The 70,965-nt window shown below is 37.1% G+C and overlaps 6 protein-coding genes across 12 annotated transcripts in view; 3 read left to right on the forward strand and 3 right to left on the reverse strand.

Moving 5' to 3' along the window:
• LOC310716041 (tetraspanin-1-like) overlaps positions 1-18,083 on the reverse strand; it is a 32,450-nt gene extending 14,367 nt beyond the window's left edge. Inside the window, exons 1-7 of one of the 2 annotated variants that reach the window (XR_014530467.1) lie at positions 17,969-18,083; positions 12,935-13,150; positions 12,464-12,538; positions 11,789-11,896; positions 10,387-10,521; positions 9,135-9,227; positions 8,531-8,998 (exon numbers count right to left, since the gene is read on the reverse strand). Coding sequence is in view for 1 of the 2 variants with exons in the window: in XM_083522867.1 (XP_083378993.1) it covers positions 8,957-8,998; positions 9,135-9,227; positions 10,387-10,521; positions 11,789-11,896; positions 12,464-12,538; positions 12,935-13,150; positions 17,969-18,019 (720 nt within the window). In the remaining variant the exon portion in view is untranslated. Of the gene's footprint in view, positions 1-8,482; positions 8,999-9,134; positions 9,228-10,386; positions 10,522-11,788; positions 11,897-12,463; positions 12,539-12,934; positions 13,151-17,968 lie in introns of those variants that run through there. The other variant, XM_083522867.1, reaches the window with a different exon arrangement.
• Positions 18,084-24,494: 6,411 nt separating this feature from the next.
• On the forward strand, positions 24,495-29,858 carry btla (B and T lymphocyte associated). 3 transcript variants are annotated; one of them, XM_083522840.1, is made up of 7 exons: positions 24,495-24,610; positions 24,691-24,819; positions 26,349-26,687; positions 27,087-27,146; positions 27,779-27,901; positions 28,001-28,041; positions 28,128-29,858. In XM_083522840.1, the coding sequence occupies exons 2-7, from the start codon at positions 24,738-24,740 to the stop codon at positions 28,464-28,466; spliced, it is 984 nt and encodes a 327-aa protein (XP_083378966.1). In that variant the 5' UTR covers positions 24,495-24,610; positions 24,691-24,737; the 3' UTR covers positions 28,467-29,858. The 3 variants fall into 3 exon arrangements, with proteins under 3 accessions (XP_083378966.1, XP_083378967.1, XP_083378965.1); XM_083522841.1 differs by having other exon boundaries at positions 24,496-24,610; positions 24,694-24,819; XM_083522839.1 differs by lacking the exon at positions 24,495-24,610 and having other exon boundaries at positions 24,618-24,819.
• Positions 29,859-38,003: 8,145 nt separating this feature from the next.
• Positions 38,004-53,608, reverse strand: LOC310715658 (OX-2 membrane glycoprotein). Of its 2 annotated transcripts, XM_083522200.1 has the most exons (8): positions 53,375-53,561; positions 49,029-49,153; positions 48,743-48,809; positions 47,230-47,550; positions 46,030-46,359; positions 43,255-43,536; positions 42,707-42,812; positions 38,004-38,196 (listed from the first exon to the last, which is right to left on the reverse strand). In XM_083522200.1, exons 2-7 carry the CDS (start codon positions 49,092-49,094, stop codon positions 42,724-42,726), a joined length of 1,155 nt encoding a protein of 384 aa, XP_083378326.1. In that variant the 5' UTR covers positions 49,095-49,153; positions 53,375-53,561; the 3' UTR covers positions 38,004-38,196; positions 42,707-42,723. The 2 variants fall into 2 exon arrangements, with proteins under 2 accessions (XP_083378326.1, XP_083378327.1); XM_083522201.1 differs by lacking the exon at positions 49,029-49,153 and having other exon boundaries at positions 53,375-53,608.
• Positions 53,609-55,834: 2,226 nt separating this feature from the next.
• LOC310715577 (uncharacterized protein) lies at positions 55,835-60,232 on the forward strand. Its single transcript, XM_083522092.1, has 10 exons — positions 55,835-56,291; positions 56,611-56,994; positions 57,282-57,339; positions 57,472-57,545; positions 57,727-57,819; positions 57,917-58,708; positions 58,988-59,215; positions 59,396-59,491; positions 59,633-59,867; positions 60,103-60,232. Exons 1-9 carry the CDS (start codon positions 56,289-56,291, stop codon positions 59,864-59,866), a joined length of 1,962 nt encoding a protein of 653 aa, XP_083378218.1. The 5' UTR covers positions 55,835-56,288; the 3' UTR covers position 59,867; positions 60,103-60,232.
• Positions 60,233-61,808: 1,576 nt separating this feature from the next.
• tpt1 (tumor protein, translationally-controlled 1) lies at positions 61,809-66,343 on the forward strand. 2 transcript variants are annotated; one of them, XR_014530298.1, is made up of 6 exons: positions 61,809-61,966; positions 62,658-62,731; positions 63,395-63,582; positions 64,506-64,611; positions 64,788-65,698; positions 65,748-66,343. XR_014530298.1 is itself a non-coding variant. In XM_083521681.1 (6 exons), the coding sequence occupies exons 1-6, from the start codon at positions 61,939-61,941 to the stop codon at positions 65,819-65,821; spliced, it is 516 nt and encodes a 171-aa protein (XP_083377807.1). In that variant the 5' UTR covers positions 61,810-61,938; the 3' UTR covers positions 65,822-66,343. The 2 variants fall into 2 exon arrangements, 1 of the variants encoding a protein (XP_083377807.1); XM_083521681.1 differs by having other exon boundaries at positions 61,810-61,966; positions 64,788-64,904; positions 65,819-66,343.
• Positions 66,344-67,708: 1,365 nt separating this feature from the next.
• Positions 67,709-70,965, reverse strand: part of gtf2f2a (general transcription factor IIF, polypeptide 2a) — an 8,636-nt gene continuing 5,379 nt past the window's right edge. For both annotated transcript variants that reach the window (XM_083522862.1, XM_083522861.1), the window contains 2 exons: positions 69,453-69,596; positions 67,709-68,189 (listed from right to left, as the gene is read on the reverse strand). In XM_083522862.1, the coding sequence (XP_083378988.1) occupies positions 68,070-68,189; positions 69,453-69,596 (264 nt within the window). In that variant the 3' untranslated portion in view covers positions 67,709-68,069. The remainder of the gene's footprint in view (positions 68,190-69,452; positions 69,597-70,965) is intronic.

Genomic DNA, 70,965 nt, shown 5'->3' on the forward strand with positions numbered 1-70,965 from the left:
AATCTTGTTAAAGATTTTACATGCTCCTATCTTCTCTCTCTTTTTTGTATTGCAGCCGATGTGGGAGAACTAAGGAAGGTGATGCTTGTCTGTCACCTTTTGTCACAAATGATTTTAATTCACACCATTCACATCAAAGTCTGACATCTGTGTGGACACAGTTGTGATTTTCATTCTTAATGTGGAAGTTAACTAAAGCTCTTGTCTTGAGATGTATCTGCTACAAGATGATATACTTTGATCTGCTACCACATGATGGGCTAATTAGGTAATTGCATGAATGACAAGGTGTGCAGTCTATCTATCTATCTATCTATCTATCTATCTATCTATCTATCTATCTATCTATCTATCTATCTATCTATCTATCTATCTATCTATCTATCTATCTATCTATCTATCTATCTTTATCTTATTACACTGTTTTATAAACTAATGTAAGAAAAAAGTCACACAATGTTGGGAATCTTTTTAGACATCTTAATCAACCAGATGAGCATCAGAGAGCAGGACAAAAGATGAATATGTTTTTCAACAAATGGTGCATGCTTTAACTAATGAAAATAAAGTCAGGTAATGACGTTATCGTCCATTATATGGTGATCCATGCAAAACAAATGACTTCTGTCTGACAAAAGAAAGTGAGAAGCAGAGACATAGATGATTCATTCCAACAGCAGGAGGCAGTGTATGAACATTTAGCAAAAAAAAAATCTGTTCCTTCCACCTGCTCAGTTTTTTTGTTATTTATTTAGTTGTTTGTTTGTTTGTTTGTTTTATATATTTTATTTATTTTATTTTTAACACTTTATTACAGAATACATGGCTGGAAACTGTAGGGTGTGTGTGTGTGTGTGTGTGTGTGTGTGTCTGTGTGTGTTTGTGTGTGTAAAACCGATGACAAATACGCCTTTCCACACAAAGCACCACAATGAAAAAGTTCAAACACTGACCAACAAATAATACAAAATAACATTTTATAAAGATTTTTCTTAAGACATTTTCTTTTCTTTGTTTTACATTTTTATTGTAAAACTTTCTTTTTTTTACAGTTACACATTTTTTAAATGTAGTTTGAGGCCTTTGGACCCCTAAAGTCCAGCTAGTTGATATCTGTCTGTGTAATCGATTACATTTGAATATTTTTACATATTTCAGCTCAAAATCAGATCTAATTTTATTTGTCACATACACATACATACAGAGTACGACATGCAGTGAAATTCTTTATACGACTGTCCGGCATGAGGGAATAGGATGGGGAGAAAAATAAAACAAAGAAAAAGAAGGCAGATAAATAAAGAGTATAAACTATGTAAAATATAAAATATATAAAGATATATATGAGGAAAAGTGTATATACAAGGTATGCTTATGACAGTAAACACTAATCACATAAGGTGGTTGATCTGATTGTCTATAAAGTGACCGTGTGCGGTATGGTGTGGTATAAAGTGCACTGTGCTGTGCAAGTCCAGAGATTAAAGGGCCTAGTATTTATCACAAAGATAAAATTTGAGAACTCGTTCTCAGCATAACATCTTACAAATCAAGTGTTCTTATAAACTGAGGTTTCAAACGTGGTGCTTACTGATTGAAAATAAATGTTGGTTTATCTGTTATCGTTTTTGTTTTGTTTTGTTTGTTTGTTTTATAGTTCACCTGAAAACTATATGTGAAATAGACTGAATGTCTGTCAGTTGTTTATAGCACACACTCAATACAAAAGTGAGAAAGGAAGTACACCTCAACAACAGTGTGTTTGTGTGTGTGTGTGTGTGTGTGTGTGTGTGTGTGTGTGTGTGTGTGTGTGTGTGTGTGTGTGTGTGTGTGTGTGAAGACAACATAATACAGACAATACTCAAATGTTAGTCATTTGATTTCATACACTTCATGTGGATTTGACAAATCTTTACCCAAACACATTATTGTATGTTATAGTTGTATCAATAGGTTATTATTTACAGTTTTTCTCAGTTGCTTCGGAGCGTCTCTCAGAGCAAAAATAAAATTCCTTGTTGCTTTGAAAAAATTAACACATCAACCTTTTTCTTGTTATTGCGTGGCTTTTCCAGCCTAACACTGCTGTATCATTTCCTGGCTCTCTCACACCACAGACATAGACTAGTTTAAAAAGCAAACAATGAGCAAGACAAAGAGCGATAAGAAGTCTGGTGTTAACGTGGATGAGACAGAGGGAGTCGGGAACGTAAACATGACTGAGAAGAGAGACATTCCTGATCACCTGATCATCATTATCTTTTCTCTGCTTGTGTTCTATATGGTGGATGTTCAGTCTGGATACATTCGTTAGATAACAAAATTTTAATTAAAAATTAATTTGAAATTCGTTTTGTATTATTATATTTATTAGGGCTGTCAAAATGAACGGGTTAATGAAAATTCATTTAAACCGCACAAATTTTAATAATGCACGATTAATGCAGTGCACATTTCTGTTTGACCAAACAGAAATGAATAAATATAAAATAGGTGAAATTATACCCTTTAGTGCAACACATCATTTTATCGAGTGAAATAAGTATTTGATCCTGTACCAAATTAGCAAGAATTCTGACTCCCACACACCCAAATTAGTCCTGTCCCTTTAGGACAGAACTTCTAATATCAACTGATTGTGTGTATAAAAGACACCAGTCACAGAATCAACCTCTTCCATTCAAACCTCTCCACCACCATGGGAAAGATCAAATAGCTGTCGAAGGACATCAGAGACAAGATTGTAGACCTGCACAAGGCTGGAATGGGCTACAAAACAATCAGACGGTTGAGTCCTTTCCTCTGCTCGGTGGGCACAGCCCCAGACCTGCTGTCGGAGGAAGTCGGAGCAGCTGTTTGTCTGCTATTGCCCTCACAGGAAAGGTTTCCCAGCTAATAAGCAAACGCTCAATAAATAGATTGTGGATGCCATTTGTCTGTGTTTTGAGTCTTCTGGCATTCCCACTCCTTTCAGAGTTAAAGCTCATTCCACCCGGGGTATGGCGGCCTCTACAGCCTGGTCTGCTGGAGTGTACCTCCAGGACATTTGTAATGCTGCGGGTTGGTCCACCCTGCTGACCTTTGACAGGTTTTACGACCTCGACATCAGAGCCACCCCTGCCACACTAGGCAGGGACTGGTCAGTATGGCGTGATTGGACACTCGTTCCCAAAGCTTTTTTGATGCAGCTCAAGTTCCTGAAAGGGAACGTCACTAGGTTACGTAGGTAACTCAAGTTCCCTGAGGGAACGAGAGCTGAGTCAAGGTGCCATACTCCCTGCATCCCTGCAGCGCTTACCTTATCCTTTTCCAAAAGCTGATGTCACTCCCATCGCCCTCCCATTTTGTAGCTTCCTGGTTTGCGCGACGTCACCCGCCAATGATGTCACGACTGCCTATTGGCCAGATTTTACACGTGATTCAGAGCATTAACAACGCGAGGCGTTCCCAAAGCGTTTTCGCCGCAGCTCTCGTTCCCTCAGAGAACTAGGGTAAACTACGTAACCTAGTGACGTTCTTTCCTAAAGGTACAGGACTAATTTGGGTGTGTGGGAGTCAGAATTCTTGTTGGTTGGTACGGGATTAAATACTTATTTCACTCGATCAAATACAAATTGAATGATTTATAATATTATATATTATAAAATAATATATATTATTCAACTTTCTGTTAAAATAAACCTACCATAAACATACTAGACTGTTAATTTCTTCGTAAGGGGGTAAATTTACAACATCGGCAGAGGATCAAATAATGATTAATTTAATGCATTTTACAACAGCACCCTCTAGTGACATAAAATACGATGGTCACAGAATCTTGTGTAACACCGGCAGAAAAACCTATGAGGTTGACAAACGCACCGGCGCGAACTTAAACTATTATTTTATTAATATTATTAATTTTTAGATCGTACCGAAAAGAGCAATAAATTATTCAAATCTGATAACAAAAGACTGTGATTTTGTAAAATAAAGAAAACAGACAGGGGGCGCTCTCTACATAATAAATATATGAATAGAAAGATCGAAATGTTCCGTCATCCATTACTTAGTAAAAAATAAATAAACAAATAAATATAATTTCATTATGATAACTGCCATAATAACAGGAGATTTTTTTTTTTTTTGAAAGTGCATAACCCACATTAGACATAATGGACTGTAGCATTTTTTTTTTTTTAATCATTATTAATTTTTGTTTTGTTGTTGTTATTGCATTTGAATTTGTAAAGGTGTTCCTTCAAATAAAAACAACTAGTTTGCGATTTATATCTAGTTTTGAACTACACTAGAATCACCCCTGCTTAAAAAAAAAATACCTGGTAAATTTTAAATGAGCTACTTTTTGCTTTTATTTGAGTATTTTTTTGTCCAGTAACTTTATTTGCAATTAAGTTAAATTTTATTAAAGTAACTACTTTTACTTGAGTAGAATATTTGACTACTTTTTCTACCTCTGGTGTCCAGTAGATGTCATAATAAGTTGACAAATGTGACCCACAGGGAGCGTTTCCATTTCCCATGATAACAATAAAACAAAATAAAACCATTAGAAGTTCTATATAGGTTTATATTGTTTAATTGTTGTTTTTCTTAGTCCTAAACATCATAAATAAAGTCCTGACAATAAAATCAATAAATCTCCTGAGGAATATTGTTGCTCTTTCCTGTTTTTCATTTGGTGAATACAATTGGTGGGGCAGAGGGTAACACTATAATCAGGGATTCATTGAGCTTGGTTTAAAGGGCAGTCAAATTACAGGTTAAACTTCACAGGATTTTATAAGATCTCATACAAATGTATGAAATCGATACGCATGGCACTACCAATGGCATAAATCCGTTCCAACCCTCAAAATGACACCCCGTTTTTATGTTTCATGTTATTAAATTGGAAAATACATTTCTAAATAACAAATCTTGTATAAAAACATAATAGAAAAGTATGTAGATATATAATAAGATGAGACGACTTGAGCTAACGAAAAACGCTGGGTGTGTGTGTGTGTGTGTGTGTGTGTGTGTGTGTGTGTGTGTGTGTGTGTGGAGGTGGGGTAGAGGTGATAAGCGGAGGGGGAGGGAAAACTCCTTTTTTACTATCACTCCTGTACACTAAGTATCCCTTACTTAATGTTGACTTTTTTTTCTTTGCTTATCTTAATTTTCGTCACATTTTTCGCTTTCTGGCTTCGCTTCACCATCTAGCAGCGGCGTCTCGAGCTCGTACCTAAATTTTTCGCTCGCGTAACAAAGCAAAGAAATCGACCGAGTGACCGCTCGTACCTCGGAAAACTCGTACATTAATACACTTGTAGGTCAAGTTACCACTGTAGTTGTGAAAGGAAGAAGGAAGACAGTGAACAATGACTTTCTTGGTCGGCTACTGTTTAGATACAAGCCGTTGTAACGTGTTGAGTCTGGGTGAAGGGAGAGCTCGCTAACTCCAGTTGCAACAGAAATCATATAAGCACAGACAGGTTTCCAAAACTCATGCTTTTTTATTTTTCTTGGTAACAGCGTTATGGGTTAGTCAAAGAAACTTAGAAATGAGCATCAGAAAATAAAAAGGACATATTCCTCGGTCTCCACACGTGCAGTTATAGCGGAAGAATGCAGTGACATGCTATTGCCAAAATACCGCTCTGCTCTTAATAGAAGCGCAACATATTGCTTTTAGTGTCTTTCGTTACAGCCTGTGTAAAGTTCATTAGTTTCAGTGTAGACTTATAGACAGGTGCGGCTTATTTATGTTAAAAATAAAAATCTTTGTCAAATTCAGTGGGTGCGGCTTATATAAGGGTGGGCTTTATAGTCCGGAAATTACAGTAACACACCACACATTCTTTTACACACCACACATTCTTTTACACACCACACACACCACACAATCTTTTACCGGTTTTTGACTATTCAAATGTTTGATGGACACTGTAGTTGGCGGAGCAGCGGCGTTCTGCAAACCACTTTAAGGAGCGTAAGCGTGGAAAGCTAGCCGGCATGCTGGTCAGGCTCAGACTAGATTCCGACTGCTTCCTTTGCCAACTGAGGAAGTTTAACCTACCACAGGAGCTGCTCAAACAGTTCTACTCAGCTAATCAGCCACTCAGCTACAAAATCAGACATCAAAAGACTACAGAGGACAGTCCAAACGGCTGAAAGGATTATTGGTGCTCCCCTGCCCACACTCAAGGAACTGTACACATCCAGAGTGAGAAAAAGAGCCCAGAAAATCACCCTGGTTTCCCCACATCCAAGCCATATGCTTTTTGAACTTTTGCCATCTGGCCGATGCTACAGATCACCAAGCACCAAGAAAGCCAGGCACAGGTTCTCCAGGCAATCTACCTCATGAACACTTAAACACTCTTCACATTGTACAATAAAATAAAACTTAGGTGCAATACCACTTTTACTAATTAAAAATGTTACTTTTTTGTACATTAATGCTCTATGTTCTTTATAAACAATGTGCAATCACTTTTAAAGTTTTTTTTTTTGCTTTTTTATATTTCCTTCATACTTTTGAAAACATGCAACTGGAAACTTTTGTCTTCTGTCAATCAAATATTACTTATTTTAATCGCAGAACAGGCCAAAGCATGTACCACGACAAAGGATCGTTTTTAAAAGCGGAAGCATATATTAATACACATTCAATGGCTGAATGCCAAGATTAAAGCACTTAAAAGTTTTTCGAACCTCGTATGTTAAGATAAAATAGATTTGTAATTCCAGTCTGGTCGGCTGCCAGTTTCTGAACCCAAGGCAGGGCTACTCAGGTCATGACCTCGACCTGTACGTCCCCATCTTTACCCTGCTCCAGTTCTTCTTCTATGCTGGCTGGCTAAAGGTTAGGAAAAGGGCAGTTATGCAGATTAATAACTCTCTTTATATCAGATCATCATCTATAACTTATTATATTTTTGAGCAATATCAACTTTGAATGATTGATAGTAAAGCTAAAAGTGTCTTTTTTCCAAAGATTTCTAACTTGTTTATGTAGACCACTTTTCTCAGGAACTGTTAACATTTAAAGTTAAGTAGGGCATTTCAGCTCTGAGTCCCAAAATTTGGGCTAGGCAGGGTGGGGTGGTGTGGACCAGACTAAGTATCAGATAAATGTTTTAGGAATCTCATTTTCAATAATATATTCATTTAATTTGAAATATAAACTCATGGGACATGTGGCATTACTTTTCTGGATTGCTTCAGGACTGATTTATTGTATGTATATATGTATAAATGTATGTATAATTGTGTATGTGTCCAGGTGTATCAATATATCTCTGCTTTAATGCTGTCTTTTCCTTTCATCCTTGATATCAGAATAATCTGCTCTTTCTTAAACAATGATGTATGCTATATGGTTGTGAAGTGTGCCATACTGCTTTTAATATACTTTGGATAAAACTTCATCAGTTCTCCAGACTAACCATAAAGGCAAGCAGGCTGTAAATCGAGACAAAGAAAGTTTTTCCCTCTCAAAAGCTCCTTGTATTGGCCATTCCACCAAAGATGAATTTGGCTAGTGGACCTTTAAATGTCCTGAACACCCACCAATCGTGGCTCAAACCCTCCTTTGAGACGGGACTTAAACCCTTTGAGACAGATCTTTCGGCAACTTTACCTCCAAGGACCTTGCCCAAGAACTTCCTCCTAACAGACTGAAAAAGAATCTCATTTGTCTACCGCATCTGGACTTTTGTTCAGCAACAAAGCCGATGCAAGTAATCTTTTACCAACTACCAAGATGCGTGTTTAAGCCCCTTTATTAAGGTGAATTTTGATTCCCTGATGATTCTCATTAGGTTGTGGTAAATTTTAAATCAAAATCAAATCAAATTTGAGGTTAAACTTGCCATTCCTATTTTTTTTCCTTTCTTCTCTTTCTTCTCTTTTTTCTCTCTCTCTCCCTCTCTTTCTCTCTCTCTCTCTATCTCTCTCTCTTATTCTATTTCCATTTTTCTAATTTCTCTTTCCCTATATGTATGTTTGTGTTTAGTGTAGGCCTGTGTTAAGTGTAATCCAATTTATTAAACCCCTTATGTTCACAAGTGATTGTCTTTGAGTACTGCTCCACATTCTGAGGTCCCTGAATATTGAATTCCACTACATGCTAAATTAGAACTAGTACCATATAAAGTAGGGGGTTGTTTCTTTCTTGGCTGGGGAGATAACCTTACCTAGAGTTGATATAAAATTATACTGTCAAAATAATTAAAATAGTTAAAAAAAACCTGTAATAATTACTTATAAATATTTGCCTTTTTGCGAGCAAAATTCGCTACACCAGACTTCTTCTCCTCTCACACAATCAGTCACCAGGCTAAAGTCATTAACTTAGCATAGTCAACTAATTGAAATGCATGAGATAGCTTCTACTGAGATTTTATTAAAATAACCTGATTTCCTATTGAGAGTCAGTGCAGGAAACCGTTTGAGTAAAATGTTGATTTTACAGCCTTGAGGTTTTCTAAGAAGAGAAACACACACCATCTTTTATTGACATAATGCTCAATAAAATGACTTTCTGATGACTTTGGATCATTTGATGAATACATATTATAGCTATAAATACATAGGTATTTTTAAGCATTTAAGCAAATACTTTATAGTAAACAAATTGCTATTACTGAAATAATAACCTTACAGTAATGTTATACAGAATGCAGCCACATTGGTAATTGAAAAGTAACCACAATAATGAAAAAAAATTAAAATAAAAATACCATTAAACAAACATGTAAACATGTATGAATATATAAAATGTAAATCATAAAATGTATTTGGCTTGTTTGGTTATTTGCATAAGTATGTATTTTACAAAGTTGTAAATAAAATATTTGGGATTATGAAATGTGCTAAATGAACATACCGTGTATAATTTTGTTTATATATTAAAGAACATATTATTATTAGATAATCTTATTCGACTTAAATTTCCAGTTATTCTTTAGCTCTTGTACAGTAGCAGGGATACTAACATTGCAGCAACCTGTAAAACAAGAGACAGACAAAGCCCACTATAATATATATAAACAAATCTCCATGTCAGACCCCTGAGAGTAATTATCTCTCAACAGCTATGTGAACATTAGTTTTCATCCCAAAGTGTGGCGTTATGGTTTTACCTGGATAGCAGCGACACAAATTGCCACGCCTCCTAGAAAAGTAGCTTTACTTGTCACCCAGTTCACCACAGCCTTAAAACAACCATTTACACCCTGCAATGAAAAACATGACCATATCAAAAGACAAGTATCATCTAGGACAGACCTGGGCAAACTACGGCCCGCGGGCCACATCCGGCCCTTTGTACATCCCTGTCCGGCCCGCGTGAGGCCAATCATAAATTACAGGGATGCACCGAAAATTTGGCCACTGGAAAATTTTCAGCCAAAATACCTAAATCACCGAAACAACACGGCAGAAACACAATTGTAATGAGGCAATAAAAAAGCGCAGCAGCACACGGTTATCTGGATAAGAGCAACATGTCTGCGGAGAGCGGAGAGCAATTTGCAAAAAATGCAATGCTGAAATTTCAAGAGGGGGTGTATCTACAAAGAGTTTCTCCAAGTCGGGTTTAATTTATCACCTGAAATCCAAACATCCCGATTGCCATTCTAAATATGAGAAGAACGCGGCGCAGAAAAGTAGTCAATCTGAGCATGCGCACTCCGTCTGTAGAGGACGTTTTTGAAAAGGCAGAAAACCTTTCCAGTGATGGTGCCAAGGCAAAAGGCATAACACAAAAATGATGGAATTAATTGCCTTAGATTAGTGGTCGCCAGTGGATCGACGGGTTGATCTTTAAAACATTCCCCGTTGATCCTGAAAATAATAATTATTATAATATAATATTTATTACACGGCTCTTCACGGCACTTGAATGGGCTTCCAAACGTTTGGCGGTCAATTATTTTTGTTTAACAGACCCGTTGCTAATAATAATTGACCGCTGCCTGTCTGTCAATACTATGAACGGTAACAAATAAATAACAATATATAATAATAAATAAAAAACTTTTGTAATATTTATATTGAATTGCAATGCATTGATTTTAGTGAGGTTAGTACACACTCATAGCCACAAATGCAATGGCTCTAATAATTGACAATCTTTTCTTTCGGTTTTGGCCTTGGTTTCCTCATTTTTGGTTTTTGGTTTTAGCCAAGAATTTTCATTTTGGTGCATCCCTAAAATATTATCATTGGTGTGGCCCTCTGACACATTTCGGGTTTCTAATGTGGCCCCTTGCAAAAATTAATTGCCCACCCCTGATCTAAGAGGTCTGGTTCTCAGCCACATTAACAATTTAAGCGTATGAGGTTATAGAAAGGTTGTAGCGAATGAACAGGTTTGTGATTCAGGAGATTTACCACTGATTCCACTTTTACCGAATCACACCGTAGAGATTGTTCATTAAGGCAGCAGAAATTGGGGTACAGTGAGGTCTGGTTTACAAACTTGGTGCCTTGGAAGTCAGTGTAGTTGTTGTAGCCACAGCATTTCATCTACACACACACACACACACACACACACACACACACACACACACACGACACACAAACACATCAAAACTGGCACTGTAGTTTCATTAGCAACAATTATGCAATTCTAAAATATATTACACAATAATACTCTATCAGCCATTATATTGACAAGAGAGACTCAACTCTATTCAAATGAATGTGAACGTTGTCTGCACCCCAGGCTTCCTCACCTCACTTACATCAATACCTGACTTTACTACGCTTATGGCTGAATAACCACAAATCTTCACAAGCATACGCCAAAATCTTCCCAGAAGAGTGGAGGTTATTATAAGAGCTACTGGGGACTCAATGTGGTGTGGGATGTTCAAAAAAGCACATAGCACTCTTACGGTTAGGTGTCCACAAACTTTTGTCCATATAATGTAGGTCATGAGTTTGCAAAGCTGCTGAAGTGGAACAAACTGGTGGTGAGACCACAAAGTAATGTTCCGTGACCATAAACAAGGTCAACAATACACCAAGGTAAATGCAGTAAAAACCAGTAGTTTTTGAACACAATATATTTGCATAATATCTAAAATTAGTACACAACATATACAAAATGGATGACAAATTATAGGAAAAACCCGAATAAATGAGTGGAAACCATTGTTATGGGGAATGCTAACTTTAACCTTCTACTCATACATACACTTGACATTTATTACTCTGGATACACTAACTCTATTCCTACTGGATTGCCATGTACTGTACATTGGGTGTCTACATATTTTAAAGAACTTGGCGGTTCCTCACTCATAACCTAAATTTTTATTTGTGTCAAATGTATTACCACTGAGCTAAACTCACCACAGCCACTGACTCTGTAGTCAAAGAAAGTCATTTTTTATGTTGCTTAATGCAATGAGGTAAATCCAGACTCAGATATGAAATCAGACATCACCCACTCATGTCTACTTGTGACAGCTAGTCTGCTAGTATTTTGCTAGCTCAGTTGCTATTAGTGACTGGAGAAGCAGAGGTGCTTATTAGTTTAAAACCTGACTGAATTTTTTGAGTATGAATAAAATTACAGCCCTGGCTGTGTGATAATGGCAGTTCAGTCCAGTCTGTAATTATAGCATCTAGCACAAATCAGTGTTAGCCATGTGAGAAACTGCTGGGTACAAATAATGTAGTAAAAAGTTTTGCATAATCAAGTGAAGCACATCTAATCCTCTTACTTATAGGAAACTGGTCTAAATCACCCACACAGCCTGAAAGGAAACATTGAAACGTGTCTTACCAGGTTCATCGTCTCATTCCACGCTTTAGTAATGATGTAGTTTTGACCATAGGTCTCCTTAATGCTCGTAACCACTTTATTACTGATTTTCTCCAAAATCTTTTCGGCCTGAGAAAAACAATGTAAACACAAACACATTTCTTATTTTTTTTTTTCTACCCAGTTGAACTTTTTCTAAAAGGGAAGTTAATTTCTAAGAAGTTCGTTCTGCTTTCTTAAGTTTCCGAAAGTCTAGAGTATACCACAAAGATAAAATGTGAATAACTGTAGTGTGCCCCACAAAAAATATGCAGAACATGAAGTGTAACAGTGTCAGCACTAATAAAAGACTTGGTTAAAAATGCTTACTATATCTTGAGGTGTTAAAAAAACAAGGGAAAGAGTCCTTTAACTGCACATGAAGGGGGAACTTTAAGTATGTAAGCTTTATTGTAACTGATTCTGGTTTCTTTCTTGAAATATGAACGTTTGTATTAGGGTCTAAAGTAGAGATGTACATTACCCCTAAGTGGGGAGGTGGTAGCTTAGTGGTTAAGGAATTGGTCATGAGTTACATCCCCGCCACTTCATAATTCTTTCTTACACAGGCTGGGGTTTTTACTGGCTTCTTGAGTATGTACTATAAGCTTAGATGTGATCATTAGTCTACTGTATATTCAGGATCTTTGCTCTTACCACAGGCCGTTTAAGCAGAAGGAGCACTGCTGCAATCACCTCCATGACAAACACAATGAAGATGATGTTGAAAAACTGTAAAGTGAGATTAAATTTAAACAGCAAAATCGAATCAGTGAAGTATATTGGCTCTTAAAGTAACAAAAAAAAACAAAAACAAAAAAAACATTCAGCATATATTTTCCAAATGCAGTTCACCTCATGTTTAGAGTTACACAGAAACAAAATAAACTGAGCAAAACTTTTCTATTTTCTATGAAGCTCAATTCTGAACTATTATCAGGGCAGCCATCTTGGATTCATCTTTGGATTTATCACGTTGCTCTGTAGAGCAGTTTCACCTCTGAGGTACTAAATGTCCAATTGAAGCTTCAATTAAATAACAGAATGACGTCCTGAAGGGATTATAGGTTGTTGACTGCAGTTGGAGTAAAAAGTACAATAATTTTCACAAGGTCAGAGGTCACTCACGATCATAAGCAGGCACTTATTGTCGCAGCAGGCACCGCAGCAGCCCAGTAAGCCCAATAAGGTAGTTACACCCCCGATAGCAATCAGCAGGTAGCCGACCTTAGTCAGAGTTGTTAATTCTTGGGAGATCACTGTATTGTTAGCCAGCAGCTCAGATATATTGTTTTTATTAAATTGGAATAAACCTCCAATGAACAGAATTGCAGCTCCTCCTAACTGGAGATCAATATATAAACAAGAATACAGACAAAAATATTAGTTTTATCATAAGTCAATCAGAAAAGAAATATTGTAAGTGTAGCTGGGGAAATACAGGAAGCACTCATGAAATAATACAAATAATTTCCCCCAAAAAATATACAAACAACAAATCTGACCTGTAAATGGGCTATACGTTATGAATCTACAAGATGTCATGTACAAATTTAATGCAAAAGGTTTTGCTGATATTAGTGAGTAAAAAGTAAAATTTAATATAATTATAATATATGTATATATATATATATATATATATATATATATATATATATATATATATATATATATATATATATATATATATATATATATATATATATATTATTATTATTATTATAATTTATATGATTGCTTGAGTTTGAAGACACATTTGACTTTGGTTTATCTCTTTTGCTGTAAAGTTTGCAGTTGAGCATTGTAAGTATAACAGGGGCTTTTATCCTGAAAGCCTTTATGCCATGGAAAAAGACTCAAGCAAACACCACAATGTCATGAAAATGACCAAAAAAATCTGCAAAATCTGAATCTAAAACAGATTTTTATGATGACATTTCCTTCCTTTTGTTTTAATTTTTCCAAAACATTTTGTTTATTTCCTTTTATAAATAATGTGGTCTCAGACCTTCTCCACTGATATAAACTAATTCTGGTGCAACCAGTTGCCATTGCATTAATTAATATAATATATTGTGCAGTGTTGTGCTCGTTACTAAAAAATAGTAACTAGTTACAGTTACTCGTTACTTCATTCAAAAAGTAACTCCATTACTTTGTTGATTACTTACACCAAAAAGTAATGCGTTACTGTTAAAAGTAACTTTTTAAGAATAACTTTTTAACCTTCTTTAATGTTCCCATTAATCCCCTTTTATGCGTTATGGCTTATACAAACACAAAACTGACTTAAACACAAAGTAATTTTTAAACACTATTTTATTGAAGTCAGACCAGAACAAACTGAATATATCACAAGGATTTCTGAAATAAATAACAAAACAAGCTAAATAATATATTCACAATCAAAAACTAAAGTGGCTCCTGCTGTTGTGTTGAGCTCTTAAAAATGTTCCTTTCACAGTTTAAGTATGAAAACTATCAACAATGTAGAACAGAACACCGGGTTAGCTTCTAGCTTCTAGCTTCATCGAGGCGTGGAGTTTCTGAAGGTGCTTCGACAGATTGGAGTTGCTGTTTATCGCAGTAGATACGAGCTTCGAACCAGAAAGACACAGCTTACATTTGACCTAAAAGTTTTTGTCTTTATACTCAACTAAAGTGAAATAATGCGCATATTTCCACTTTGAGAAACTCGTCTTGCTCGCCATTACTACTGCACAGACCTGAATAAACGGAGACACGCCCACAGTGCGTCTTCTTCGTGTTTACAGTGGTTTATCCACCAATCCTACAATGCGTCTTCTTCGTGTTTACAGTGGTTTATCCACCAATCCTACAATGTGACGCTGCTGTAAAGCAGGTTAGGATGTAGTCTACACTTCAGCCGAAATTAATTCATTTAAAAAAGTAACGGGTAACGCACCATACGGTAACGGTAACGAAGTTACTTTTTTTTTAAGCCCAACACTGATATTGTGTCTATGTATATATATATATATATATATATATATATATATATATATATATATATATATATATATATATATATATATATATATGCAATTAAAAGTGCTGCAATATAAATACACCTATTTATAGAAGAACACAAAACGACCCATGATGACCAGGGAGCTGAAATAAGAATTGACTGTCTATTAAATGTCTGTGACCATGCAAAGAGTAGGAGAATCTATATAAGTTAGAGAAGGAATCAAGATGCAGAGGAACACTCAGTATATACTAGAGAGATCCAAAGCTCAGATGGATGTATCAGTTCACAACCTGGAAACGCAGCTAGATGGAAATTTCTTTAAAATGTTCTTTAGTCTGAAGAAACAATGTTCCAATAGTCTTAATCACCCAGGAAACTTTGTAACCACGGCGAAGCATAGTGGCGGTTTCACCTTGTAGTTCAGGAAAAAGTGTGAATATTTATGGAGGTATTTAATTAATGAGGTCAACTAAATGACCCAAGACATTTGGTTACCAAAAGTTTAAGACTATTAAAGACAATGTTTGAGTTTATCATTCAGTACAAACTGTTTCAATACAAATTATATTATCAGCAATAACCTGTGTGTAAAGTCAAATTTTAAAGAATATTAAGATACATTTAAAGATGCATTGACGTCGTCTCCATCATGCAGTAAAGCCAGGTGTAAAACCTGCAGATGCTATGTGCAAATGTGTGAAACCACAGATAATGTCATGGAACACGTCCTTGCACACGAAGAAGCTACAGACACCAAAATGGCAACAAATTTTAACACAAACCAACAAATAATACAGAATCTTATATGTTAAATAGATTTTCCTAAACACATTTAGTTTATTTTGTTTTTATTTTTTATTGTAAACCTTCTGTTTATCTCAAGTTATAAATAAAATAATTTTTTACAATTATTTGTTGTAAAAAAAAAAGTAAGAAACATATTCAGTAAAACTCACATGTAGATGTCTGTCTGTTTGATTGACTACGCTTCAACATTTTTACGTATTTATCAAAGATTTAATTTGAGAAAAGGTTTCAGAAGCTGTGCCCACTGTTTAAAAACTGATTTTGGTTTACCAGTTTACAGTTTATCTAAGTTGCTTTGGAGCTTTTCTCGAATCATCATATTTGCAAACAAATAAGTGCAATTTTTTAATCTGCAAAAGCCTGCACTTTTCTCAAAATCCTTAATTCATCTCTCAAAAGAAAGCAATGAACATCTCATTACCATCAGAAGTCCGTTTGTCATTGTTCACAAATAAGATTGTCAAATTGTTTAGTCATGTTGTCTGTTTGACGGTGCACAATTTCAGTATTTCCTGAGGTAAACTAGTTTGGATTACAGTGATTGAAAGTGCACAAGGCTAAATTTCTTCTGCATTGCATCTCTGAATTTCAACAGCACAAATGCACACATTACTGTATGAGATATTGATTGCAAGAGGTTGATTGATTGCAGGATATACACTTTTACTGTGCTGTACCAGTGTTTGGTTATTTGTTTCCTGGTTCTTTATCCATTTTCAAAAATTGTAATTCTGTGTCTCCAACTGAAGGTTCACAAGATTCATTTCTGACCTGTCATACAGAACTAGTTGATGATTGGTTGATCTCATGCCATACACTTTCCTTCATAAATGACATTTAAGATTTAAGTCTGCACAATTAATCAAATCAAGACACATTTATAAAAACAAAAAGTCTAATAGAAAGTTGACAGTTTGACAGATTTTCACAACTGGTTTAACCATTTTGCATTTAATAACTTATGCAAACTTTTTTTAAACTGTTACCACAAATCTGGAGGCACTCAATTATATAGGACATCTTTAGATACACTATAATACAATTTTGCATTAATTTGAACTTTGAAACCCAAACCTGTTCCAGCATTCCAGCATGGCAATGCCCCTGTGCACAAAGTAAACACCTTGAAGATATTGTACATGGTTTGGAGAGGAAGATCTTGAGTGGCCTGCTATAGAGCTCTGATCTCATCACTACTAAACACCTTTGGGATGAATTGGAACACTGACTGCACCCCAGGCCTCCTCACCTACATCAGTATCTGCCTTTCATAATACCCTTGTGGTTGATGAACACAAATATCCATAAGCGCACTCACAGTGTGACTACATGATGTGGAGGCTGAGCAAGTAGTTTTGAGAATTTAATTTCTGATCTGACAAACGCTCTAAAGCAACAGTGAGAAACTTTAATATAACAATTTGTCTACAAAATGTCATAAGGTTCAGGAAGAAGGGTGGTTATTTATTAAGGTATACATTTATTAAGGTAAATCAAGTGACCCAAGACATTTGGTGTCCAAAAGTCCCATACTAATAATGCGAGCTATATTATTCAGTACAAAAGGTGTGAAACCACAGATACCGTCATGGAATATGTCCTTTCACACCAAGATGTGAAATGTGGGTGCTACAGCACAATACCACAAAAAATTAGAAAGCCATCCAACAATTAATACAAAATATTACATTTAAAATAGTTTTTTTCTAAATACATTTTGTTTCCTTTGTATTCATTTTTTTGTATTTGAAAACTTACTCTTTATTTCCAGATATAAATTAAAAGAATGTGGTCTCAGACCTTTGGGTCCTCTGTTGTCAGAAATAAAAGAAATATATCCAGCAAGTCCAGCTAGTTTAACTCGCATGTAGCTGTCTGTCTGTGTGATCGATTACGTTTGAATATTTTCATGTATTTAACACAAAGATCTAATTTTAAAAAATCGTTCTCAGCATCCCATTTTATAAACCTGGGGTTCCCATTAACCAAGTTTTCAGAATCTGTGCTCACTTATTGAAAATAAATGTTGGTTTATTTATTTAATATTATACACTGATACAATCACTTGCTCTTTTGGAGAATTGGTGGTGTAGTGAGTGGCCTACTACACATTTCGGTGCAACAACTTTCTTTTACAGTTTCATTGTTGGAATATTCACTTGGGTTTCCCTGAGACAGTACAATCATCAATGTTACATTCTTATGTTTTAGTCTGTATTAATTATAAACAGAATTGGATCAGATCTAATATTAATACACCTTAAAGTAGTAAATCTATGAATGCAATATGTTTAGTACAGTGATTTAAATCTTTTTTTTTTTTTTTTTATGCATCATATTAAATAAATAACTTGACTTACAAAGATGGCAATGTTGCAGACGGTCATAAGTATCTTCAGACATGTTTTCATCTTGCAATTTTTTTCACCTGAAAACTATATGTGAAATGGACAGAATGTCTGTCAGTTGTTTATAGCACACTGACAAAACTGAGAAAGGAAGTAAACTTTTTTATAGAGTGCATACTGTGTCAAAGGCTGCGCATTTGCATAAATGATAAGACCAGTCATGTGACGTGTTCGAGTTCTTCTGAGCTGTCCTGTAAGGCTTTAAGAAACGGTTTATGAAGCAGTCAAGAGGAACATAAAACAGACTCTATACTCAGTACTCTAATACAGATGTTAGCCATTAGATTTCATGAACAGTGTAGATTTGACAAAAATATTATGGTTGTATTAATAGGTTATTATTTACAGTTTTTCTCAGTTGCTTTGGAGCGTATCTCAGATCAGAAATGAAATTCTCAAAACTACCTGTTCAACCTCCACATCATGTCGACACTTGTGCACATCATAAAAGCAATTTGACGTTGCTTTGAAAATTTTTTAATGCTTTGGTAAATTCATTTAATCAATTGTGTACGAGTGTCTGCTGTTTCCTACATTATCAATTGTTTATGTTCATGTTGATCAAAATATATTATACTGGTTCTTACCTGAATATTCTTAACCCCCCAAAACATCTCAGCACCAGTTCATTGCATAAGTCATTGAATGCAAAATGGTTAAACCGGTTGTCATTGCCAGTTGTGTATTTACATTTACACCATTTTGGCAGACACCCTTATCTATAACAACTTTTAATGATCTTATTTACACACCTGAGCAGTTGAGGGTTAAGCAGAGGTGGGAAGTACAGTCCACTTTCTTTTGGTTTCTCCCATTAGCGGTCACCACAGCGGATCATCCGTATTCATGATCCGCATGTTCAATTTGGCACGTTTTTACAAGGGATGCCCTTCCTAACGCAACCCTCTCCATTTATCCGGGCTTGGGACCAGCACTAAGAGTAAACTGGCTTGTGCAACCCTAATGGCTGTGGTTGGTTCCCTGACCAGTAATCAAACCCAGGCCACAGCGGTGAGAGCACCGCATCCTAGACCACCAAGGAACCTGGGCAAACTATTGGTCTAATAAGTCTATTTAACTACACACGGAGCATCGTGTTTCCCCACAGACCATTATTACCGACGCACCACCCCCTAAACTCTGGAGTGTTCTGGACATGTAAACACAGAAGGCACTGCAGAATGAAAAATGGAGGAACAGAAAGAAAACAGCGAGGGGCAAGAAGAAGATTTTCAGGGGAAAGAAAACAAAAGAAAACACCTTACCCTTTTTTTTCTTGGAAGTAATTTAACATTTATTTTTATATTTTTATTTATGATTTTTTTTTTTTATTTATATGTGTATTTATAAATGCACAAAATGGGTTTTGTTTTTACAGATATTATACTTGTATGTAGTTTCAGCAATAAAAATTTAGATTTTTTTTTTTTAAAGGAAACAAATTACTTACAGAAGGGTGTTAAGCTCTGAATGGTTTATTTCTAACTTTATATATTAAGACCCAGCTCTAGTTTTGTCTAAGACAAGTCCAAGCAAAGCAGAATCTTTAACCAGAGACTTGATTTGTATCAGTGCTAAATAAATGATACTCAAAATTTCTGAAATTCTTCTCACTAGTCAACACATTTACATCTCCATCCTTTATTGCTTTTACTTGCAGCACATCCTTCCCAGCTCAGTCCCTCTGCCTGGCCAATCGGTACAAATCCTTTTCTCCTTCCTTAGTGTCTCATACAGCTCCTCATATGCCTTTTCCTTGGCTTTCGCCACATCCCTCTTTACCTGCTGCCACATCTCCGTGTACTCCTGCCTACTTTTTTAATCACTCTGACGATCCCAATTCTGTTTTGCCAACCTCTTTCTCCTTATGCTTTCCTGCACTTCCTCATTTCACCACCACATCTCTTTGTCTTCCTCTCTATTTCCAGATGTCACACCAAGTACCTTTCTAGCTTTCTCCCTTATTACTTCTGCAGTAGTTGCCCAATCATCCAGCATCTCTTCACCACCATCGAGCCCTTGTCTGACCTCTTCCCTGAACCTCACACCTCTGAACCTCTTCTTCTTTACCTCCAAATCATCCTACAGACCACCATCCAATGCTTTCTAGCTACACTGTCCCCTGCAAACATCTCACAGTCTCCAATCTCCTTCAGGTTGCATCTTCTACATAGAACATAGTCCACCTGTGTGCACCTTCCTCCGCTCTTATGTCACCTAATGCTCATCCTTCTTCTTCTTAAAATAAGTGTTCACCACTGCCATTTCCATCCTTTTAGCAAAATCTACCACCATCTGCCCTTCCATATTCCTTTCCTTAAAACCATACCTTTTATCACCTTCTAACCATCACCACCTAATCTTTCATTCCTGGGTACACCTTCTACCACTCCATCCAACTCTCTCCAGAATTTTTCCTTCTCCTCCACCTCACAACCCACTTGTGGAGCATAAGCACTGATTACATTTAACATCACCACTTCAACATCCAGCTTCATGTTCATCAGAAACTCTCTTCGCCTCCACTCCACTCTTACTGTACTTTTCCTTCAGTATGACTCCTACACCATTTCTCTTTCCATCCACACCATGGTTGAACAGTTTAAACCCCCTCCAATGTTCCTGGTCTTACTTTTTTTCCACTTGGTCTCCTGATCACACAACATGTCTACCTTTCTTCTCTCCATCATATCTACCCCCTCTCTCTGTTTACCAGTCATAGTACCAACATTAAAAGTACCAACTCTAACCTCCACTTTCCTCCACTTCTCCTGTTCCTGCTGTCCCTGTAAACAGGAGAAACATTTATTAAACGCACTAAAACAATGTTTTTTGAACATAAATATGAATAAATACAGACAAGAATATTATTCCAAAATAAATAAACTAAAACTTTAAATAAATTTCTCTCCATCAAAATATCTCCTGTCAAAATGATACAAGTTAGAAATATGAACATGCTGCGAAAAAACCCTGAACAAATAAATAAAAATTGTGCTTTTAAGTAAACGTTAAAATAACAACAAATCAAAACAATCCGATTTCTTTGCTCCTATGCCATTTTATAAAAAAATAATCTTAATCTTTAAATAACTTAAAATATTTTGCTCTCCAAAAAAATATCTCCAGTCAAACACCAGACGTCTCACAGCTTCATCATGCTTCAGAGTTTCTGAAGAGCTGCTTTAGAAACTCTCCCTCAGTAAATAAGCGGCTGATGTGACTCTGATTTCTCCTCTGTTTTCACACCAGCTTCACTTTGTGATTTTGCTTTGGTGAAAAACATCTGCTGAAATGTCAGATTCTTCTTTAACTCTTCTACTTTCTGTATCTTCTGCTCTGATTTCAGGTTTTTCAGCTTCTCCTGATGTTTTGTCTCGTAGTGCCGTCTTAGATTCAATTCCTTAATTACAGCCACATTCGTTTCACAAATAACGTGTTTACCAGCAGTGTCAGTAAACATCTACTCAGAATCCCATCGGTTTTAAAAGGCTCTGTTTTCAAATCCACTTTTCTCTTCACCACTGTGAGGCGCTGTTTCACAATAACTGTACAATAGGGTTAAATACATCAACAGAAGCTCGACTTGATTGACGCTGGAATGTTCCCAGGTAGTCTGGTGTTCGGTAAGGCAGCTGAAGCGCTGCATTATGGGATCTGTAGTTTGTGTTTATCAGCACTTCATATCGCCGGGACATTAATAACAATAATAATATCCATCCATCCATCCATCCATCTTCTCCCGCTTATCCGATGCCGGGTCGCGGGGGCAGCAGTCTAAGCAAAGATGCCCAGACTTCCCTCTCCCTAGACACTTCTTCCAGCTCTTCCGGGGGGACACCAAGGCGTTCCCAGGCCAGCCGGGAGACATAGTCTCTCCAGCGTGTCCTAGGTCTTCCCCGGGGTCTCCTCCCAGTGGGACGCGCCCGGAACACCTTCCCAGGAAGGCGTCCAGGAGGCATCCGGAACAGATGCCCGAGCCACCTCAGCTGACCCCTCTCGATGTGGAGGAGCAGCGGATCTACTCCGAGCTCCTCCCGAGTGACTAAGCTTCTCACCCTATCTCTAAGGGATCGCCCAGCCACCCTGCGGAGGAAGCACATTTCGGCCGCCTGTATCCGGGATCTTGTCCTTTCGGTCATGACCCAGAGCTCATGACCATAGGTGAGAGTAGGAACGTAGATTGACCGGTAAATCGAAAGTTTCGCCTTGCGGCTCAGCTCCTTCTTCACCACGACAGACCGGTACATCGACCGCATTACTGCAGAAGCTGCACCGATCCGTCTGTCAATCTCCCGTTCCACCCTTCCCTCACTCGTGAACAAAACCCCAAGATACTTAAACTCCTCCACTTGCGGCAGGAACTCCCCACCAACCTGAAGTGGGCAAGCCACCCTTTTCCGACTGAGGACCATGGCCTCGGATTTGGAGGTGCTGATTCTCATCCCAGCCGCTTCACACTCGGCTGCAAACCGTCCCAGTGCATGCTGAAGGTCCTGGTCTGATGAAGCCAACACGACAACATCATCTGCAAAGAGCAAAGACGAAATCGTGTCGTCACCAAACCGGACACCCTCCGACCCCTGGCTGCGCCTAGAAATTCTGTCCATAAAAATTATGAACAGAACCGGTGACAAAGGGCAGCCCTGCCGGAGTCCAACATGCACCGGGAACAAGTCTGACTTACTGCCGGCAATGCGAACCAAGCTCCTGCTTCGGTCATACAGGGACCGGACAGCCCTTAGTAAAGGGCCCCCGACCCCATACTCCCGGAGCACCCTCCACAGGCCGCCGCGAGGGACACAGTCGAATGCCTTTTCCAAATCCACAAAGCACATGTGGACTGGTTGGGCAAACTCCCATGAACCCTCCAGCACCCTGTAGAGGGTATAGAGCTGGTCCAGTGTTCCACGGCCTGGACGAAAACCACATTGTTCCTCCTGAATCCGAGGTTCTACTATCGGCCGTATTCTCCTCTCCAGTACCCTGGCATAGACTTTCCCAGGTAGGCTGAGAAGTGTGATCCCCCTATAGTTGGAACACACCCTCCGGTCCCCCTTCTTAAAAAGAGGGACCACCACCCCGGTCTGCCATTCCAGAGGCACTGTCCCCGACCGCCACGCGATGCTGCAGAGGCGTGTCAGCCAAGACAGCCCCACAACATCCAGAGACTTGAGGTACTCAGGGCGGATCTCATCCACCCCCGGTGCCCTGCCACCGAGGAGTTTCTTTACTACCTCGGTGACTTCAGCTTGGGTGATGGACGAGTCCGCCTCTGAGCCCTCAGCCTCTGCTTCCTCAATGGAAGACGTGACGGCGGGATTGAGGAGATCCTCGAAGTATTCCTTCCACCGTCCAACGACATCCCCAGTTGAGGTCAACAGCTCCCCACCTCTACTGTAAACAGCATTGGTGGGGCACTGCTTTCCCCTCCTGAGGCGCCGGACGGTTTGCCAGAATCTCTTCGAGGCCAGCCGATAGTCCTTCTCCATGGCCTCACCGAGCTCCTCCCAGGCCCGAGTTTTTGCCTCGATAACCACAATAATAATAGATCTTTATAAATTCATCTCACGGCCCAGATATAATTGTACGTCGGGCCGGATTTGACACTGATTTTGACACCCCTGATCTATGTGAAGACACTGATCATGTCAATGATTTCTCACAATAATTATCAACAATGATTTAACAAGGTAGGAAACAGATATTTTTAAAAAAAGGCACACACACACACACACACACACACACACACACACACACACACACACAGGGTGTCTTCTCTTTCTTTTAAAGGTTCATCCAAGGAGTTTGCAAGCACTCATTTGACAGTTTATTTAATGATATGAAAACCCATGGTCATTTGATCAATAATTTGTCATGCCTCTTCTCTTTCGCCCTCAAACACACAGACACACACAATATGGATGTCATAAATCGTTTAAGGATTCGTCAGTGTGGCTTATAATTTTATTGTATTAATAAATTACACTTTTTCGTGTAAAATTACAAGTTTTTAATGTGTCAGCTTTCACTGTTTCCTACCTGTTATTATATGGTTTTAGTGCTTTTATGGGATAGGAGTAGGTATATATATTCGAGAGTGTGCAAAGATAAGTAATATTTGGGACGGGTGCTGGGACAAACGCCAGGGCCGTCCCAGTCCAGCCCTGGCAGATGCTCTTATCCAGAGCAACTTATATTTATCTTATTTATATGAATGAGCAGCTATGGGCTTTGCTGAGGGGCCCAGGAGTGGCAGCTTGGTGTGACTGGGATTTGAAGTAACAACCTTTAGATCCAAAGTCCGAAGCCCTAATCACTAATTTACCACCTCCTGAACATGCCAGTAGGTGAATAGGCGATACACCCCCTGTGTACCCGGGATAGACCCTGGATCCACTGAGTCTATTCTTTACCTGTGATCCACAGGATGGTGCTGTTGAGTTGAGGCTTTATGCATGTTGAAGTCATATCAAACCACAACACACAGGAGACGTGAGGTGACAAACGAACAGGGTTGAGAAGTCAAAAAAGGGGAAGCGAGTTCATGTAAGAGTGATGCGAACACAAGAATCGAGAGCAAATGTTACGCAGGTAAAGAGTGCACTTTCACCCTTTTAGTCTGAAACATTTCTGTTGTGATCTGATGCGATTTATCCCTGTGTATAAACCAGCAGCACCAGGCACACCTGACTTTTTATGTGGTAAAAAGCAGTTCTTCATGGCGCGCTGCTACTTACAGGACTTTGCTATTCTTCTCATCCACCTGTGGCTCTCATCCCCAGTCACCAGTGACACAAACGGTAAGTCAGGATTATAACCTACATCTTTTTCTACATCAAATCCTTTAGTATTTACATCATCATGCTTATTGTCTGTAGACCCACTTACCTTGCTTACCTTTAACTGGATTACAGAAACATTTTAAATAATGAAGTTTAAAAATCCACAGCTTTGAATATAGACTTACAGTGAGACACTGTTCAGAAATGGGTTGTATCCATGATTAAAAAAAAATAATTTCTTTAGTTTTATGTTGTGTTTTTTCTACTGATGTGATGTTAGTCTTTTTGTTTCGCTTTAAAATGTTTTGTTTTATGACCTCGAAACATTTATTTAGATATATTTGTGTGGGCCTCATCCGTGTAAGCATCCTGAACCAATCTTTCAATTGATTACTTGGTTGTGTAACATACATTCAAAGCCTTGTACTGATAAAGAAGAGTGGTAGACAAAGATGTATATGGTCACAGCTGACCATACGTTCAGTACGTTATTAAATTTGCCCTGAAGGTGCTGAAGATAAGATGCGATAATCCAAGATAAGCTTTTATATATCACAACAGTACTTTTTAACTTGTCGATCTTTAACAGTGAAGTTATCGGATTTAGATTTGCTCTCAATGGACTGATGTAAGTCCTAATTATTTTGTCATGTTGACTTGCCTTGGGTTTGTCTGTTTAAACATGTACCTCGTTTGTACATAATGTGTATATTATTAAACTTCTGCACGTCCTCTACTAAATAATAGCAATGTGTTGCTTTGTCTAATCATATTTAATTTATATCATTTGTATAATACCATCTCTGAATAACAGATTTATGCATATATATATATATATAAATGTACTTAGTATATGTATAGAAAATGCGTCCGGTTTCCTCTGTCAGAATTAGCTTAAAGGGTGCCGTGCTCCATAAACAATGCTGTAATGGCTTTTATTTTATATATAATATGTACATTTAAATATACACACACTTTGCTACAGTGCAAAAGTAGATGAGAAAGATGAGAGAAATGGTGTATGTGTGCATGTGTGGAGTCTGTGTATTTATATTAGCATTTTATATGTGCACACACACACACACACACACACACACACACACACACAATTTCTCTTTACCTTAGAGGTGCAAAAAAAAGAAATACTTAAGCTTTGAAACTTTTTCCCACCTTTCTAGTCTAATTTTAAATTGCAGCAACGATTTGTAAACAGGATGCGCCCCTTCTGCTCAAGATGGAGGAGGTGGGGGTCTTACCGTCGTTCTATCACTCAACCACAGTTGTCATTTTTGAGAAAATAGTAAAATGGTAAAAAGTGTGTGTGGAATGTGTGTGTGATGATAATTTAAGGTTTAGTTGCGATGTTAATTATCTTTTTATTCTTGTTGCCAAGACCATTGTTATAGAAAAGGGTTCTAAAGGGGAAGCGTAAACAAGTTTTTTCTGAAAAAGGTTTCCAAACAAGTGACATTAAGAAATCTAAGAACACTGTTTGAGGAACACACTACCTATATTTTAATATTGTACTGTGCTTGTGTTTTTTTTAGACGGGAAACCCGTCTGTATCCCATCTATCATGGTGGCTCGGAACACAGTGTGGATAGCTCATCCAAAGCACCCCCTAAAGATTAACTGTACTATTAAAACTGAATCACAATGCTGGACGAATGTTACTGTCTTATGGTGCCAAGTTCAGCATAATCGTCAGTGCAAACCTGTGACTCACACTAATTACATCTCAACCGAGTGGACAAGTCTTACTGAGAGTAAAAGATTGTTGTTCTTGGTATTTCATAATGTATCCATGCAGGATGACGGCCTTTACAGATGTGAGTTAAAATCACCTATAACAATTGTGAGCCATTCTGTCAATGTCACTGTGACAGGTAAATACATTCTAATTCTATATTAAGTAGATGATTTATGTATGTATTCAACAAAACTACAAATATAAGTCAAATGCTTTTTCAAAACACCCATTTCAAAATTTTGAAAAGCTGTAAGTAAACTGACATTTGTCTGACATTTGATATTAAAAGTGTTAGTAGCAAAACTAAACATATGTTAAGTACATATCATGTGCTGTGAGTGAGTAATTTGAGTTACTCTGATCTTCTGTTTTCAGATTTTGCCATAAAATCCTTTTGCCATAAACTATAATTCACAAACAAATCTCAATTAATCTGTATAGCATATGCAGTAATTATACAAAATGTATACAGTTATACAGTATTTAAGCCATTTTTTAAATCTCTGCAGATGTATTGATCATAACATTCTTACAGATTATGTTCCGGACGATAAAACTATCAAAACAGTTATTAGCAGGGGAAACAACACAATAAGTAAGCTCTGTTGTTTTTACATCTTATTTCATGAACAGATTCATAGGCATAACATTGTGCCATATGTTTTGTTTCTGACAAAACAGTTATACATAATGTACACAAAAGTTTATGAGCACCTGACCATAAGATTTGTATGCTTGTGGAGAATAGTGCTTATTCAGATACAAGGGTGTTTGTAAAGTCAGGTCACTGTTGTACTGACGTAAAGTCATGTAGGTGAGGTGAGGAGGCCTGGGGTGCAGTCAGCATGAAAAATTAATCCCAAGAGTGTTTAGTAGGGTTGAAGAACTTTATAGCAGGAGATCTTCCACTCCAACCCATGTAAAACATATCTTAATGGAGCTGGCTTTGTGCACAGGGGCATTGTCATGCTGGAACAGGTTTGGGTCTCTAGTTCAATGAAGGGAAAAGGCCATGCTACCATGTGGTCATAGACATCCACAATACAATTTGCACTGACAAGGGGCAGGATTGATTTCTAATGTGTGTGTGTGTATATATATATATATATATATATATATATATATATATATATATATATATATATATATATATATATATATAAATTTATGTATTATTGATGAAGTTCCATCATAAATTATTAAAATGTTTTTTTTTTTTTCCCCTAGACAGTACAAATGTTGGTGGTGATCATAACTCCTGGCCGGAGTTCAATGTATACATTTACAGTGGGATAGGAGTGCTGCTCCTCATAGTTGTTGTGGTGTGTGTAATTGTTATCCTGTGTCGAGGTGTGACTTTCTCTTCTGTTCTCTACATATCTAAGATAAAATACAGTATTTCTCTGTAGAAGAGTTTCAGTGACATGATTTTCTGTTCTCTTTTAACAGGAAAGAAAAAATCACTTGCAGAAAAAATACATGAGAATCAGGTACAGTTGGTACAGTTGGTTCTTATTATTTTTTTTAGGTTACTGATCAACCATGAATATTTCTTATGATCCATTTTAATCTACAGCCAATAGCAGCTCCAGTGGCTGATTTTCCTCTACCCACATATAAGTCCAGAAAGTCTCCACATATCAAAGCCCGAACCCTTCCGAGCCAACCACCACCTGTCTATGACATCCCACCAGTCAGAGTGGGGTCTCTAAGGGATCACTCATCAGCGGGAAGACATCCTGTCAATCGCGGACCACCAAGACAATGTCGTGACCGAGGTGCTGTAGAAGAGATAGAAGAAGAGAATCCTTTGATATATGCCTCCCTAAATCACAATACTATGCCTCAGAGACCTCAGCGAATTGCTCATTTACAGATCGAGGCATCAGAATATGCTGCCATTAAAGTCACATAACCCTAAGTCCTAATGCCACAGAGAACTGACCAGAGGCAGTTTTTACTTTTGAATACTTCCCTAACTGTTCTAGGCTGAGAGTTTAAATAAAAGATTTTCCTGCAGGCCTACTGGTTGACTGCATGGACATCATAGGCCTATTTAATGACTACATTTTGTTTGTGCATAATACTCCCACATCAGCTGTATTGCATGTGACAGTGTGAAATGAAGGCAATGAGAGTTTTTAGTGATGGCTAACCAATATTCCTAAAGCCTGGAACTGGGATCCATGCTAACTAAACTCTGGATCCAAACCAAACAAAAATGTGATCGATACTAACCAAATCCATACCCAGTCTAAAGTCTATGAGAAGACCAAGATCCATACCAAGCACATGAAAGGACCTGAGCCTATGCCTACTGAGATCAAGACAAGGCCAAAACACACACCAAAAAAATAGCAAGTAAAGAACCAAACCACTACCAAGAAAAGACACAAGCCAGTACCAGCTGAGACTAAGAAAAGTCTCAGGACACTTCCAACCAAGACCAAGAAAAGACACACCCAAGCACCATCTGAAACCAAGAATAGACACACCCCAGCAACATCTGAGACCAAGAAAAGGCTTAAGCCACTGCCATCTGAGACCAAGACCCATACCAATCGAACAAAGCGGATTTATTATTTTTGTAAAGGGGATTAGACAAGAATCAGGATACTGTGACCACGAGAAAGATCTTCAGACCAGCATTATAATTGGATAACCTTGGTTGTCATTGAGCACATAGAAAAATGAAACAAAAAAATGGACTTCTAAATATATTGTACTTAAATCTCTCTGTACAAGGAAATCTGAATGCTGTGTGAAATAGATGATATATTTTTTTTTACAATAGAACACAGAAAACATATCAAATGTTTGGAAGTGAGGAAATGTACTATCTTAAGGGAAAAAAGGTAAATTTAAATTTGATGGTTGCAACACGACTCAAAAAAAGTTGGGACAGGGCCATATTTACCACTGTGTCACATCACAACTTCTATACATATCATACTTTTCTAGCATGTCACAATGTTGAGTATAATTAATATTTATTAATGATCTAATCATGACTTAATAAAGTACTATATATGATTATATATGTAATAGTTCGCATGTTTTTACTAATATTGATATCGTTGCTTTTAATATAACCAATTCCATTTGGCATGAATCTTAATTCCTAACTAATAATTTTGTTCATGAGGAATGGAACTGTCTAATATAATAATAATAAATGTTTGTCCTCTGAACGTTGTTTTTTGAATACTGATTCCCAATCCCTTTATTCCAGGGATCTGTTTGAACAGATAATGTAATATTAACATTATGTAATTTGACATTAAATAATACTGGTTTAGACAATGAATTGTGTGTTATGGTTCTGTAAATAACAATTGTGGGGAGCCCACAAACATTACAGCAATATGATCATACTTCCTGTCTGAGAAGTATGGAACGAAACAAAGCAAAGTGTAGTGGGTTCTGACCTCAACCTGTTCCTTTAGTCACAGCAGATGAGTAACGTTTATTACTTCACAAAATAGAAGTGTGTTTGAGCAGGTTATTCCATATTGTACAGCTGTATGTAAAAATGTAATACATTTGCTCATTACAAATGTAAACTTTTTTTAAAACCAGTGAGCTGCTTACGTTGCTCAGAATTGCCTTTTTTTGTTTCTGAATGATGACTAACTCGCAGCTCCTTTGCATAATTTTCTGGTTTCTGTTTTGGATCCTGTTTTGTGTGTTTGCCTAAAGCAAAAATAAGTTTTCAGTTTTGCTTATTTTAAAAAGAGGCTCACACTCTTTAATTTCTAAGTAAAAAAATCAAACAACTTTCATACAAAGGGATGCGACAGCCTTCAAGACTGCAAGCCTGGACGGGCTCGATGAAGGTCTATGTTTTAAATAAATTGTCTCATTCCACCTCATTTGAAAGATAAAAATAGAAATAGTTTTTTATTAGAAAACTAAACAATTACTAAACAGTCTATCAACACAAAACTCAAAGACACACAGAAGGTGTTCATTTTTTACCACAGTATTTTGACATCAGGAGCTATATTCATGTCAACACAATTAAGTCTGACATTTAATGCAAACACAGCTTTTGTATTTCTATTTTTTTTTTTAAGTTGTTTTTATTATAACCTGAATTTGTCACTGTAAATCCCAATGAGTAAAAATAACAATCAACTGAGTTATAATAGCTTGGGACTTTTTTTTGGGACTTCACACTACTTTCAGGTCATTGATCTGCTTCCTATGATCTCAGTATGTACACCTCTTTCACTGTCTACTTCAGGTTGATTCTGTGCACCTTGTGAGCGACGGGGACTCTTTTAGATAAAAGCTGTATCCGTCTTTAGTTTTTATGCCACATGTTAGAGGATGCTATGACAGGGGATGTATGATTTGTGGGTTTTAGCAGCACGACTGCAGTGCATGCACAAGAGAGATGATTGAGAGGTTGCATGTGTTATCCTTACTCAAACTGTCCTTTATGGTCTGTCACCCCGCTTTTACAGCTAACCTCAAACGTTAACACACCTGACAGGAATACACTAAGTATATACAAAGTACCTGCATTTGCGTGACTTGGGTTTGACACAGGAAATTTGCAACCATTTATTATAACTGTAATTGATGTGATCCAAAACAAACTTTTTTTGGGATTTTCCATAGTTTTACTACCATTAAAAGACATCTGACTAAATGGTTACGACTCTCGATGTGTGGTGCACTTTTAACAGTGGAGATTGTCCCAAAGCACCTCCACAGAAATAAATATAACCACAATTCCATAAAAGAATACAATAATTTGCAATAAAATATATATTTTTTTGCAATGAAACATTTCACAATAAAACAAAAACTTAGAATAGATACCGTTTCTATGAAAAAATAAGGTCATTTTGAAGGTTGTATAAAGCCTCCATATAGTTAAGATAGGGACATGTTTACTGCTGTGAACAGTTCTGGGTATCCTTTGTTGTATTTTTCATTTCATTATGTGTCAAATGTTTTAAAATGGTGAAAGATCTATACTGCAGGCAAGTAAGTTCAGCACCCAGACTCTTCTACTGCAAAGTCATGCTATTGTAAGCATTTTTTGCTTTCAAACCTGTATATACCATTTAGCTGCCCATGTAACAAGCTCTAATGCACTCCCATCACCATCAATTTTAACTTAGCACTAATAACAAGCCAGATGGTCCCTCTCTTCTTGAGTCCAGAGGATGTGGTGTCAATGGTTTTCTAAAAAATAAATTACAATTTTGATTAATCTGACCACAGAACAGTTTTCCACTTTGCCTCAATACATTTTAAATTAGCTTTGGCCCAGAGAGGATGGTGGCATTTCTGGATCATGTTCATGCATGACCACTTATTTGCATGATATTTGGAGGTGTAAATGAGACATGCAGTGATTTCCATTACAAATGGAATGTAAATTATGAGATATTCTATATTCTATTATACAACCGTTTTGCAATTTTATGTTGAGGAACATTATTCTTAAATTGTTCCACAATTTGTAGACACATCTTTTGCCTATCTTCTGCGAGACTCTGCCTCTCAAAGATTACACTATTTTTTCTCAATCATCTTACGAACCGGGGGGTGTCAATTAGTTGCAAAATGTTTCTCTAACTGTTTAAGTTTAAGAACACTTCATTTTTCTGAATTGAACACATTTATGAGGATGTCTTGTCCATTTCTAAACAAATTCTTTTGTGAAACTCACATTTCTTCCTGTTCCCCAACATTTTCAGTTCTGTTCCTATATTCCTCGTTTACATAAATAAATCAGGGAATTGAACTTGTTTCAGTTCCTGTGAACCCTACAAATTCAATGACAAAACAATAGTGGAGCCTTGGTTCACTGTTGGTCTCACAGTGAACATATGTTCCTTCAGATTTTTAAAACAAATTAAGGTAAAAACACATTTTCTTCATTTTGCTGGAACCAGATTTGAGTGGATTTCTTTTGGGGTGTCAATAACACACTGCTGTTGAATTATTGATTGTTGATTGGTCAGTAGGTTAGTCTAATACATTATCTTGTCTATAGTAACAGTTCACTCACAGGTATGTGAAACATATTTAAATAAAGGTGGTAATAATAATAATAATAATAATAATAATAATAATAATAATAATAATAATAATAATAATAATAAAGAATAATAAAGTGCTGTTATTTAACAAATCGAAAAGTTTCGTTGCTGTGATCATGCTTGGAGACATTTATATAACAGTATGGGTGTCAGTTCTTTGTAACAGAAGCGAAACTGTAAATGTTTTGTGGTTGTTCAATAATGTGACAAGTGGTCTGATATATATATGAATATTTTCCTGAGAGAAAAAAAAATCAGTCTCTAAGACCTATCTAATTGTAATTGTATGGAAAGTTGCTGTGGTATTAAAGCAACATTAAAATAAATAAAATACTTTAGGATGTGATGCTATTGAAAAAAAAAAATTCTTTCTTCTTATTTAGATTTTTTCAATGACATTTCATGAAAATTAAATATATATATATATATATATATATATATATATATATATATATATATATATATATATATATATATATATATATATATATATATATATATATATATATATTTAATGTAATAATAATTTGTCCATACTCCTGCAATATTTCAAAGCATTCCCCTAAATCCTGAATAATATTTATAAATAATAATATTTATCTTTATATTTTTATCTAATATTTTCATTATCATCAGTGAAGCAATAGACACAAACCTAGAAGTAACAGTAGTTCACTTTACACTCCACAAATCCATCACTGTGGTTTATGTACCAGCTGAAGGCTCCGCAATATTAAAAGGTCTGGAAGAGGTCATAATTTCTCATTTATTGTGTTAATGTATTCATTTGCCCATTTAATTTATGCATTTGTATATATTTCTTATTTACAATCCTTGCTCCTGACATGAATATACCACTTGATGTCAAATGCACCTAATCTCTGTCTGAAAGAAAGAAAGAAAGAAAGAAAGAAAGAAAGAAAGAAAGAAAGAAAGAAAGAAAGAAAGAAAGAAAGAAAGAAAGAAAGAAAGAAAGAAAGAAGTTTGCGGTTTACAAATAAACCGTTCTTACAGTTAATAGCCACAAGGGGGGGCACTCACAAATAATTGAATATACTTAAAAAAAAATGGCAGATATCAGCATTTTTAGAACGTTATTGTATTTCCAATTGTATTGATTGGAAGCTTTGCTGATAAGATCCATTGGTCTGTAATGGAAAAACCGTTTGGAGCATTCAACATTTTGATATATTCATTTGTGAGGCCTATTTGGAAGGTTACTGTCAGCCAATTAGTAATAAATAGACAACATTTGTAGGAGGATTAGCAAAAAATGTTTTTGAGAAAAACCATGGAAGATGATGGAAAATCTAATTAGGAAACCAAGGAATCCATGGTGGATTATTTTACAATGGATACAATGTTCAAAACTAGCAACGTAATTCCAAGTAGGCCTAAATTTGAGCTAATGGTGGATTTGTCAGCGCTTGGCCCAAATTTGGTTAGAATGTTTCTTAGACCCACATAACGTTTGACCACAAGTATATTAAGTAAACAATTTATTAGGAAATGTAGCCAGAAAAGAAGATAAATTAAATGAATAAGAAGAAAAAGGTAGAATAACAATAGGGAGCCTACACACCTTTGGCTCTCTTGGCCACCATATACAGGTGCATCTCAATAAATTAAAATATCATTAAAAAGTTTATTTATTTTAGTAATTCAATACAAAAAGTGAAACTCGCATATTATATAAATTTATCACACACAGACTGATATATTTCAAGTGTTTATTTCTTTTAATTTTGATGATGATGGCTTACAGCTAATGAAAACCCAAAATTCATCTTATAAAAATTTGAATATTGTGATAAAGTTAAATATTGGAGACTCTTGGTGTCAAACTCTAATCAGTTAATTAACTTAAAACACCTGCAGAGGTTCCTGAGCCTTCAAATAGTGTCTCAGTCTGGTTCAGGCTACACAATCGTGGGGGAAGACTGCTGACTTGACAGGTATCCAGAAGACGATCATTGACACCCTGCACATGGGGGGGTAAGACACAAAAGGTCATCTCTAAAGAATTAGAGATTGCTGTATCCAAGCACATTAATGGAAAGTTGAATGGAAGAAAAAAATGTGGTAGAAAAAGGTGAAATGAAGCCCATTCAAGAATTTGTGGGAGATTCACAAACAGTGACTACAGCTGGAGTCAGTGCTTCAGGAGCCACCATGCACAGATGTATCCATGGGCTACAAGTGACACATTCCTCGTGTCAAGCCGCTCCTGAACCGGCGAAAACGTCAGAGGTGTCTTACCTTGGCAAAAAAGGACTGGACTGTTGCTCAGTGGGCCAACATCGTCTTTTCAGATGAAAGAACATTTTGCATTTTATTTAGAAATCAAGAGGTCCCAGAGTCTGGAAGAAGAGAGGAGAGGCACAGAATCCAAGTTGCTTGAGGTCCAGTATAAAGTAAACTACCAGGAAGTTTTAGAGCACTTAATGATTCCCTCTGCTGACCAGCTTGCTAATGCTGATTTTATTTTCCAATAGGATTTGGCACTTGCCCCCACTGCCAAAACTACTAAAACCTGGTTTCAGGACAATGGTATCCATGTGCTTGATTGGCAAGCAAACTTGCCCAACCTAAACCCCATGGAGAGTCTATGGGTATTGTAAAGGAAGATACAGTATATGACATCAACCCCAACGTAAACAAGCTGAAGGCCACTATTAGAGCAACCTGGGCTTCCATAACACGTCAACAGCCTCACAGACCGATCGCTTCGCATGCCACTGCAGTAATTCATGCGAAGGGAGCCACGACCAAGTATTGAGTTCTGCACATGTTCATACTTTTCAGTAGTCCAACTTTTCTGTGTTTAAAATTTTAAATAATTAAAAAAATTTCTGAGATACTGAATTTGGGGTTTTTATTAGTTGTAAGCCATAATCATCAAAATAAAATAAAAAATAAACACTATAATAGTCTGTGTGTGATGAATCTATATAAAAAACAAGTTTTACTTTTTGTATCGAATTACTAAAATAAATGAACTTTTTTAATGATATTCTAATTTATTGTGATGCACCTGTGTGTGTGTGTGTGTGTGTGTGTGTGTGTGTGTGTGTGTGTGTGTGTGTGTGTGTGTGTGTGTGTGTGTATATATATTTATTTATTTATTTATTTATTTATTTAATAATTTTCAAGTTTTTAATAATCTAATCATAAGCATGAACAAATATGGATTGTTTTTGCAAGTGTATTCTTTTATCTAATTAAAGAAAGGACGTCGTAAATAAATTTTACGGTTTTAATTTTGCCTCTTTTATATTTAAGAATTATTTTATTTTATTATTATATTTGTAATAAAAATGGTCAGAACAGCATTAATCGCACGTTAATAAAATACGTGCAGTTAAAATTAATTTGCGACATCGTGTTAAATTTAACAGCCTTAATAATCATCCCACAAGGAAGTTTGTAAATTCAGGAACTGATATCAGGTGTTCAATAGGGTTGAGATCAGAGCTCCATAGCAGACCAGTCAAGATCTTTCACTCCAAACCATGTAAACCGTTCTACTGAGGATGCCATTGCTCATCTTCTCCACACTACGATAAGCCACCTGGACTACAGAAAAGGGAATTATACAAAGATGCTGTTTGTGGACTACAGTTCAGCGTTTAACACCATAATTCCCTCCACACTCACCTCTAAGTTGGAGGTCCTGGGACTCAGCCTGCTGCTGTGCCAATGGATCTCTAACTTCCTGACAGACAGACCACAAGCCGTACGGGTGGAAAAACACACCTTATTCACCCTCACCCTCAGCACTGGAGCTCACCAGGGTTGTGTTCTGAGCCCCCTGCTGTACTCACTGTACACATACGACTGTGTGGCCACTTCCAACTCCACCACCATCATCAAGTTTGCTGACGACACTGTTGTAGTGGGCCTGATCTCCAACAACGACGAGTCGGCCTACCTACAGGAGGTTAAAAACCTGGAGAGATGGTGTCAGGAAAACAACCTTCTCCTGAACGTCAGCGAGACTAAGGAGTTGATAGTGGACTTCAGCACGAAGCAGGAGTGGTTACACCAACTGCTAAACATCAACGGGACCCCAGTGGAGAGAGTGGACAGTTTCCAGTACCTTGGTGTTCACATCACACAGGACCTGTCTTAGTCCTGTCACACCAACACCCTGGTGAAGAAGGCCTGGCAGTGTCTGTACCATCTGAAAATACCCTCTCAGGTGCTAAAGTCTTTTTACACTTGCACCATTGAGAGCGTTCTGACGGGTAGCATCACTTCCTGGTTCGGGAACAGCACCATGCAGGACAGGTGAGCCCTCCAGAGGGTGGTGCGTTCAGCTGAACGTACCATCCACACCGAGCTCCCTAACCTGCAGGACATCTACAGCACATGGTGCCGGACCAGAGCCAGGCAGATTGTGAAGGACCTCAGCCATCCCAACAATGGACTCTTTTCTTTGTTACGTTCAGGGAAACGCTTTATCTCCCTGAAAGCGAAAACAGAGAGAATGAGGAGGAGCTTCTTCCCGCAGGCCATTCGGGTGTTTAAACCAGGAAACACCAAGGATCTAAAAACTGGTCCACTCTCTCCATCACCACACTTTTCTGCAAACATTTTTCTTTTCGCATTACGACACTTTAATCCCTGGATTGTCACTTTAACTATGGACTTGCACAGCACAGTGCACTTTATACCACACCATACCGCACACGGTCACTTTAAGGACAATCGCATCAACAGTTATGTGATTAGTGTTTACTGTTATAAGCATACCTTGTATATACACTTTTCCTCATATATATCTTTATATATTTTATATTTTACATAGTTTATAATCTTTATTTATCTGCCTTCTTTTTCCTTGTTTTATTTTTCTCCCCATTCCATTCCCTCATGCCAGACAGTCGTATAAAGCATTTCACTGCATGTCGTACTCTGTATGTATGTGTATGTGACAAATAAAATTTGATTTTTCCTTCTTTAATCTGGCTTTGTGCATAGGGGCATTGTCATGATGGAAGAGGTTTGGGTCTCCTAGTTCAAGTGCACTGAAAATGTAATGCTACCGGAAAAAAGCACAAAAAAAAACACAAGGCTGGAAAAGTCAGGTGTCGAAATACCTTTATGGTCTATTGGGTCCGTGGTGTGGACTTTGAAGTGATTTGAAAAATGTTGAATATGCAGAAATGATGGGTTCATCCATTAAAGCAGTGAAGAAAGCCAATGCCACTGTGTCAGCTTTTCCTGTCAGTGTACAGTAGATGCTTTAGTGTAAATCCACAACCTCCAGATATAAGCACACTTCCCTCTAGTGGAGATGCATGCTCAGGGAGTGTACACTTCTCATGGCACAACAATTATAAAACCAGAACTTTTACATTTTTTACTGTAAATAAACATTAACAATGTCAGCAATACGATTAATACTTTAATGTTTAAATGTTTCCAGTGGTAGCATTTTAGTGTCAACTGCATTATAAATGCCGTTAGAAAAATCATAGACTCATTAGTACATTCATAAAATACATTATATATACACTGTAAGACAGACTGTAGTTTCAGTCATTGCAGCATTTTTTGGGCTTCCTCTTGGTCTACATGCTGAAAAAAAAGAGAAGAAAAGTGCTAAATTAGTCGTGAAATAGAACGAAGACAAGAATTCAGAACATTTGAAAACAATACTTAAACTAATCACAGGTTTCGTATGCATAGTAATTCATTTTTCGTATTCAATTTGATGTTCTGGGTATACTCTTTTCTTAAAGTGGAATGTAAAGATTTCGATATTTCAGTGCATTTTTTAACTTCTTGCTGTTTTTCCTCACAATGCTCTCCTCAATACAAAAACATCAAAATGGTCTCTCTGTGGAAACTCAACCCAGAGCAATATGTATTTTCCCCCATTATCTGTATAGAACAAAACCTTATCAGGTACTGTGGCAAAATTACATGCTATATAATAGTGAATTATTTATAATATATAATATACTTTGATATCTCTCTTTTTCTTTAAATAACATGGACATGCTTTACTGTATTTAAGCTCCTTCACAACACTAGATCAAAAATATCATGTTGTGAAAATTTGTGCGAGAGTCATTCAGCCACAAGGGTGTTAGTAAAGCCAGGTACTGATATAGGGGAGGTGAGGGGCCCTAAAGTGCAGACAGTGTTTCAATTCATCATAACCAATAAGGCTGACGTCAGATCTTTATAGCAGTCTACTCAAGATCCTCCATTCTAACCCATGTAAAGCACATCTTCATGGAGCTGGCTTTGTGCACAGGGGCATTGTCATGCTGGAAAAGGTTTGTATCTAATAGGTAAAGTGAAAAATATTATGCCACAATACAGTTTATTATAAATAATCTAACAAATTTGAGATCTCTGCTTATCTTGTCGTGTAAAGAGTCTGTAAAACAGTTTTTTGTGGACTTGCCACCTGCCTCCTCTTTCTTCTTCCTTGAGCAAGAAACCTCTCCACTGTATTTAAAAGGCAGCTGTAGTTCTTTAGTACTAATGATTAGGCAGTTGTGAGTTTGAATCTCATATCCACCAAATACCCATCAGCTGAGCGAATGAGACAGATTATTTCCCATCATTAACTGAGCAGCTTGAATCATGTCCTGTTTCACATCTATGTCACTCTGTTGCCTAGCAAAACATAATAAAAATGGATCAATCCAGATACTCAGGACAAATCTGACCCTTACAAGATAAGATGAATCTGATTCACTTTAAAATCCATTATGCCTCTTTAAGTGTCACTTTTTTCCTGTCTCTCATTAAAAAAAGAAAAAGGAGTACCAGTGGCATGCTGAGATTTATAAAAACACTGGAACAAAGCAAAATGTGCTCAGTTCAGATAAATGTATAGCACACCCTGATTTGGAAGTTTATTTAAGCTGTTAATCTTCTGTACTATGTTTCCGCTCATTTTTTTGTTTAAGTGGCTTGTTTTAAAAGGCAAAAGGACCAGCAGCCCCGATCAACGATTACATCCATTTCAGACTCTGCAGGCTGAATCTGGGCACCATGAAATGAAGGAACACTTTAACTCAGATGTGAATCGTGCTACAAAAATATGCATAAATTTTAGTCTATAAAGGTAAATGTGTCATGTTTTATTATCTGCTATCCATCATTATATTCACACCACAAACAATACAATCTAAACAAGTACCCTTCAAACAGGAATTTCCCTTTAACAAAATACAGGTTGAATAAAAATAGGCAGCCATGAGGATGGGGAGGTTTCTTGTAAGAGCCAGGAAGTGGTAACACCCCATTTCCTGTGGTGCTAAAAAAAAAGCAAAAGCATAAGTCTGTTGTGCACAAAATTGTATTCTGTAAAAAGACACTTCTGGAGAGCCTGGTATAAAAGATCACCAGAAGATTAAAAATATATATATTATCGACCATTTTATTGAATAAAATAAAAAATTATATATAATCTCTCAATCTGAACTTTTGTGTGTTTTGTCCACAGTGGTGTAGTTGAGATTTTTTTGTAAATATATGTAGATTTATTTATGTTTTAAATTGTATTTTTTAGCTGTTTTTAAAAATATTGAAAATTCTCATCTTTACATTTGCATAGTGCAGCCATCATGTCTAGTGCCTACTTATCAATCCTGTGGGGGCACTGTTATGATCTGCGGTTGCTACAGTCAGTCAGATCTAGTTTCAGCAGTTTTATGATCAAAAATAAGGTAAGATGACTAAATGAATGTCCAGGTTTTTCCATTAATAGATTCTTCTATCCTGATATTCCAAGATGACAATGCCAGAATTCATAAGGCTCAAATTGTGTGGTTCAGAGAGCATTAATAATTTTCTCTTAAATTTTTAGCTACATTTAAAAATGGCAAGTTCTTATCTCAGACTTAGAATATTTGTACCTTTGAGTGTTTCTCCATGACTAGTGACTTAAATGGTTTGTTGTCTCTTTTCTCCTGTCCCCTATATGCCATTGTTCACAAGGCGAACGCTGCATTCGTTTTATTTGTCTGGTATCTGTCCTAAAAAGTATCCCTGGTTAAAATTAGGCTGTCAGAAATTGTGGTACATTGAAAACTCAGCCACACCAAGCTGCTCCTGTGCCCATGAGCAAGTTCCTTAACCCCATTTGCTGCTCAGTTGTATAAATTAGATAAAATGTAAGTGGCCAAATGCCATATATGTGGACAATGAGAGTAATGCTGTATAACTAGACAACAACATTTTCTTATTTTACTTAACTTAATAGAACATCCAGGTATTCATATACTCTTTTACTAGGTACTCAAAAGTATGTATCTTTTCATTGCAAAACAAGTACATATTTTAGTGCTTAGTATAAGTAGGCAAATTGAAACACATTCTTATACACGTCTTATACCTCTTATTCTCAAGCCTTCATTTCTATATAATCCAGTGTTTTTTCTCCTTATTATCGTGGATTTTCTATCTTTAACATTGCCTGCTTGTACTTTAAATGCCTCTTTTGTCTATACATATAACCAAGTTAGTCAACCACAAACCACATGAATGTTGCGTAGTATGAATAGTTCAAAAATGAATTCTATTTCTATATTCTAATACGAACGTTTCTAATGACTAAAATCGAAATCAAACTAATAGCCAGTAAAACTGTGTATGACCCCTTACAATGCTCAAAGATAACAAATGCAGTCATTATTTACAAGTTAAATATTTGGTTTGGGTTACTGTAGACCTACATTCTGAGCGCCATGATTTCTTCACATTTAAATATCACTTAGGCATGGCTGCAGACCAAAATGATTCTTTGGTCAAAAGCATAATTTGAGGCACAGCCATTTTTAGCTCTTTGATGTCAAAGAGCTCAGTGTTTTTTCCCAAAAACAAAACATTAAGACTATAAATAGTATATTGTTCTCTTGCTGCCTCCTTCAGAAGCAACATCTTTGGAAGTTGGAATTGTAGTAATTGTGGTAATTGTTCTTGAACTGAAAATATGGTAATCATCCAAATCAAACTAAAGTTGCTTTCCTGTTTAACAAGTAAGTCGACACAAAGAACTGGCCAACCTGATAATTGACCCATGGCTGGTTAATCAGAGTCAGAATGTAAGACAATAAGATAGAGAAATTATGGATTTCCTAAAGTCAAAGGTTAGGATTTTTGAAGCTCTTGCTGTCTCCTTGATAACGTTATCATCCCTTCTTGCAAAACCATGAAAGAAACAAAGCCAAAAACAAATAAAAAAAATTCTAAAACTAAATGTTTTTGACACAATTCAAAAAGAATACTTGCATTTTGTAATAAAAATAATGATAAGGATTTATAAAACTATTAAGGATAAATACTGGATCATCATTTTGGCACTGAGAGATGAGAAAGAAGGGAAGTGTAGGAAGTCACTCTAAAAACCATCATCCTAGTGTGAAAGTCTCAGAGGCTTACAATTTCTAAGTTTATTTGCACAACTGCTCAGCCATTAAAAGGTAGACTCATAAAAGAACCTTTCAGCACTTTGACAAACTCTGCCTCGTTCCAGGGCAAAAGTCTCACGAGCTGTTATTCGAAAACAAGCCCAAAGGAAGCCTGTGTTTATCTGCGTCATGGCTAAAACCCTGGTTACCGGCGACATGATGAGTTTGTTCAAAGGGAAACATAAAAAATAGAAAGAAAGAATTAAAGAAAAAGAAAAACACTGATATGCCAAAGCTGGAAGTATGTCTGACTGTGTTTTTGATATGATTCCTCCCCACCACAATGCTATCAACGTATAGTTTTTCAGATTGATACTCTATATCACAGCAATACTAATAATAATACTGGATTTGTGCACAGGGCTTGTCATGCTGGAACTGGTTTGGGTCTCCTAGTTCGAATGAAAGGAAAATTTCATGCTACAGCATCAAATACACCCGTGTGCCTCCAAGTTTTGTGGTAAAACTTCAGGGAGGATTAATTTATGGTTGGAAAAGTGAGATGTCCAAATACTATTGTCCATTTTTTGTGTGGTATATAAATGATAGCAGGAACAGTTGGTTTGTAAATGGTAAATTTAAGTACAAATGGTTGAAAGACTGAAACAGTGTAGATTAGACTTAGGAGGTATTTTTGAGAGTAAAGGTCTACTGACCCACTCGGAGGACCTTGTTATCGTCTCTTCATGCTCAAACACAGGCATATGAGCAGTACAAGCACCGCAAAAGCAGCCGAGATGATGATGATGTTTCTATATCCAGCTGCAACACAAAAGCACAGAGTGAGAAAATTAACCCACAGAAAGGAATAAACTGAATTGAAATGTCTGACACCATAACAAAAGCTGTAATAACACAATAAAAATCATTTTTTAATTAATTACATCCTGATACTGTCCTAGTGTCAAATGAAGGGTTTGTAGAGCTTTTCTAGACTTACAGGCTAAACTGAGACTATTTTATTCTGTAGGATAATGACACGTGTATCAGTGTAAATGTATTTGCCCCCCCTGACTTTTCCAGCCATAGGTTATTCTACTAAACTGTTTCCACATAGTTGAAGGCATGTAACTTTTTAGGATGTCTTTAAATGTGCTAGCATTACATTTTTTCACTTTACTTGAACTAGGAGTCCCAAACCTGTTCCAGCATGGCAATGTCTCTGTGCACAAAGCCAGCTTCATGAAGATATCCTTTTACTCACCCTTGTTCAATGATACAGAAATGCTCGTCTCCAGGCCTTTATGGAGCGCTGTACATGTCACTTGCTCCTCTTTCAACAACTGGGACTGAAACTGTATGGTGGTGACCACCAGTGTAGTGCCGTCTCCCTGCGGGTAAACTGAGGTCTCGGAGTGGGCCAGTGTGAGGTTATAACCCTCCACATTCCAGACGAGATCTGCAGGAGGACGAGACACGGCCGAGCAGTTGGCCTGGATTACTCCATTCTCTGTGGTGGTGTAGCTCACCTCAGGTTTGGGCAGGACTGTGAAAACAACACAACTGGCCTTGAAGGACTGATTCTAGAGCAAAAAAATACTAATTTTTAAACTGGTTAGTGACTGTTGCAGCAGTTCGCAAAAGAGTGGAGAGCGGAACAGAGCGCACTGGTTAGTCTCATCGGCTGCCGGTATAGTCTTAACCCTCATTCCCTCTGGCTTCAAACTCCACTTGCGAACCACTGCCACAGTGACATTCAGAAAGTTGCTCATAAACAGTATCTATATACGACATAAAATTCTGTATGAAACTGGGCGAATCTGCCACAGAGCCATTAGACCTGACATATTTTTGACATACAGCAAAGCTGCAATGAGTCATTTGAGGTGTTTTAAGTGGCAAACGTGCTTCAGGATCATAAGAATATCACTGACGACAAGAGATCAGGAAGATTGTGCTTTATGATTGTTGGAGAACAATTTACATTTTCACTTCCACACCCACCCTACTCACCAAATTTGGTTCCTGTGGACTTCGCCCTCTACCCAAAGATCAAGGTATTCATTCATTTACTTAAATGAATGTTTTTTGCCCAAAAATTTGGGCCATTGGGCATTTTCCTGTTTTTTCTGAGATAACGTAAGGCGTACCTTAACACTAGTTACAAGGGACAGCCGTAACACATGGTGTTTGGAAGTGAAAAACACAGATTGTGAAAAGACAGGACAGTGTGAGAGGATATGATTCAACCCACTGTCTGGAGGCACGATTTTCCTCCAGCGACAAAAGCAACACTGTTTAAACAACATTATCAGAAGAGAGACATAGAGGACCTCTGTTTTCACTCTGAAGAAATGTGTCACAGTAATAGCAGCAGGCTTCGGTCCAAAGCAAACGCCTTTAAATTCACAGTCACTAGCACAGATCAGGATAATAGCCAGTGTTTGAGCCAAACAGCAGAATACTACTGTGTAAATATTCAGTGGTCTAAGCAGGTAAAATGAAAAAAGAAAAAACAAACAAACAGCTCTGTAATTAAATAACGTGGAGGCACTAATGACAGTGCACTCACTGCACTTACATGAAGTAAAATGGCTGACAGATTTGCTAACCCTTTCCTCTAGTACAGGAACTCAGATTTAGCATGACTCAAGTGTACTTTGTTCTATTGACCAGTGGCTAAAATCACCCCAAGTGTACAAAACTGTCAGGTATTGACTCCTACCTTATAGATTTAGTTTGCATTAAAATTACACAAAATTAATTTGTATTACAGCTCAGAATAACACAGTCACAGAAAAGCGCATACACGTACGTAGGCCCATTATTTGTAAGTCCCTGTGATTGACAGAAGAGTGAAAGCATGAAATCCCTCCCACCTAGAGAATACGGTCACTTTAGCTCAGTCATGGACGAATATAGTATTGTCGGGATCTGAAGTTGTGATTTCCTTGTGTTTTTTTTTCAGTCATTTGATTTAGCTCATGCCAGAGCTCATGGAATCAATATGGCTTACTTCATCTTTTTATAATTCAGTTGCAGCGTAAGTTAAAATGTGACATCAACTGAAGTTTCCCTTTCATTTTTCACTTCTTTTGAGCAGCTTTTAGACCATCTTACTAGTAATGTTACTCCTGAATTTCCCCCATAAAAATATTATTATTTAATTATTCCCTAGATAATGTATTCAGATTGTTTAGCCAGTCTTTACCCTTTCTGCTTGACATTTACTGTGTTTTATAACCATAACCATGGTGTCATACATTTCTTTTGCTTGTTGCTTTTACTATATTTAGAAGAAGATTTCATTTTCACAATTCATGCCGGGGGGAAGAACAGAATCCCAGAGCCAACAAATTAAGTAAGAGAGACCTTGCCAAGCTAAATACGGAGTTGTAAGAAGATTTGTGACCAGTAGCTCACCCACTGTTTTTATCTCGATTTATTGTCTAAAAGTGATGGCTTAGTTATATAATGACTTCCTTTTCCTGAGTTCTGCAGCAGTAAGCCAGATAGACTCTCTGTCTCTTTTGCCGACACACATGCATGCATATGTCAAACACACACACAAACACGGACACACACACAGACACATACTGTACTTTCACATAGACTTGTAAAACATGTCTCTGAAAGACAAGCATTATTTAATAAAAAAAAAATCAATGACTTAATTAATAATAATAATAATAATAGTTAAAATATTCAAACTTTCAGAAGTTGTCTAGATAACATACTTAGTAGAAAATTACTTCTACTTACATTTTAGATAGTTACATGCACTTTAAATGTATTTAAGACACTTTTCAATTGATGAATCTCAAATAACATGCTCTTGTTGAAAAAAAATGGTGTTTTGTTTCTATGAGGAGATTTATTTAACATTTTTGAAAGGAGTCTCCAGTATTAGTGTTTCACAACGTTCCACAACATTAAAAAACAATGTGCCCCATTACACCACCCTGCCCTTACCTCCTTTTTCCTATTACCATGACCAGTAATGTTTTATTCCTTATATACGGTTCTCATTAATACGTACTGTAGACAGCAAGACATGCCGTGACACTCTTCGAACCTCCCGGGTACGTGTGGAAATCGCAGGTGTAACAGCCTTCATCTTCCATGTGAACGGGGTCTATGGTTAACTGGCTGTTCCCCAACGTCTTGCTGAGCTTCACACGCTCCCGGAATGGTAGCTCTACGCTCATGTTGCCGCTCTTGGTCACAGAGGCTACAGTGATGGTGTCACCCTGCTCTGTCGTTTTCTTCCACAGGATCTGATGGACTCTGTTGGCAAGTGCGTAGGTACACGAGAGTGTTACTTGCTTCCCATGCACTGCTGTCTTGTTGCCCATGGACTCTGCTTTTGCTGAGAGGAAGAGAAAGAACTATTCAATGTTAAGATGGACTGGCAGGTTCATTGGGTGCTTATTAACTCTAGCTTTCAAAATAGGTTTGACTTGGAAACCTTTCAGAGTTGTCTCAATGGATCGAAACAAAAAAATACTATAGATGAGAAATGTATATTCACTGGATATGTTTTACATGTTCTTGCATTGATGAGGGTTTTTAACCACTGGACTTTGATGGTCACTGGCTTGTAACCATCAGCCTACTTGTTTTCATTCTTCCCTCTTCAAACATCATGAATCACCCGTTCTGAGTATATTTCATGGAATAACAGAAATATACTAGGCTTTTTCATTTTTTAAACTTGCCTTTTTTTAGCCTATTTTCTGTTTTCCTCTTTGGATAATTGTTCATGCATTAAACAGGATGTACTAGATCATAGGACAGGAAGTTAGGACAGGAGTACAGGACCTCAATAAAAAAGGGAACCAGATCTTTTCCACTTCCTGTTGTGATCATCACAGAGTACCTCAGAGGGACAATTAAAGCCCCCATCATGTGTTTTAAGGAAATCTTTAAAACTTGTAGCCAAGTACTTCGAGCAACATTGCACGTTTGTTCTAGTTCACCATTCATTAGGTCTTAGAAGAAGGTCTAAAGCAGTCTTAAGAATGCTGCTTAAGGGTTTATATATAAACTTGCTTTATCATACAAAAAGCTTCAAAGTTGAACCTTAAAGGCTAAGAATCGAACTATCCCGAGAAATTAAAGAGCAGGGAATTAAATTATCTAATACTATTACTGTTGACTTCGTAGCACCAAAGATATTAAATGTAAGTTAGATCCTTTTGCTCATAATTATTAATTACCAACATTAGCATCACCTTACCATTTAAAGAAAGGCATATCGTCCTCTGCTGCTGTCCAGATGGGTACACGTCGAACACACATGTGTAGCAGCCTTCATCACCCAGCTTGGTTCTTTCAATGGCAAAAGAACTTCTGTCAATATGCTGGTCGATAAGCTCCACACCCTCTCGCATGATGAGGCTGTGAGGCTGATTAGGTTGGTAATGGAGGACACTTTTGTTGTGCAAATCGTACCAGCGAACCTGTTTGAGAACTTCACCGTTTCCTATGGTCAAGTTACAGCCAAGAGTAACAGGGTGGCCCAGTGTTGCCTGTAGCTGAGCCGGGGCACTCACTTCAGCTAGGAGATCAAAATCAAAATAATAATAAATCAAAAGCAATTAAAATACATCAGCCAATCAGGTTTGTGCACATATAATAAAGATTGAGAAAATATAACCAATATTAATTTTCACTAATTATGTTTATTACTATTTATTTAACTATTTATTTATTTAAGCTGTACTCATAATGTTAAAGTAGAATTGTTTAATAAAATGTAGTCATAGAATTAAAGAAAATACATTATAATAATATATAATAATATAAATATTATACAAAATATAATACAACATAATATACAAAAGGAATAGTATATGCACTGTGTATTATTTTGCACTTAAACACTAAGCTAAAAGAAAGCAAAAAAAAAAATATAGAAATACAGAAAAATATATAAACTTTTTTTCTGTTGCCATTATTTTAGAAAGACACTTTTAAATAATATGAACATTACTAAAAAAAAAAAAGTAGATGATTTTGTCCAGGATCAAGATTATTTTTTTTATTGTTTTAAATCACAATATTCATTTTAATATGAAGATTTCTGTCTGTAATCTCATAGGCTACCAATAATTAGTGAAATAAAATAAACACTGTTTATTTTATTTTATAATTACAAATATTCCAAACATATTGTGGAGACTTACAGAAAACGTTTGATCTCTGTCATTGCCGACAAAGGGTATATAACAAAGTATTGAGATGAACTTTTGTTATTGACCAAATACTTATTTTTCACCATAATTTGCAAATAAATTCTTTAAAAATCAGACAATGTGATTTTCTGGATTTTTGTTACTTATTTTTTGTCTCTCATAGTTGAAGTGAACCTATGATATAATTTACAGCCCTCTCGCATCTTTTTAAGTGGGAGAATTTGCACAATTGAGGGCTGACTAAATACTTATTTGCACTGTACATACATATATAATGTTTGGAATTTTGGTAAATTTATAAGAATTCATAGATTTATAAGAATTTATACAATTTGTAGGAAAAGCTATGAAGGTTAAATCTATAGCAAGCAAGGTTACCAATAGCAAGATTTACAACAAAACCATTTGTATGAAATCCAACATAAGGATTTTTCCAAATTTCTGTGAGGTTGAACAGATGTATATAAAGAAAGTAAATGCCTAAAGTGCTACCTGAAAGAAAACCTTTCTTTCTCAATTATGACTAGGAATAATGTGATGTCTATAGAGCCATACCTTGCAGTGTAGGAAACATTATCACAGCCAACCACAGGTACACAGAGACACACCTACACATTTTAGTCTGAAAGAAAGAAATTTTGAGGTTTAAACACACCTCTGCTTATCGTGAAAGCTATACTTTCAGCAGTGTAAAACACAGGTAAGCACATGCACCCAAACCCTGAAAATTACTATGGATTACTTCTAATGTTGACTCAACCAAGCTAGCATATTTCAGCAGACACATGACGAAACTAAATAAACCCAATAGACCTTCACGGGTTATCTGAAAGACACTTACAATACACTGAAACCAAGATATATTTTTGCTTTTTAAATTGTCAGTTGTCTTCTTCACATTGATCATCTTAGTCAATAGCCATTGTTTACTAGCAATCAACAGTCTTTGGAAAAGAGTTTTGAAATCTGCAGAACAAGATATTCAGTTTACTCAAATATACATGCTCATTCGGGTTTATTATTTTCTGAAGAGCCACGCAAACATATCAATATATACACAAGTAAAGAAAGTCTGTTGAAAACTAAATCTAAATAATCAGTGATTTACAAACAAAAATCAAAACAAAACAGCAAAACAAAGTAACCAAATCTCTTTTTTTTTTTTTTTTTTTTTTTTAAGTTTATAAACATAAAAAAGGGCCAGATGTTTGACATTTTGACATGACAGACATGCCTGTGTTTGATCATCAGGGTTTGGTGTTTGGTGTTTTATTTGACAGAGATCACCAGTACACATTAAATTACTAATCAATGCAGTGAGTATGATATAAATCACCCATAATAAATGTATAGCTCTAAAGTAATCTGCTTTTCACTTTCCATTCAACGTATAAACTTTAAAAATCAACTAACAACATGTCAGGTACTTGGATTAAAGAAAGCTAAACAATTAAACAATTATACAGTAAATGTAGCAGAAACAAACCAAAAAAGTAAAAGATTCCAATAATTATTAATTAAATAATAATTCTAGTAGTTATGAAATAGTCACCCTATTTGTTACCTATATACACACACACACACACACAAACACATGCACACACTCACTCGTGTACGTGTATAAACATAGGTGACAAACGGAGTGACTTTTGTCACACACATATATCACACGTATATTTTTTCACACATATATCAGTGACACTTGTCCTTTGAATATCATAGACTGGAGCTTGAACCCTTGACCTTCCAATCAGTAATCCACAGCTGCAATCGCTAAGCTAACGGCTTAAAAATGTTTTCTTTTTTTTCTTTCTTCTTTTTTTTTACATTCAGAGATAAAAAGAAAAATCAGCTCTTATTGAAAATCTCAGTCAAGGTTTCTGTTAAAAGCATTTTAACATCTCTAACATTATGGTTATCATCCAATTCCGTAGCTTTAAATACTAATTAGTCAATTTATGCTTTGTTTTGTAACTGTAATTTCTAAAGAGTGAGGTAAGTCGTTGCAGCTTGACATATTTTTTGACAATATTTAATAGCTTATTTTAAACACTAATGGAGTGTTTTTTATAGCCATTTGCTTAAAAAAATCATGAATGAACGATGGGTGAATGTCTGGTTTGTCATTCTATATTTATACTCATATTTCAGTACTCTTATATTCAAGATTATTTTAATATAATAATAAGAAAACTAAACTCTGCTCGGGATATGAACATGATTTGATGTACTTACTTCAAAGAGAAATGAAAACTGAATCATACACAGAGAAAACCTGACATAGGCAATATACAGTAGTATGTTGAGGACTATTTAGGTCCATCCAAATACTTGTTTTGAATTAATAATGCAAAAATGAAGCTGCTATTCAAAAAAGGTACAGATCTCTGTTTATTTTTTCAAATAAGCGTCTGCTGATTCTGTGTGTTTGAAGTGCAGTTTCAGGAAACAATTTGCACCCTGCTGAGGCTATTACCTTTCTGCTACTGTTACCGTCATCTGGAAGACATGAAGCATTATAATTCTTTGCTTTCATGTCTAGACTGGCACAGCAGCAGGACATCAGCACAAGAGAATACAGATTTTTCCAAAGAAAACCAAATGGAGTGACTTTTTACTTTACAGTACAAATTTGGACATAAAAGACACTATGTGGACAATTGCAGTACTTTTGTGTCATTGGTTGTAAGTGGGCCTGTAAATAGAGAATATACTGAAGAACGGCTTTGCTTCTGCAGTTGAAACACCCTTACCTGCAGTGTTATACCCCAATGCATACATTATGCATTAAAATATATTTCACTATATTTGATGCTAAGCCTTGCCCCTGCTGCGCTATTAAAAGAGCTTGGTGTTTAACCTCAGGCACCCACGCTGCCAGGAAATACACTCACAGTGGTTGTTTGTGGTTATAGCAGCCCCACTCCCTTTACACACCTCAACTAAAGGGCAGCATACATTACTATCCCTGTGGCCTGCATCAAAATAATATCTCCTTTGAATGGAACCACAAAGACCAGTGGGAACGCTATTCTGGCAAGTTTTTTAGTACAAAAGGCATAAGTGGTTTAAGAAATGGGATGCAGCCTTTGAGATATTTCACTGTGTGGCTCATGGATTCAGCCCGTATGGTAATTTAATAGTTGGCTTCATTTCTCTTTGCCACAGCCAAATAAAAGTAACAAACAAATTGGGACAACGAAATGAATTTTTTTTGTTGTTGTGATCTTACAGCACTAGCAGCACATTATTCATTATTTAACTGCAATGTGTCTTGCTCACAGATTACTTTCTACCAAGTAACTGTCTGTCTAACCTGTCACCATCATGTATGTTTTTTAAAGCATTTTTGCTCAAACAACAAATATGAAGTGAAAAGAAATTAAATGTATGAGCGTATTTATACTACTATATATACTAGGAAGTTGTAGCTCAGAGGTTAAGGCATTGGACTTTGAATCGGAGGGTCGCAAGTTCAAATCCCAGCCACATCAAGCTGCCACTCCTGGTCCCCTGAAACCCATAGCTGCTGATTTGTATAAATGAGATAAGTGTAAGTTGCTCTGAATAGGGGCACCTGCAAAAATTCGATAAATATAAATGTAAATGAAGATGGCCAAGCTGACACCCTTGGGCCCTTGAGCGAGGCTCTTAACCCTATGTGCCCCAGAAGCCCTGTATCATGGCTGATCCTGAGGTCAGACCCCAGCTTACCAACAAGCTTGGATATTTGATAGAAAGAATGTGAAGAAAGAATTTCACTGATGTTGCCAGCAAAATGTGTCACTGATGTAACAGGCAAAAGCTTCTTAATAATTATTATTATCTTTTAAAACTTTCAAAGTTTTATGAAAGTTTTAAACGATAATAATTTTAAACTTTTGAAAGTTTTAAATGATAATAATTATTAAGAAGCTTTTGCTTGTTACAAGTTCATTACGGCACAGTGAAGTTCTTTCTTCACATTCTTTTTATCACATATCCCAGCTTGTTAGGAAGCTGGGGTCTGACCTCAGGACCAGCCATGATACATGCTTTTTCTAAAAGATATTACATTGTATTATTTAAAACGATTTACCAAAAAGTTAATAAATGAAGCTATTGTGCTTATTGTAAGTACTTATAGCATTTTTTTTGTTTACGTTATTTACTGCATTTCCATTGTTTTCAAATTGAGTCACCTGACAAACAAACTTATGCTTTGTGCTCTGTTTTAACCATTTTTCCAAAGCAACGCTTACACTTGTTTATCTCTGTTTACACACTCAGTGGTGTGATTCTAAATTATAAAATTTGGCTTCCCTGACCAAATCAGCAGCTACAGATTTTGTAGATCAGAAGAATACGCTGCTTTCTGACTACCGTACACTTGCACGTCCTTGAGTTTTTGTGGCTCAAAGAGCTCTAAATAAATGTGTATTTTATACCTGCACCTCTAGCTCGTGACTGCTGTATCCTCCAGATAGGGTAAAAATTCCTATAACGATTAAATAATACTGCTTCAATACCCTTGCTTTTTGGTGTTGGAATAGTTTTCCTTGAAAAGACCAAATGGCCAAAGGTCTCCATTCATCCGTTCAACAACGCTCCTTGTTCTTCTGTTAATCAGAAAGAATTCCGCGTACAACCTTTAACTAATATGTTACAGAAGCTTTAAAAGACCTTCATTTGTCTTAATATATTTGCGAATTTATTTTCACAAAATCCTTGTTTACTAAATTGTTACAATTAACTGAATGCATTACAATTGAATTGCTGCATCACTGCTTAATCAAGTCTGCATGATACACAATAGTTTTTGTATGTAATCCAGACATGCATGCAGGATAAGATAATAAAAAATAAAAAAAATAGACTATAAAGGATTTTTACAGCATAACTGAAAATCTCTTGGAATGAAGAAAACAAATAAACTACACATTGTTCGAGCATATGTGCATTCTCTGCATAGATTTTTCTAAAATAGCTATATTTTAGTAGAAAAATAAAATTTTTTAACATTTACATTAACGTGTTCTAATGCTTTCCATGTACAAATGACAATTTATTAATGCAATTATGGCAATGCAAAAAAAAAAAAAAAAGAAAAAAAAAAAAGGAAAAAAAAAAAGAATAAAGAACACAGCCAAACAAACAAAACATATTTTTTGTTTTTATATATTAAAGAATTTTAGATAAGTTACTTACCTTTAAGTGCAAAATTGATCTAATTATAATAATAAGAGTCGCTATACAGGTACTACACTACACACACTACACACACACACACACGCTTCTACACACACATGGTTACATGGCTGCTTCCAGGAATTAAAGTGCAGAGTACTCCAGACATGACAGGACTACTAATCACTGCAAACTGCAAACTGCCTCTGAGCAAAAGCTCTGCCCAACTTCCCACCTCCCGGTATCTTGCTTCCTGCCGCGTGAATGCGCACAATGCGCGCACACACCGCTGGGCACATCCTTGCAGTTGAATTGAATATAAAAAAAAATCATAATTTTGTACTATATATTTGACTCATTTAAAAAAAAAAAAAAAAGATGTAGAAGACGTTCGGGTTCATAGATATAAACAGTACAGTGCCTGTCAAAAGTTTCTTTTATTGTTTATAAAAGACACATGCACAAAGGAGATCATGTAATAGTTTTTAATTGCATTTTCATCAAACTGCCACCTTTGGCAATAGCAATAGGTTTAGGATAAAATACATTTTATATTTTTTTCATATTACTTCATATTCTATATTTTCTATTTTACATACTGTTTGTATATGGAGAACATGCTATATTATTATATACATGTAGGGTAAATGGTGAAAGGAATATTGAACCACCATGGCTACCATTCCATACTTATTCCATATTCCATTCCATACTTATTCCATATTCCATTCCATACTTATTCCATATTCCATTCCATACGTATTCCATATTCCATTCCATACGGCACATTGGTACTGACTGCACCATTCAACAAGACAAGGAGCCGAAGTGTACTTCCAAGCTCTGTAAGTGTTCTTTAGAGAGCAAACAGTCAGCTGGAGTGTTATCTATAAGCTACTAAAGAACACCTTGGCAAGTTCTACAAGAGGGATTTCAGTATTTCAGTTGAATTTTGAAGAAAAAAAAATACTGCTGCTGCTGTTTACAGGATTTATATATTCTGTTATAAAAATAAAAATAAAGACTATTGGGCAGCATTTTACTCTGAGTTTATTGATAAATAGATTCATTTTTTGATTTGTGTGTTTCTTTGTGTGTTTGTTTATTCATTGCCTTCTTGGCAGGTGGGTGCAACAAATGGACGACCTGAAAGAAAAAGAGAAAGAGACTTGATGTTTGTGTGTTTCACAGATATTTCTACATAATATTAATAATAATAATAATAATAATAATAATAATAATAATAATAATAATAATAATAATAATAATATGGTGTGTAATAATACCATTACACTTTTCTAACTTATTTGTTGCATTCAAAAATATAATCACTTCACATGTGCTGTGTTTAATAGGAAGCTCCCTATGCAGAGGGCAACAAGACGTATTCGGTAAGACATTGCATTTCCGTGATTTCTGTGGTAAGACAAAGCCCTATTTAGGAGGAAGATGATGGCGTCTTCCACAATGTCAGGTTGGTAGGCAAACTAAAGTAAATCCATTAATTGGCTCACCAGAGGTTGGCGATGAGTAAGCACCAGCCTCTCCAATGTCTACATCAGATGTGAGGTCAGTGCTACTAGTTTATAGTCCCCAAAGTCTTACGTGGATGGTGGTCACTTAATGGTTAAGGCATTGGGCTTTGGATCTGAAGGTCATGAGTTCAAATCCCAGCCACACCCAGCTGCCATCCCTGAGCCCCTGAGCAAGGCCCTTAACCCCATAGCTGCTCAGTAGTATGAATTGTAAGTCTGGATAAGAGCATCGGCCAAATAATGTGAATGTATTTTGGGCGCAATGTCTTTGGAACATGTACCACACAGGATGCTTTCCATAGCTGCGGCCCCTTCCCCAGCTTCAGGCTCAGATAGATTTATTTTATGTCATCTTAGTCTTTTCTATGCTTGTATTCTATATGGTGGTTGTTCCGCCTGGATACATTCAGTTTTTATATTAATACATTAATATAATGTGAGGTTCAGTTACCAGCGTGACACTAAAACAGGTAGTAGTAACGGCTACTTTTTACTTAAGTACATGAATTTAATCAGTCTCCTCGACCGATTTACAGCAAAGGCCCTTCATTGTAATGACATAAAAAAATCTTTATACTTGTCTTTTTGCACACACGGGCAGGTATCTTTAAATTTGAATAGATAAATAAAATAAATAAACAAATAAACAAATAAAAATAATAAGCTGGTAGGCAAGTTATTCCTGAAGTAACTTTAACAACTGAATCTAGTTAAATATACATTGTTATATTGTTGAATATAATACATTAATAACTGTGTAGCTTCTGTACACATGGTCTCCAGAATACAATGCAGTAATGTGGTATGGCCTATATATAAAGTATGTTGTTCCATGCGCCATCTAGTGTATATTTTGCGAAGCACAACACATGTATTTAATTATTTTTTTTTAAGTGCCTACAGGATTCAACGGGATTTCGAGGAAAAGCGTCAAGTCGCGTGAAGAAACGCGCATTTTTAATGGACACATATGGAATAGGGAAACACATTGTATAATCATGGAAGATTAAAACGGGCACAAATCAGAGGACTTAGGAAGCCGAGGAACAAATCCAACCGATGGGACAGGCGCTAATTAATGTGCTAAAACTTCTGATCCAGCTGGAGGCTGAGCCTGACCGATCAAGAAGGGATAAGATCCGAATATAAGGAGTACCGGGAGGCAGCGTGGATGTGGTTATGAATCATAAGCGCAAAACATGTCCTGTAGAATGGGTCACGTGATGAAATGTGGCGTTCAGGCGCCTGTGACGTCATCACAACATTGGCGGCGCGGATCTACTGTGACGTCATATCTCCTGAATCCTATAAAAAACAGCGCACTTGTCGCTCTCTCATCATACTGTACACAAAGTATAAGCGATCAGCAGCAGTCAAAGAAATAAATTAAGCATTTTAAAATGGTAAGTTTGAAGCAGATCCTCTTCAGTTCTAATGTTCAATAGGACGAGTAGGATTGATGATTCAACACACGAGTAGAAGATAGAGTAGCGGAACTAACATGACCAGACCTGTTTAATTAGAAAAATGGGATTATTTCAGTGGTAGTCCTCAATCTTTTTTTTTCTCCATTTCTTCATGTACTTTGTTCTTGCTAAAAAAAAAAAAATCTTCCATTCATGCCTGTTACTGACCAATCCAATTCCACCTCATGCATTTCTTCATGTACTTTGTTCTTGTTGAAAAAAACAAACAATCACACAACTCTTTTTCTTTCTACAGGCAAACGATTCCTTCAGACCTGTTACACACCAACCACAATTCCACCTCATGCATAATCCTGTTATGCCACCCCAGTCCTACCCCATGCATAATCCTGTTATGCCACCCCATTCCTACCTCATGCATAATCCTGTTATGCCACCCCAGTCCTACCCCATGCATAATCCTGTTATGCCACCCCAGTCCTACCTCATGCATAATCCTGTTATGCCACCCCAGTCCTACCCCATGCATAATCCTGTTATGCCACCCCAGTCCTACCTCATGCATAATCCTGTTATGCCACCCCAGTCCTACCCAGTGGCCCACCACTTCCTGCCACAACAATTCTATGGGGCACGCATGATGTTAGCGATGCAAACCCAATTCATCCCACTGGTCCAGGTATAACACTCGATTACAGTCTATTGATAATGGATATATAGATATAAAAAATATATAATTATCAATATATAATTATTTCTTCACTGATTTTGATGTGTGTAAAATTATAAATGAATAAAGATATTGATAAATTATTAAAAAGATGATAAGATATAATTGTTATTATATCAGTGATTGTATATCAGTATTTTAATTTTTTCAGTGATTTCGATATTTGTAAAATGTCTACTGCGTTCTTCCAAACAATTATTATTTTTTTAATCATACCATGACTCTCTTCTGTTCAGCAGCAGAATCCAGCAGCCATACATGAAACCTTTTCCCATGCTAATGGTTACATGAACGGTAAGTGGCATATAAACTGTTTAATTTTCTCCATATTCTTCTGCACAGTGGTACAGCGAGTAGGTGATTTGGAACAGGCCATGAGATGTAACCAGAATGTTCTAATCTTGGTTGTTTTTTTTTTTCTTTCAGCTGGAGGGATATATTTCATGCCTCAGCCTCTTCAGCACAACCTGCCATGTCTGGTCAAAAGGCAGCATAAACCAGTAAGTAACCAACAAAAGCACTACTGAAAACTTGTTTAATGTTCACAATTAAATATCCTCCTAATTAATGTTTTAGACATTCGCAGACTGTCTTTATTCATTAAATGGTTCTTCCCAACTCCCTCTATATCTCTTGGAGCTTCACATTTTAACTCCAGTCTTTAACTTGTATTCCCTATAGATTAGAATTCAAGAACCTGATGATGGAGACCGAGATATCACCCTGGATGAGCTTCTAGGAGGGAGACCTGCGTCCTCTATGACAGCACTTCCTGTACGATTAGTGCTCATTGGCTCAGTTATAAAATACAAGTCAAACGGTCAAATGTCATTGTTACATAATTAGTTAACGTCCTTTTTTTTTCTCTCAGGTTACAGATAAAGGTGTTCAGGTGTCTGAGCCTGAACCTCAGTTCGTGTGTGAGCCTGAACCTCAGTTCGTGTGTGAGCCTAAACCTCAGTTCGTGTGTGAGCCTGAACCTCAGTTCGTGTGTGAGCCTGAACCTCAGTTTGTGTGGAACCCTGATGCTCAGTTTGTGTGGATGCCTGATCCTCAGCCCGTGTGGGAGCCTAAACCTCCGTTTATGTGTGAGCCTGAACCTCAGTTTGTGTGGATGCCTGATCCTCAGCCCATGTCTGAGCCTGAACCTCAGGTTATGTGTGAGCCTGAACCTCAGTTTGTGTGTGAGCCTGAACCTCAGCCCGTGTCTGAGCCTGAACCTCAGCCCGTGTCTGAGCCTGAACCTCAGCCCATGTGGAAGACCGAACCTCAGCCCATGTGGAAGCCTGAACCTCAGCCCGTGTGTGAGCCTGAACCTCAGTTCGTGTCTGAGCCTGAACCTCAGCCCGTGTCTGAGCCTGAACCTCAGCCCATGTGGAAGACCGAACCTCAGCCCATGTGGAAGCCTGAACCTCAGCCCGTGTGTGAGCCTGAACCTCAGTTCGTGTGTGAGCCTGAACCTCAAGAGGAAGAGTACAAGAAGAAGGAGCAGAGTGAGCAAGTCATGGAGCAGAACGAACAACTTGCTCCAAAAAAACCAACATGGGCAGAAATTTTAAAGGGTGAAAAGCAGACAAAGAACGTTAAGAAGATCAGGGAGAAGAAAACAAAGACTGAGAAAGCTGAAGTTCACAAGCAGCAAGAAAAACAACAGCTGTCTAAGGTAAAGTCTGCAAATCACAGGGTTGAGAGGATGTGTCTTTGGGTCCATTTTTGTACATGATGGTGTGTCTGAAGATGGACATGTTGGCGTGTGTAAAAGAAATAAACAAATAGGTTTTATATTGTTTAACAGTTCACAGTAAGTCTGATTAACAGGAAGCCAGAGGTACAGTTTTATTTAAAAGCTTCCAATGCTGCTCTGTGAATTTTTCACACAGATGTGTTATGTCTCTCATGTTGATCTTTTTGTTGGATATTGACTTTGCCATCTGTTTTGTAGCATGAACGCATGGAAGAGAACAAGAAGGAGAAGGAGAAGCAGAGTGAGGACGTTGTGGAGCAGAACAAGCAAGTTGCTCCGTCCACCCTCTCAAATCCTAAAAGAGCTACATGGGCAGAAATTGTGATGGTCAATAAGCAGACGGAGAAGACTCAAGAGCAAAAGAAACAAGACAAACAACAGCTGTCTGCAAACACACAGAAATCTTCCCTCAGCAAGAACACTAAGGTAAAGTCTGTCTGCAGATCACAGGGCTGAGAGGATGTGGGTCCATGACATGGTGGTGTATCTGTAGATGTTTTACTCAAAATGTTTCAATGCTACTTTCTGACTTTTTAATACACAGATGTGTTTTGTCTCGCATGTTTATCTTTATGATGAATATTGACTTTGCCTTCTGTTTTGTAGAAAGTGGAGCTTTACATCTGGAACCTCGACTACAGCGTGGACAACAAGCGCCTGTACAATGAGTTCCACCCATTCGGAACCATCATCCACGCCAAGGTCAGCTACTGATCCCTCCATTCCCTTCCTATTTTTATAATCACCTGTGTTCACCTGTGCAATAATAACAGTCCGGTTTATTTTTAGTCAGCATTTAATGCTCATTCTTTGCTTTTTGTATCTCCTTACTGTCTTCTACAGGTGATGATGGAGGACGGCCGCTCCAGGGGATTCGGCTATGTCAGCTTTTCCTCACAAGCCGAAGCATTGACAGCCATTAAAGAAATGAACGGGAAGATGTTGGAACGTAGACCATTGAATGTGTCTCTCTCTAAAGTCAAAAAGAGTCATAAGCCTTACCGCACTCAGGGAAAACAAAACACAGAGAGTAGCCGACCATCCAAACCCCGACAGAGTCCTCGCGTCGACGCATAGAGTAAGTCCTTGTAATGTCCTACAGAATAGAAGTTGCCCTCTGCATAGTGAGCTTCTTATTAAACACAGCACATGTGGTGTTTTTTTTTTCTTTTCACATTTCTAATTCCTTAAAATAAGTTAGAATAGTGTAATGATATTATTATACACCATATTATTATTATTGTTATTATTGCTGTTATTATTATTATATAAAAATATAAAAAGAGTAACACAGCTCTGTCTTTCTCATTCAGGTCATCCCTCCGTTGCACGCACCTGCCAGGAAGCCAATGAATAAACACACAAAAAACCCCACACAGAAACACAAAGGAACAAACATGTTAATCAATGAATCTATTATTTAATAAACTTAATGTAAAATGATGAACAATGCTCTTGTTTTTTATTTTTTTATTCTAATTCATTAGAGTCTCTCTTCCCTCCATGGACATTCACCACGACTGCATCCATAAAGCCACCAGCATACTGAAAGACCTACCAAAGCATTGCAAACTGTGCACTAGTTTCTTCTTACAAGCTATTTGACTTCTTAATGCAAATGAACTCGACTGACACACACACACACACACACACACACACACACACACACTAACACACACACAACTGAACAATTGGTTTTAAAAACCATTTTGCACATTGAACTACTGCCAAACCAACAATGTTTACATGTACAGAACTGATTATAATATGGACAGGTCATTTACACTCACAAATGTATTGAACTCGTCGATGCTGCACTGTTACTTTGTTTATTGTCTTATTGTGTTGTTTTCTTTGCACTTAATGTATTTTATGTAGTGTCCTATTTAGTTTTGTGTTTTGGATCATCTTTTGGTCATTTGTGTTATTTCATGTAGCACCTTGGTTCTTGAGGAACGCTGTTGTGTCACTGTATAATGCTGTATATCTGGCTATCTGTATATCTGGCTAAAATGATTGTAAATGCTGCTTGACTTGGCTTGATGTAGATCGGTGTGTTGTTTTCATTAAATGTGGGTTTCCTTCTACCTCTTGAATGAGTTATAGATAAATTTAATTGTATGTTTGTTAATTTATTTATTTAAAAGATATCAAAATTCGCCTGTCCTTATGTGAAAACATAGTTGCCTCCTAAACTTTTTACTAAACATTGCTGTGGAAGAGTTTTGGCCCACTCTTTTTGCAGAATTGTTTTTTTAATTCAGCCACAATGGAGAGTTTTTGAGCTTGAACATCCTGTTTAAGGATGTTCTATCAATTATGGAAAGTCACACAGGTCCTGAAGCTGCAAAGCCACCCCAGACCATCACACTACCACCACCATGTTTGAATGTTGCTATAATCTTCTTTTTATACAATGCCATGTTAATTTTACTCCAGATGACAAAGGACTCAAACCTTCCAAAAAAGTTAAACTTTTGTTTAATCAATCAACAGAATATTTGCCCAAATGTCTTGGGGATAAATTTGTTTTTTTTTTTTGGCAAATGTGATACAACTCTTTATGGGTATTTTTGCCTAGCACTGTCTTTTGCCATTTTTGCCAAGTCACTTTCTTATTGTTGAATCATGAACACTGACCTTATCTGAGGCAAGTGAAGCCTGCTGTTCTTTATATGTTGTTCTGGGTTTCTTTATGCATTCCTGGATGAGTAGTCCTTGCTCTCGAGAAGTAATTTTCGTACACCGGCCACTCCCGGGAAGATTCACTACTGTTCCAAGTTTTCTTTTTCTTTTTCTTTTAAATTTAATGCATTTTTTCTTGTTTTCCCGTGACCACGACTTTATTTTCTCATGGTCTTTGACATAACATGAATGTGAACTTTGTGTGATGTAATGCTCGGTTTATCCTGTAGAGGCCGCTAGTGGTCTCCATCTCCATGTCCACCGGCAATGGAATTGGTAAGTAGGGATGTGAGTGAACGGGGGCGGAGTTAATGTTGGGGCGGTGTTTGCGGCGCTGACGTCATAGCTCTCCTGTGCGGTATCCGGCGGAGAATATCCGGCGCTCGGCCTTTTCAGCTGTGTGTCTCCGCCGGGCTGCAGTCAAAGCCAGCTCCTCCTGAAACCTCGCTCCGCCATCCGACAAAATGATCATCTACAAGGATATCATCACCGGTCAGAATCATTTCTAGCACTCTTGCACCGCTCTCTCCGGCATGATCCCGCCGCTATTTTCCGTGTTTTTACCCCGTCGATGTGCTTTTCTTCAGGTTCCCTCCCGGTCTCTCAGCCGAGCCTGAGGCCTAGTTAGCATATACTATCCTGAGCTCACGCGCGTCCACACAGCTAGCATTGTAATACTCAAAAACTAATTAATTTTAGAACATTTTTACGCTCTGTAACCGGCGTGTCAACTTTTATACGTGTTTCGGGATCAATTTCGGATGATTTCTGAAAAACTGCAAGTCACGAACGAAGCCGAAATGACTTTTATTAGCCTCTCAGCTGTTATGCTAAAACGCCGGCATTTTAACTAGCCGAGTTTTTTTTTTTTTGTACACGTAGCTCTGAGTTTACTCGCTTCTGTAAAGTTTATTTGGCTTTGTATCGATGTTTGTATATACACTCGGGTGTTTTTTAGTAAGATTATTTTATTTATTGTTTAATATGCCTAGTTTTAGTTGGTTAAGTAAATAGTACACCTTTTGGTGATCTTTTTTCCCCCTCTCGGGCCTCTGATGTGTTTCTCTCTAGGATCAGATCATGTTTGGGGGACTTTTTTTTTATTCAATCTTGCTTTTAATATAATTCTTTCACTGCTTTGTAATGAAGAGTTTGAACTAAATCGATCTTTCCTTTGTTTCAGGAGACGAGATGTTCTCAGACATCTACAAAATCAAAGAGTCGGAGAATGGCATGATGATCGAAGTCGAGGGAAAGGTAACCATAACCAATGATCTTTGGATATCCTTCCATTATGACAAAATCCTCTATAACGTGTGATTTAAAGCAGTGAGTCACTTGTATGATTAAACAGTGTGTCATGGCTCAGCGTGCTTCATCAGTACATTTTGTAAAGAACCTAAAGCCTTCAGGAATTTTTTTTGTCAATTGTTTCCTGCGTTGGGGGTTGTCATTCAATAATTTATTATATCTGTGATCAAGTGTTTACTTGTCTTCAGACTGTTGTACATTTTAAGGCCTAAAGATTATAAGTTTCCCCTTAATTTCCAACACATTTGAAGTAAAACAGCACATTAGGTGACTGAGCAAACAAAAACTAGTAAAATAGACACTTTTGGGGGGAAATTCAGATTGTTCCCTTCTTTTGTACGACTTAAGGAAAACGAGTATTTCTCACGAATGCACACGGTTAATGAATCTGACTTCGGTGCGAATTTGCATTTTCCCATTGTGTGATAAACAGGAGACCCATACTGGGGCCCTGTGGCTAAAAGTCATACTTTTTGTACATGTATTAACAAGAGTATGGGGGAAACAATTGATTTATTACTTGTTACAATTCACTTGGTAATCAGTAACACTGCTTCCCTGAGTCATATGACAAGAGTTTTTACCACTGTGCCATGTTTGTGTCTGTAGATGATCAGCAGAACAGAGTGTGACATCGATGCTTCGCTGATTGGTGGCAACGCGTCCGCAGAGACCCAGGACGAGGGTTGCGAGTCGTCGTTGGTCAGTGGAGTCGACATTGTCCTCAACCACAAGCTCCAGGAAACCAGCTACGACAAGAAGTCTTACACCGGATACATCAAGGACTACATGAAGGCGTGAGTGTTCTCCATTCCTCATTCGGCACTGGTATACAGAGCAACTGGTTTTAGGTTCTAACATGTACATGTACAGACACTCTGAAAGAACCAGAAAAAAGGTTTTAACCTCGTCTTAGTGGTAAAAGTCATTAAATGGATATTACCTGATTAAGTGTTAATGGTGTAATTATAAAGCAGTTTTCTGTTTTACATGGGAGTAACCTAAATTTTCAACTTCTGTTAGGGAAACTGTATATTTTGTTGCAGGTAGTAGTTGAGTACACCCCACCCTTAGGGAATTTACAAAAATTAACAGCTTGAATGGGGCATACTGACTGGCTGTACTTTTGGGACAAGTTGTGTGGGTTTTTTGGTTTTTATTTTTTTAAAGGCAGCTTACAGAGGTGGATTTTTAGCATTTCACAAGTTTTCATTCACTCTCTGGTCTGAATTTACACTCCCTCTTTCTTTTAAAGACTGCCTCACTAGTGCATTTGCCTTGCACTTTTGTTTTGGCTGAAGTTGGAAACAGACATCTGATTTGTTCACAGCACTCTGCTCTAGTCGAAAATAGAAACACTGGCCATAAATAAAGGTGTCTTATATTTAGACATGTCTTGTATTTGCGTTCAGGGTGTTTAGTTTGCCAACAGATTAATACTGGAAAGTCACGCACCACTCTAGCTTTATTGTTTTGTTTGTAAAGTTTTAGGTTTCTTTTTGAGCATCTGTTGACAGCCCGGTTTGCTTCTCTTCTGTAAGCGAGTGGGGTTTATTTTTATAGATGCTAAATAAACCGTCCCTGCGCTTTCTTCATGTCTTGTCGGTGACTTTGGAGATTGAATTGGGGACAACATGCCTTCCTTGAGGGTACTAAATGTGATCCTTTGTGGCTGAAGCTGTATTTTACTGTACATTAAGTACATGTTTATTTGCCACAGGGTGAAGGCCAAACTGCAGGAAACATGTCCTGGGCGGGTAGAGCCTTTCATGGCTAATGCTCCAGCTGAGGTCAAGAAAATTCTAGGCAACATCAAGAACTTCCAGGTAACTATCGGCTTGTGTGTTTCTAATACTGATGAATGTACGATGATGACTATCTTAGGACACCTTTGGAGGTCACCGCCAGTGAAACTAAATCATATCCTGAGTACTATTCTACCTCTCTAGTCAGGACTTTGCTTCTTTAGTTCACCATCTGATGGAAATCTTCCTTGGTGCAGTTTTTCACAGGTGAATCCATGAACCCGGACGGCTCGATCGGTCTTCTCGACTTCCGCGAGGACGGAGTGACGCCGTACATGCTCTTCTTTAAAGACGGTCTTGAGATTGAGAAATGCGTAAGTGTCTTGTGTGTGTTAGCTAAAGAAAGCATGTCTTATGTGGATGAAATTAAGTCAGTAGTTTTGTTTAAGAAAATTAGTCACCTTTGTGGTAGAAACAACCTACAAAAGAAAGGACTTAGTTGTTAAAATGTACGAATGTTATTTTCCTTTATTTATATTTATAAAAACTGGCCAGAGTGGGTGGGGCTTCAAGCCCTTTTGTGTTAGGTTTGATAATACTCTTGTGGACGATGGTGGCACTTGAATTGGGCAGAGCCTTGTTTCTGGCATCTACTGATAGACCTGTTGCCGTTATCTGTGGCCTCTGGGTTTGCACTAAGATGCGACAGTAATGCTCCTCGCGCTTTCTAGCTGCCCCCGAAGTGGCAGAAGCAGATTGAAGAGAGGAGAACATACTGCCTGTGTTAGTCTGGCATCTTCATGTTTAATTCCCTGCTTCGTTATGGGGTGTCATGTTCGCATTAATATTAAAACTTTGTTACGTCTTGCACATATCCAGTAAACAGGATATTCAGAGTTGTTGAAAATAATGACTATTAGAAGACAGTTGTCTTTGTATGTTTCTGGGTAGCATGTTTTCTCACTGATTGTAAATGCTGCAGTGTTCATGCTGATAAGAAGCAAAGTGGCTGTTTAGTTTCTACACAGAGGTGCAAAATGTCCCACTTTTGTGCTTCTATTGAATTGACAAGTATGTGTTAGGAGGTAGCTAATATACCAATCATTTGGCAACAAAATTTGTGTAAGTTTATTTTTGACTTATTAGCAACTGCTGTTTATCTTTTGATGTATACGTGTGCATGAGGCATCTGATTGGCTTGTTGCTTGCTAGTTCAGTTTCTTTAATGATCTTGAGAACGATTATCCTCAGGGATTGTCTAATCCATTTGTGTTTGATCTCTCACTAGTAAACCACCACGCTTGTGTCCCTGACTGCTTCTCCTAATCAGCGGCTGGCCGTCAAAAGCTTTTGGATCAGATCACTCATTCCATTCTACTCCATCGGGATCGGAACCGAAAGCCCATTTAACCCCTCTTTCTCTTCCTCTACGGCCACCGCTTCGGTTCCCATATCACCGTCCATGCTGCGGAACTCGAAGCCCCTTTACACACCAGCTCAGGGTGGGGGTGAACAGTATTTTTTCTTCTTTTTTTTTTTTAAGTGAGCTGAATCACATCGCAGAGAGCTTTGCATTGTCAGGGGAAGAAGACGTGAATGATGCAGCTCACTTTAGTTTTTTTTTTACTTCATTACCATCAAGTTTGACTGCCTGGGAATTGGTTTCGCTGTGTGCATGTCGGCACTCAGGCGGCAGTTGTACAGGTATTATTCTGATCCCCAACCCTCCCCCTTCATATTCTCCAAATTACGGGATTGTATAGGACTTCTTGGCACTATTTGTGAAATAAAGTCAAGCTGCTGGCTAAAGGTGTCTTGTGTAGAGAGTTACGTTATTTATTTTCACTCCAGAGAATCTGTAATTCTCGAGCTGGGCTGCAACCAACAATCATTTTGATGATCCATTAATCAGTCAAAACATTTATTATAACTATATAAAACCCTAATTCGTTATTTATATATATGCAAGTGTACTTGAAAAAAAAAATGCATATGCCGTGTTTCTTTAATTTTGACATTGTATAAAACTTATAGCTTGTTGAGCACATGGGGGATTTCTCCATTAAATAAATGCGCTCACGCTGGGTTGTTCCTGTTAGAAAAAAAGACAGCATTTAACTATGCAAGGTGAAGCAATTTGTGTACATTAACATTTGTATTGTTTTTAATGATACAGATGGCAAGTTGACAACCATGCTTAAGAATTCCATATAAAATATAACAATTTTATAAAAAAAAAAAAAAAAACCCATTTTGTTCAGTTGTAAAGATAAGCATCTAGAATATACAATTACCTTTTGTATAATTAAATGGTATGCCTAAATTAAATATCCAAACAGTCAAACGTAGTAAAGCTGCAATAAATCACATTTGGAAAAGGGTAAATTTTGTAGTAACGAAATGCTATAAAAAAGAATGGCATGGAGAAACACAGCAAACTAACAGGTTTAATTAAAAAAAAGGGTGAAAAAATTATAAAATGTACAAATGCATAATCATTCACTGAAAACCACAACAGTGACCTAAAAATGCAATCATTTACTGTTGCTGTTATTTGCTGCTTTTAGATTTCGTGTTTGTTCGCACAGCTTTAATTGAATCCATCATCGTTGTGAGTGAGCTGATTGCACAACCAGATGCTCGTGAGTCACAACAGATCCAGTGCGACTGTCCTGAAGTTACAAACCGTTTACACAATATCACTCCATTAAACTACATTTTCATATGAGGATTATACCGTGTGGATGTTTCGACTTCATGACTTGAGACGCACACTTTTTCCTGTGCCGGTTGACCCTGTACTCTCCGCCATTTCGCAAGCGGCGCTCTTTGGAAACAAATGTTCTTAGGTGTTTTGTAGTTGTGTTCTCAATGTTCTAGCAATGTGCACAAGGAATTCTATAGTTAAGCGAAAGTCCTTCAACTCTTCACTAAATCCATTTGAGACAATTTTGTCATTCTATACTTGGAAGTAAATCTGTTCTCCAGGTGAATCAGGTATCTCCAGAGTCTTGCATGTATTCATTGTTGATCAGGACAAATTATAAGTAGAATATAATTGTTTATAAATAATTGAAAAAGGACACACTAGTTGTGTTTAAATAATTAAACAGGTTGCCAGTGTCGTTTTGAAAAACGAGATGATGGAATGGTCTAGACATTTACGGATCACACAACGTTACATTTTTGTACTAAACATTTATTACAGGTTTGTATACAGTACATTAAAAACTGATGCTAAAATCATAAAAATAAATGAATGGGTTTGTTTACAGGATGTTCTTCATCAGTCACTTCTCTGCCTCAATATTCTGCAAAAGTCCCCAAAGCTACAGCAGCGTAATCGTAATGTTCCACATGTTGTTTTTTTGTCTATAAAATGGTGTAAAAACATTACACTTAAAAGAAAAAAAAAATGCCTACACAAAAAAAGTTTTACTATGCAGTATTGAGGAGACAAGATTTGTTTCCATAGCAACCAGTCTACGGGCTGCCTCCATTATATTGAGACAAGACGATATGAATTGATGATCAGCTGCTCAGTCACTCTTTTCCTCGTTCTGGTAATGTCTGTATTCAGGCTTCAGCTCCCAGGTGTTCTTGTGAGTTCCCTTCACATTGTAGATGCCGATGTCACGCAGGATCTCTTTCAGGTAAATCTAAATGTATACACACACACACAAACATGACACAGTTGTTCAAAAGTAGTCTCAGATCTTTTAACAATAGGCCTATTTACAGAACTATACATTTTACTTTATAATCTAGTCTCTATAAATGTATCTCTAATGAATGAGCCAGCGGTGACTGTGGCAAGGAAGAACTTCCTGATATGGTATGAGGAAGAAACCTTGAGAGGAACCAGACACAAAAGGAAAACCTACCCTCATCTGGGTGACATCACATGTCCATTCATTACAAAGCCCAAAGTCAAAACATGATATACTGTAGATTTTAAAAAGCGATCCACCTCTATCCAATAACTTTCAACGGTTCATTGCTTGGAGAGATTTGAGTGGGTGTTATGATATTATAACCCAATAAAATACATAAAACAACAGAAAGGTGCATACAAGTAATACAAGTCATGATAAGTCAAACTGATACACACTATATACACAAAAGTATTGGAACACCTGACTTTTCCAATCACATGTGGCTCTTCCCCAAACTGTTACCACACAATTTTATAGGATGTCCCTGGACGCTGGAGCATTATATTTTCCTTAAATCTTCCCAGAACAGTGAAGGTTTCTTTCTTTCTTTCTTTCTTTCTTTCTTTCTTTCTTTCTTTCTTTCTTTCTTTCTTTCTTTCTATCTATCTATCTATCTATCTATCTATCTATCTATCTATCTATCTATCTCACAAGAGGGAGTACACCACTCATTTCAGCAACCATTTTATTATCTCTTCTTTAAGGACAATACTATAGAAATGACAAGTGGATATATTTTAGGGGTCAATGTGCAGCTTGTGTAGCAGTACAGATTTAATGTCCTCTGAAAATAACTCAACATACAGCCTTAATTGTTTAAATAACTGGCAACAAAAGTCCGAGTGGTAACAGCTGTACGTCGTGTAATCGTGCAAAGCCACACGTCCTATACATCATGTTCATGTTCTGTCTGCTTGACAGGATCATACAAATTTGTGTATCTTTTATTAGAGCAGTTAAAATTTGGTGCTTTGAGCACAATTCTCTCATACTGACCACTGGATGTTCAACATGGCACCTCATGGCGAAGAATGTTGCGAATTATAATTGTTGGCGAAATTAAAACCTTGAATACAGTCGGTTTTGTGGTTGTGTAGTTGTTGTTGTGTGTAACTGGTTACCATAAAAAATGATAATGTACTGGACATCAATATAAACCTGTGAGTCACTCGTCCAAGAATGATCAGAAAAATACATGTTCATTACCACAGGCTGTTTGGTGATGTCCACAAGGTCTTTAATGTTGTAAAATTGGTGCTTCTCGAAGGCAGAAAAGAGCATGTCCAGCACCTGCTGCCTGTCCGCTCGAGCTCTTTTGCCTTCTTCCTTCTTCTTTTTCTCATAATCCAGCTGTGAGAGGGGAAAAAAAAAGCCCAGAATGAATAAGAACCACTCTACAAGAACATGAAGCAACAAAAAAAATCAAGACAGACGTTTTATTCCTCTTATACCACAGCGAATTGCTAACGATTACACCTTTGCTGATGCTTTTTATCCATTTATAGTTACATTTTAGGTCGTGAAGCCTCTGTAAAATTAGTCAGCTCCTGTTCTCATTTACATTTTTGGGGACTATAAAGAGTCGTTTCTTCACTGTGCTCAATTAAAGACAATAAAACACAACCGGAAAGCGTCAACTTCTCCGTCCTGAGGAAAACCTACTATTAAAAAGTGCTCGCACTGGAGACTCCAAATGACACAAAATACACCATATGGTTAACAAAGATTTGTGGACACCTGAGCATTAGATTGGTGTGCGCTCCATTTCGAACATCCAATTCCTAATTTATTCTTCATTTCTTTTCATAAACACCTCCATTCTTCTGGGAAGCTGTTTCACTAGATCTTTATAGAGATTTGCAATCATTCATCCATAAGGGTAAAGTGGTGAGGAGGCCCGGGGTGCACGTCAGCATTCATTTTCATCCCAAAGATCTTCAGTAGAGTTTATAGCTCTATAGCAGGAGATCTTCCACTCCGAAACATGTAAAGCATATATTCATAAAGCTGGCTTTGTGCACACGGCATTGCCATGATGGAACAATTCAATTTATTTTTATTTGTATAGCGCTTTTAACAATGAACATTGTCTCAAAGCAGCTTTACACCGATAATGTGATGATTAAAGGTGAATATGTTCTTTATAAGTGTAAGTTTGTCTCTGATGAGTGAGCCGGTGGCGACTGTGGTGAAGGAAAAACTCCCTGAGATGGCATAAGGATGAAACATTGAGAGGAACCAGACTCAAGAGGGAACCCATCCTCATCTGGGTTGCACCAAATGTCTATTCATAGCAGATATACAATATTGCGGGGCACAGTGATGATGATCAGAAGCGAAAAGTAGTCCTGAGTCAGTGTAGGAGACTGTTGACATTAACTACAGTCCAATCCGTTCTCAAAGCACCCCGTTCTCACTCCGGAATTTCATGGAACCACCCAAGGCGTTGAAGAGAAACAGTCTTGGTAAGAACCACACATGGTCAAGAAAAAGTCAAGTGTCTCAATACTTTTGTCAATAACAGTACGCTCTTTTTGTGAAATTCTACATCTTTAATTAGTTTAATATTATCCAAATCGCCCTTCGAACAGGTCCATGTGAACAAGCTGTTACTATAGCAACGCCAGCGCATTAAAATGCTGAAAGAATCCATCTGACCAATCAGATCGCTGGATTCAAAAGCACTCTTGTAGAAATCTACACAAGATCAATTCATAAA

Source organism: Silurus aristotelis (assembly GCF_946808225.1).
Source record: "Silurus aristotelis genome assembly, chromosome: 20".
Taxonomy (NCBI): domain Eukaryota; kingdom Metazoa; phylum Chordata; class Actinopteri; order Siluriformes; family Siluridae; genus Silurus; species Silurus aristotelis.

Excerpts from the sequence above, each read along its gene's own strand:
- btla (XM_083522839.1), top strand. The coding sequence starts at position 24,663 with ATGCGATTTATCCCTGTGTATAAACCAGCAGCACCAGGCACACCTGAC. Across the intron at positions 27,147-27,778 it reads CAGGGGAAACAACACAATAA|ACAGTACAAATGTTGGTGGT; the intron begins GTAAGCTCTGTT and ends TTTTTCCCCTAG. Across the intron at positions 28,042-28,127 it reads AAAAAATACATGAGAATCAG|CCAATAGCAGCTCCAGTGGC; the intron begins GTACAGTTGGTA and ends TTTAATCTACAG.
- LOC310715658 (XM_083522200.1), bottom strand. The coding sequence starts at position 49,094 with ATGATCAATGTGAAGAAGACAACTGACAATTTAAAAAGCAAAAATATA. Across the intron at positions 48,810-49,028 it reads TATCTTGGTTTCAGTGTATT|ACTAAAATGTGTAGGTGTGT; the intron begins GTAAGTGTCTTT and ends TCTTTCTTTCAG. Across the intron at positions 47,551-48,742 it reads AATGTTTCCTACACTGCAAG|CTGAAGTGAGTGCCCCGGCT; the intron begins GTATGGCTCTAT and ends TTGATCTCCTAG.
- LOC310715577 (XM_083522092.1), top strand. Across the intron at positions 57,340-57,471 it reads TGCTAATGGTTACATGAACG|CTGGAGGGATATATTTCATG; the intron begins GTAAGTGGCATA and ends TTTTTCTTTCAG. Across the intron at positions 57,820-57,916 it reads CCTCTATGACAGCACTTCCT|GTTACAGATAAAGGTGTTCA; the intron begins GTACGATTAGTG and ends TTTTTCTCTCAG.
- tpt1 (XM_083521681.1), top strand. The coding sequence starts at position 61,939 with ATGATCATCTACAAGGATATCATCACCG. Across the intron at positions 62,732-63,394 it reads TGATCGAAGTCGAGGGAAAG|ATGATCAGCAGAACAGAGTG; the intron begins GTAACCATAACC and ends TTGTGTCTGTAG. Across the intron at positions 63,583-64,505 it reads ATCAAGGACTACATGAAGGC|GGTGAAGGCCAAACTGCAGG; the intron begins GTGAGTGTTCTC and ends TATTTGCCACAG.